This window comes from Dreissena polymorpha, chromosome 8 (genome assembly GCF_020536995.1).
Source record: "Dreissena polymorpha isolate Duluth1 chromosome 8, UMN_Dpol_1.0, whole genome shotgun sequence".
In the NCBI taxonomy this organism is placed as follows: Eukaryota; Metazoa; Mollusca; class Bivalvia; order Myida; family Dreissenidae; genus Dreissena; species Dreissena polymorpha.
Window position 1 is genome coordinate 26,075,121 of NC_068362.1, and position 72,089 is coordinate 26,147,209.

General features: G+C 33.9%; 2 protein-coding genes and 1 long non-coding RNA gene across 6 annotated transcripts; 2 read left to right on the forward strand and 1 right to left on the reverse strand.

Moving 5' to 3' along the window:
• The first annotated feature begins 2,860 nt into the window (after window positions 1-2,860).
• On the forward strand, window positions 2,861-9,976 carry LOC127842788 (uncharacterized). 4 transcript variants are annotated; one of them, XM_052372499.1, is made up of 6 exons: window positions 2,864-2,953; window positions 3,450-3,485; window positions 6,215-6,303; window positions 7,005-7,107; window positions 8,899-8,979; window positions 9,805-9,976. In XM_052372499.1, coding segments are annotated over exons 1-6 (327 nt in total). In that variant the 5' UTR covers window positions 2,864-2,936; the 3' UTR covers window positions 9,806-9,976. The 4 variants fall into 4 exon arrangements, 2 of the variants coding, with proteins under 2 accessions (XP_052228459.1, XP_052228458.1); XM_052372498.1 differs by having other exon boundaries at window positions 2,890-2,953; window positions 3,450-3,556; XR_008031876.1 differs by lacking the exon at window positions 6,215-6,303 and having other exon boundaries at window positions 2,861-2,953.
• A 16,658-nt stretch (window positions 9,977-26,634) lies between these two features.
• LOC127841190 (uncharacterized) lies at window positions 26,635-40,898 on the forward strand. The gene is made up of 5 exons (XR_008030750.1): window positions 26,635-26,674; window positions 38,262-38,332; window positions 39,292-39,427; window positions 39,854-39,988; window positions 40,630-40,898. It is a non-coding gene; the product is annotated as an uncharacterized LOC127841190 (long non-coding RNA).
• A 977-nt stretch (window positions 40,899-41,875) lies between these two features.
• On the reverse strand, window positions 41,876-44,101 carry LOC127841189 (putative nuclease HARBI1). Its single transcript, XM_052369856.1, has 3 exons — window positions 43,990-44,101; window positions 43,247-43,338; window positions 41,876-42,447 (listed from the first exon to the last, which is right to left on the reverse strand). Exons 1-3 carry the CDS (start codon window positions 44,099-44,101, stop codon window positions 42,166-42,168), a joined length of 486 nt encoding a protein of 161 aa, XP_052225816.1. The 3' UTR covers window positions 41,876-42,165.
• Window positions 44,102-72,089: the final 27,988 nt, after the last annotated feature.

Below are 72,089 nucleotides of genomic sequence, written 5' to 3' on the forward strand. Positions count from 1 at the left end.
GCCCACGTCATGCAAAACAGTCAGATTCAATATCTTGCGGTGTCTAAGTTTTAAAGGTAATGGAATATGTTATTTGTACTTCCCAATGATTTTTTTTTCTTTAAGCGTTGTTTGTCTTTTTGTCCATCTGTGACACTTTTCTGTCCACAGCTGTTTCTTAACTTTTTCTTGTAATGAACCTTAAAAATTATTTTCTATTATCATGTTGCATTGGTACACGCATACAATTTATCTGCATCAACTTGGTAAGCCATAGTTATCCTCTTCATTGATTGAACGTTAGGAATCTGCATCAACTTGGTAAAGCCATAGTTATCCTCTTCATTGATTGAACGTTAGGAATCTGCATCAACTTGGTAAAGCCATAGTTATCCTCTTCATTGATTGAAATTAAGGAATCTGCATCCACTTGGTAAAGCCATAGTTATCCTCTTCATTGATTGAAAGTAAGGAATCTGCATCAACTTGGTAAAGCCATAGTTATCCTCTTCATTGATTGAGCGTTAGGAATCTGCATCAACTTGGTAAAGCCATAGTTATCCTCTTCATTGATTGAACGTTAGGCATCTGCATCAACTTGGTAAAGCCATAGATATCCACTTCATTGATTGAACGTTAGGAATCTGCATCAACTTGGTAAAGCCATAGTTATCCTCTTCATTGATTGAAAGTAAGGAATTTCATGACTTTTTTTTGCTTTCCATAGCTGTTGCTCAGTAACTATTGTATGGAACTCCATGAAACTTGTAATTAATATGTATGTTCATAAAATGTTTGTGCGTGCCTAAGTATTACTTGGATTGCCTTGGTAAATTAATTTTCAAACCCACTTAATTGGTTGAAACAGTTGTGTTTTTTTCTGCCCAATGCTACCTCTCAGTAAATATAATGATATTAACAACTTTAGTAAGCAGAATGCTACCTGCAGAATCAATCCCTAGAGTTTGTGCTCAGCAAAACACAACTACTAGAAGAACGGAGACGAAGACTGCTTTCTGAAGGGGGTAAATAATTTTATTTCCAACAAAAACGAAACACTGTATATATTTTATCATTTATCACTTTTCCACCATTTTATCATTTATCACTTTTCCACCAAAATGTTATATATGTTATATATGTTTTGATTTAAAACCAAAAAAAGCAAACCGTTATTATAACTTACAAGTGTTTTTTATCCAGAAAAGTTCTTTTTATGCTTTCTTAAGTGAATTACTTTCCATTGCTTTTTTTACTGGATTATGAAAAAAAATTGTTCAATAAGGAAAATGATAGAAAATGGCTTTACAAATAAGAAACAAATCATTGCAATATGATTATATTTTTTATTTTATTTTGTACTTTGCTGTGTATTCTTATGATCTCTCTGGGTTTGTCTGTTGGTAAGTCCTGAGTAAAGGAGCATGTCAATGGCAAATAGGGGATCTAATTGTCAGAAATAAATAAAACTATTAAAGGGTATTTAATTTACTTAATGATTTATTTAAAATGATACCCCATTATAATAATAATCCTGTAAGATAGGTGTTTTAATAAGTATTAAAAAAAATCCCAAGGGCACTTTAACTAAAAATGAAGTAGAATGTAAATCATCAAGATTCAAGACTAAAATTTACTTAAGTGTTTTGCTATGCACTTATGATAATTGATGAAATTGTTAAGTCAAGGAAATGAAACACACACACAAAATTCCAATACTGTCCCTGTGGAATTCGAACTCACACACTACAGAATCTGCTGGTTTGCATGTACAGTGTGAACATGTATACATGTATATTTAAATGAATTTATATTGCACTTTGGATGCCCCCAGGGGTTATACTGTTTTGCGCATGTAGGTCCATCGGTCGGTCCGTCCACCAAATGGTTTCCGGATGTTAACTCAATAACGCGTAAACCTAGGATCATGATACATTATTGGTACAATGATTATGACTGGCACATGTCCCCTATTGATTTTCAGGTCACTTCTTCAAAGGTCAAGGTCACATTGACTAGAAACAGTAAAATTGTTTCCGGATGATAACTCAAGAATGCTTAGGCCAAGGATCATGTAACTTCATAGGTACATTGATCATGATTGGCAGATAACCCCTATTGATTTTCAGGTCACTAGGTCAAGGTCACATTGACCTGAAGCATTAAAATAGTTTCTAACATATTCACACAATGGCTGCCACTATAACTGACAGCCCATTCGAGGGGCATGCGTTTTGTACAAACAGCCCTTGTTTGCATGCCTTGTTTGAAAAGCCATAGAAATAATATGTTTGGACACATGAATGACTAAATTAATTGCTGCAAATACTTTTTAAGCATATTTACTTATTCAAATTGTTAACTTACTTTTCTAGAATTCATTGAAGGTCATCTAGAAGAGATAGCAAGTAGCCCATCAGTCGAACATGAGGTAACAGCCACCTTACTATATTGATGTGAATTAATTATAAAAATAAATATGTTTAAAAAATGCAGAAAAAGTTATCCGATGAAAGAGCAGTGGCATATCTTAGGCAAAGGACTCAGAATGGAAAGGGTTTGAGGAAACACTGTCTAGTCAGTAAGAAACACTTGATTATACAATCTCTTAGCAAAAGCAATAAGAGTCACTGTTAAAAACGTGCCCTTGCTAACAAATCTTTACTCAAAGTAAGGATAATTTCTGTTGTTGCTTTTCTATAATTCCTTTCTGATCTGATTTCCCATTCACATGATATTTCATCTCCAACATTAAAATATTAGGAAAACATTAGTGAATAATCACAGGAGTAATGAGATTGCAGCTGTCATTTACGGTAGAGAAAATGAGAATACAACAACATAAAGGAAGTAAATATGAGTATATCATGATCATTTTGCAGAACTCGGACCAGCTGGCAAACACCCTGCCTCTGCCATGGAGTTGGAAGGGGGAGACACTGACCCAGTAGTCGATCATGTGGCAACAACCAGGGTACTCTATTTATGTGAATTAATTGTAAACGTAAATGGATCCAAAATGCAGAAAAAGTTATCCGATCAAAGAGCAGTGAACTATCTTAGGCAACAGACTTAGATTGAAAAGGGCTTGAGAAAACACTGTTTGTTAGTAAGTCAATAACACTTGATTAAACAATCGCAATCAGAGTTACTGTTAAAAGATTATCCTTGCTAACAAATCATTCTTCAGTCTTATGGTAATTTCAGTTGTAGCTTTTCTAAATTGATAAACCTCTTGTGTACCATAATGCAAAGCATATTTTTAGAGGTTCATCGACGTATCTTTTAGGTTAATTGTGGTATCGGTATACATTTGGTTTATTATTGGATTGTTAAATTTTGCAAGAAATATTTTAGGAAAGAGTCAGTGTTCACATTTATGCACTTCTGCAGAGAAGTGTTTGCATCTATATGCATCACACTTATTAACTTATGTTGGACTTTTTACTTGAAACATGTAATTTGTTTAGGAGTCAAGATATCCAGTCAGAGCGAGTACATCAAAGGTTTGTGGCAGACATTACCTGTTGACTTATCAAAGAGGGATGTATTTAGCTTTACCCTCCCATCAAAACATGTAAGTGCTGTCCAAGTAATTGTCGTTATCTACGGATGGATCTCATATTTATAGGAAACTATGTTTATCCTTAATCATCCTTTACACCTCATATCTGGTATTGTTGTCAGTAAGAATGATATTGATTCCCAACAGAAAGCAGGGTCTTGTTTTGCCCTTGTCAGTCTATTTTGCTCTCCGTCCTTCATTCACTCTTTTGCTTGTCCAGATATGCTTATCCATAATTGTCAATGGAATTTTATTAAACTATCAAGAAGTTTGTATACAGCTTGGTCACACATACCAATTAAATTATGTAGGGATCTACAACATAACCACAGAGGTTTGACCTTTTATTTGAGTCAAATTGAGGTATGTTGTTTATTCGGAGCTTTCATTCAGAAACTTTTGTCTGAAATATCATGAAATAATTCTTAGTATGCTAACACTACATGCTACTCAAAATCTATAGAAAAAAGGAAATCTCAAGCAATTTTTTGCAAAGCTTATTATTTTGAAAACAGTTAAGAACAGTTTACATAATTTGATAAGAAATTCACATATGAAACACAATCTCAAGGAAATGCAATAAACCTTGATGTCATGTGTATAAATGTAAAGAAACAAACAATAGTATTTTAATGACATATTGTATAATTGCTTGTAAACATAATGTTTAAGGGAAATTAATTTTAGTGTATTTATATTAGCTTGTCACTCTTTCACTGGCAGCAATGTACTTGATGTCATACTGGTTCTTTGATGCTTTTTATCAATGAATGTGATGTAGAAAATAATTCACAAAATAATTTAGAATTAAATCAAGGTCATCAAAGTGTAACGAATCCATAACAACTAAATAAAGGTAATTTGTTTATCAGGTTTCTAAATATGCAGTAAGTAATTATATATACCATAATAAAATGTGTTATAATAAAGTGAAGGTGAGTTAATTTCTTTGAGGCGGAGGGGAAAAAAAAATGTCATTCCATACTTCTATCTGTCACATTTTTCCATCTGGACCTGTTTTTCAGCAACTATTTCATGCAATTTCTTGAAATTTTAAATAAATGTGTCACCATGTTGATTGTTCAAATTTTTTCGGCATACTAGGTAACTCCTTATTTATGCCCCTTTAATTAATTCAAATTAAAGGAATTATGTGTGCTGTTTATGAGTACATTGTAGTTATTGCATGGAATTTCATATAAAAATCATCTTACTACCGAGGGTGCATGCATATATTATGTCAGTATCTACTTGGTTTGCAAGTAAATAAATATTCTCATTTATTTGTTTATGTCCCCCACCACTATAGTGGGGGACATATTGTTGTTGACCTGTCTGTTTTTTTGTTTGTTTGTTTGTTTGTGTGTTTGCGTCAAACATTTACATTTGCCATAATGAAGCTAGCTAATTAATATTTGGCAATCAAGGTCAAAGGACAAATATATGGGTCAAAATCGCTTATTTAATGCCTACTTTTGCAACATTGAAGATTGCAACTTGATATTTTGCATGCATGTGTATCTCATGGATCTGTACATTTTGAGTGGTGAAGGTCATGGTCAAGGTCAAAGGTCAAATATATGGGGACATTATGTTTCACAAACACATTGCTTGTTAAATATTATGTCTGCAATAAGCTGTTAGTAAATTAACTATTGTGTGAAATATCATGTAACTAAAATGTTTTGTTTCAAATTGTGGTTGTTCACTTCCATATTTTGTTTGGATCAGCTTTAAATGTTTGGATCCGTAATTTATTGTAATTGAGTTTTTCCCGCCTGGGTTGTTGTTTGGAATTTAATTTTTATTATTATATTAACATCAAGTGTATATTATTTATACAGTTGTTACATACATTTTGTCAGGATGGCTTGGTCAGTTAAGAATTGTACCCTTTATTGATAGGCAGGGCCTTCAATCCATTTTAGGGGAAGCGGGTCGCTACCCATAGCAGGGCCCTCACACTACTTTGGGGGAAGGGGTCCGCAGCCCTTATGAGGGGGAATTTTCGCGGCGTTTCCCTTTTTGGAGGATTTTTTTCTAACTCTCTCATTATTTCATTTGTACATGTTTGCACTATATTCATTGCATTTTTCATAATTTAGTATGTTTTAAAAGATAAAATTGAAATAGAATTGAGATATAATAATCATGAGACACATCTTAATATTAAAAAAAAAAAAAAATTTTTTTTTTTTAGGGGGAATGTTTCCCCCCAAAACGGGAAAAAAGTATACTTTTCAGGTGGGGGACTGCCGCCGAAATTCGGCGGCAGATTTGATAGATTGAGGGCCCTGCATAGCAGGGGGGATTTTCGCGGCGTTTCCCTTTTGGGGGGATTTTTAACTTACTCTCTAATTATAACATTTGTACAGGTTTGCACTATATTCATTGCTTTTTTCATAATTAAGTATGTTTGACAAGATTAAATTAAAATAGAATTGAGATATAATAATCATGAGACACATCAATTTTTTTTTTAGGGGGAATTTTTCTCCCAAAAAGGGGAAAAAGTATACTTTTCAGGGGGGAGAATGCGGCCGAATTTCGGCCGTGGATTTGACAGATTGAGGGGCCTGATAGGATTTTTCATTAGGAAGGAGAATACCAACCCCATGATTGAATTTTCTTGTTATTTATTGTACTGATTTCAATGTTTTCTTCATTTAGGCACCTTTTCGCAGAGAGTCCATTATTTATTATTGACCTAAGAGAGTCAAAGAAACTCATTGTCTGTGCAACATGCCGGATGATGGAAGGTATGCAAGGTTTCATGAATTTGTCCTAAAGCAAGTTAAACCATTAATTAAAAAATAACAAAATAGTTACCTCTACATGAAACTTAAACACCAAAATATATTGTAAATTGTCCTTCCGTTTCTGAAAATGTTGGCTATACATGACTCATTTTCTCTTGACAATTGGTCTCCCTTTCTCAAAATTTGTCACTCCTTTGCAACGAATCAAGGGATTCAAAAGCATTTTCCCTTATGTTCACCTTCAAGAGAAATCAAGTTGCAATTAACACACCGTGCTTGTTCAAGGCCAAACTTTGAATAAATGCTACAAATTTGCCTACACTTAAAATTGCTTGTCTACTTCAAAGGTTGAATGTTGTTATATGTCTGAACTGGTTTTTATGCCCCCGGTAGGAGGGCATATAGTGATTGGACTGTCCGTCTGTCTGTCTGTCCGTCTTTCCGTCACACTTTGGGTTTAGGTTTGGGAAAATGCTCATTATTTATATGTCCCTTGAGATGTAACCTTCATATTTGGTCTGCATGGGCATATGGGCAAGGCCTTTCCATATGCACACAAATTTTGACCCCTGTGACCTTGACCTTGAACTAAGGGTTTGTGTTTAGGTTTCGAAATCTGCGTTAAGGTAAGTTAAGTGGGATGTGCTGAGATGTTTAATGTGTTGCTGATGCTAAGTGTAACTTTTGAATGTGCTTCCCAGAGAGTACTGGCAGTGTGAAGGATGCTTTAAATGGTTCCACCGGGAATGTGTTGGTGAGTCAGTGGAACCAGAAAAGTACAAGTGCGCATCATGTTCACACAAGGTATTGTTTTTTGTTGTTTTTTTAACTTACCAAAACCTATTTAAAAAAACGCTGTTTTACATGGATTTGTATATTGATATATTTTGTTTACCAACCTCTTCTTCAAAATCTTATTGACCTATTGTACAGAAACTTCACACAATAAATATTATATGGCATCTTGGTTCGGGATTTTAAGGTAAATATCATGGGTTAAATGTTCAAAATACTTTGTGAATTAATTGAGATAAAAACGTTTACATTTATTCATCTATTTCGGACCTAGCTTGTTCTTGGGTTCATGGTGCCAATTGTATGGGTATGTACATGTATATAAAAGAACAGATTATGATAAAAGTATGCTTAAAATACGTTTGAGCCATTTAAATGACAATTTTGACTTTCATACCATATATTTAATGCTTGTTTTGAAATGTACATTAGTTCGGTGAATAGCATTTGTGTAACCGTCAATATTGAATGCTTAAAGGAAGAGTTACCTGCTTTAGTTAATGTACACCAATAAATATTGTAATAAAACCATCCATTATTTAGTGTGAATGACCAAGGTAAAATTAGTGTAAAGGATTGGCACGACTTCAATAATATTACAAAGGTTCACTTTTAATTTTCATACGCCCGTTTTTTAAAACGGGACGTTTTATAGTTTCACTTTTGGCGGGCGGCGTCCACAGCAGTGTCCGCTCTTTAATTCAACTTGATCAGAAGATGTATCTAGAAAATATCTAGGTCAAGTTTGAATATGGGTCATGTCGAGTCAAAAACTGGGTCACGGGGTCACATAGCGCATTTCAAGGGTTTAGCATGGTGTCCATTATCTAATTGAAAAAGTTTTCATATGATCTTCACCAAATTTGGTCAGAAATTGTGTCTTTATGATATGTACATGTAGGTGAAGTTAAAATATGGGTCATGGTAAAGTTATCACGTTGTCCAAAACCTTCAAATAGGCGTATCTTGTGACAGTTTGGCAATCTTGTTTTATTTTCACAAAGCTTGTATGCATTCATATAGAGCCAGATTTGAAACGTGTATAATATATAACTCATATGAATTATCATTTTTATTATTAACTATACATTTGTTAATAAGTTGTACAAAGGGTTCAAAATTGTAAAAAAAAATATGTGTACTCATGCAAATGCATGCCCTGACTGTTTCTGTTATTTTGGAGATTGCATGACTACCTATCCAAAAGGTAATGATCAAACTCAGAGCGCAGAGGCCTATGGATATTGTTCTTCTAGTTGACTTTAATTTAGGTGGTATAAATTAATATTCTGTGAGCTAAACAAAACAAGTAATATGTTTGTCAGAAAAACTATTTCCCCTACTGCACCGATTTGAAGCTATATATTTGACCAGTTTGACATTGAAGAATGACCTGACTTTGACCTTTCACCATTCAAAATTTGCAGCTCCATGAGATACACATACATGCCAAATATCAAGTTGCTATCTTCAATATTGCAAAAGTTATTGCAAATTTTAAAGTTTGACACAACATACAATCAAACCAACAAACAAACCAACAGACAGACAGACAGACAGACCAACAGACAGGGCAAAAACAATATGTCCCCCACTATAGTGGTGGGGGACATAATAACCACTCCACATTCTCTAAATTGGCATTTATAACTATTAACACTTTAAATATGTCATCACTTGCAGAGAATGCAGTTTATATGTTTGTGGGCAACAGTTACTTGTCTATGTTCAAACCTACATAGTTACATAAATTTATTTTTAATAAAATCAAATCACAATTTACTTCTTATTTAATTTCAGTGAACCATACTATTCTGTCGTAAAACAGTTGCGGGGGGTTAAAGATCCCAACCTAAAAGCTTATCTTGCGAAGGATAAATAGTAAGTTTCCACAAAAATTGTATTTTTTGTTTTTGTCTACAGATCTAGTTACCTATGAAGAAAGATGTATTGTTTTCATCACTAACCATTTTTACACAATATCCGTCAATGTATCTTAAATATAATATATGTATAATAATATATAATAAAAACATTTATCTTTGCTTATTCAGATACTTTGTGTTACTTAAGAAATTAAAAAAATTCCACAACATTTTTGTAAACACACTATGTCATACGATCCATGCCCTTCTACAAAAGTAAATGCAAAAGCTGTGCTTAATACATATTGTACAGCAGCAATAACTACAGCAGTGTCAACATAGATACTGACATGCAAAATATGTCCTTGATGTGAGCTTATGACTATGGTTAACCTTATGTGTCTTCTCTTTGCCTTATAAAATATGTACATTGGTATGCATGATCTTAGCTTAAAAGGCAATGAATGTGATCCTAGTTAATTTAATTTGTTTTTATTTATAACTCGACTTATATATATGAAATATATATAGTTGAGCTATCCTTCTCACCCCGGTGTCGACATGAGTGTTAGCGTGAGCGTGCAAATGTTTGCGTACTATCCCAAATATTTCCCATGTCCCTTGACATATTGTTTTTACATTGAAACAATCATACAAATATGCATGGATTTTGAATTTCATATTGTGTTGAAGATTCATGAAAAGAAGAGTTAATCAAAACTTTAAATCTTAGAACAATTTGTTTAAGAATTATCTTAGAAACTTTTAGAAAACCAGCCCAGAGTATATGTGTAAAGATGACAGATCCAATATTTAATATGCATCTTTATATATTTTTCAGGTGAGTCAAAGCGGACACAGTTGATGAGGAAATATGCATCCAGCATTGGAAGCAAAATTTTTCTTTAATAAAAATACAATTTATTTAATGAGGTAGTTTACATAATGCCCTGTCTGTTGGTTTGTTTGTTTGTGCAAACCTTAACATTTGCAATAACTTTTGCAATATTAAAGGTAGCAACTTCATATATAGGTAGCATGCACGTGTATCTCAAGCAGCTACACACTTTGAGTTGTTTAAGGTCAAGGTATTTTTTTTGTGTAAAATTGATGAATTAATATGACATCTCTTTGCAAATTGTTTTAAAATTAATACATAACTTGTTTCAGAAACATTGTTTAATAACATTCAATTGTCATTTATTCGAATTTGAAAGTTGTCAAAAGTAATTATTTCTCCCTATACGGTAGCTTTAGGTATATGTGATATGTCATAAGAAAACTAGTCTTCATTGCATTACAAATTAATGAAGCATTCTTTACATTTGCTTTTATGACAAAAAAACCTAGTTTAGACTTGTAAAATTGATAAAAATAATTATTTGAACATAAAGTTTGACCAGAGTGTACAATTTAAACACACAAGTTTATAACGACGTGTATCTTGTGCTTTGCATTTGTTTAAAAGTTGCCTTATAATTGTGCGAAGCATGTCTTCTCAAATTAAAAATGCATCTTATTCAAAGGTGATCAGAACTAAATGTGTTTTTTTTAATAATTCAGGGATAAAAAAAATCAGACTAAGGAACCATATGCAATAATTCATAGTCTGTTGTCTTCACAGAGAGAAACTTCAATAAAAAAAATATGCTGTCATTTTATAATACCTTCGTGTTTGCCTCACGGTTGCCTATTGATTTGTTTTAAAATAGGAAGTTTATAATGAGGTATATAACACAAAGAAATTTCATATTTGAATCATTTTTATGCTCCTCTAAAAAATTCTTGTCTGAGCTTTTTCTCAGCAACTTATTACGGGAATTCAATGAAACTTTATGGGAAGCTTCACTACCAAAGGGGATGTGCATGTTATCAGCCAGTTATGGTCGGATGATTTTTCACAGAGTTATGGCCCATTGAAATTTTTCATTAACTGTACACATTGTGCATTCTTCGGGCTATTTCTCAGCAACTAATGGCTGCAATTGAATGAAACTTTATGGGAAGCTTCACTACCAACAGGACATGTGCATATTATCAGCAAGTTATGGTCGGATGTTTTTTCACAAAGTAATGGCCCTTTGAAATTTTCAATATACTGTACATATAGTGCAATTCTTGTCTGGGCTATTTATCCCCAACTAATGACTTGAATTCAATGAAGTTTTATGGGAAGCTTAACTGCCTTGAAGAGATGCGCGTGTTATTTGTGGGTTCTGGTTAGATGATTTATTTAGAGACTTATGGCCCTTTGACATTGTTAAGTTGCTAAACCATCCATCCTATTATTTCGTCCAAAGTTATGCCCCTCAAGATGTTTCCTTTTATCTGAATATATAGTGCAATATTGTGACAAAAAAAAAAACTTTGGGGAGCTTCACCCATCTCTGACGGCTTGTTTTAATTAATTATTAATTGTAAATCCCATATCACCTTTTATCATACTTTTTTGTAATTGACAACTTGGTTTTCTGACAATTGTTTTCCTTGTTTTGTTTCAAATAGGCATGATATGGTTACTATTAAATCAACTTCATATGTTCTTCCCTTGTGATAAGTATTTTTAGCTCATCTATTTTTTGAAAAAAAATTATGAGCTATTGTCAACACCTTGGCGTTGGCGTCCGGTTAAGTTTTGCGTTTAGGTCCACTTTTCTCAGAAAGTATCAATGCTATTGCATTCAAACTTGGTACACTTACTTACCATCATGAGAGGACTGGACAGGCAAAGTTAGATAACTCTGGCGTGCAATTTGACAGAATTATGTGCCCTTTTTATACTAAGAAAATTGAAAATTTTGTTTAAGTTTTGCGTTTAGGTCCACTTTTCTCAGAAAGTATCAATGCTATTGCATTCAAACTTGGAACACTTACTTACTTTCATGAGGGGACTGGGCAGGCAAAGTTAGATAACTCTGGCGTGCATTTTGACAGAATTATGTGCCCTTTTTATACTTAGAAAATTGAAAATTTTGGTTAAGTTTTGCGTTTAGGTCCACTTTTCTCAGAAAGTATCAATGCTATTGCATTCAAACTTGGAACACTTACTTACTATCATTAGGGGACTGGGCAGGCAAAGTTAGATAACTCTGGCGTGCATTTTGACAGAATTATGTGCCCTTTTTATACTTAGAAAATTGAAAATTTGGTTAAGTTTTGTGTTTAGGTCCACTTTATTCCTACAGTATCAAAGCTATTGCTTTCATACTTGCAACACTTATTAACTATCATAAGGGGACTGTGCAGGCAAAGTTATGTAACTCTGACTGACATTTGAGCAGAATTATGGGCCCTTTATACTTAGAAAATTGAAAATTTGGTTAAGTTTTGTGTTTTGGTCCACTTTACCCCTAAAGTATCATAGATATTGCTTTCATACTTGGAACACTCGCAAACTATCATAAGGGTACAGTAAAAGGACAAGTTGCATAACTCTGGTTGTCATTTTTACGGAATTATGGCCCTTTTTTGACTTAGTAACTTTGAATATATGGTTAAATTTTGTGTTTCGATCCACTTTACTTCTTAACTATCAAGGCTATTGCTTTCAAACTTCAAATACTTTCATGCAATCATGAGGTTACTGTACCTGGCAAGTTGAATTTTACCTTGACCTTTTGAATAACCTTGACTCTCAAGGTCAAATTATTAAATTTTGCTTAAATTGTCATAACTTCTTTATTTATGATTAGATTTGATTGATACTTTGACAAAACTACTCTTACCTTACATACCACAATAGACTCCACCCAAACCATCCCCCGTGCCCTCCCCCCCCTCCCTCCCCCGAATCCCCCCCCCCTATTTTTTTTTTTTTAAGATCATCTCACAAGTGACCACCACACCCTCACACTATACCCCCACCCCACCCCCCAAATTATTTTTTTTTGAAACCGATAAAAAACACAAATATTTATTTTATGTTTGAAATACCGTCCAACCATCGCACCCAAGAATCCTCCCACCCCCCCTACCCCCACCCGAATTGACCACCACACCCTCACACTATACCACCCCACCTCCACCCCAAATTTCATTTTATTTTAATGGTTTAACCCCCCCCCCCCGAATTTTTTTTTTAGCATTTTTTTTCCCCATTTTTGGAAAATAATGTAATAAATGTCCACATTCCCATGCTATACACCCCTCTTCACTCCACCCCTCCCTCCTTTGTGATTGAAAATGAGAGTCCCTTCACCTTTAAAAAGAAAATAGATGAGCGGTCTGCACCCGCAAGGCGGTGCTCTTGTTTATATCTATTTCTTAATATTTTTCAGTAGTAATAATGTCTAAGAATGTATCTGGTTAGAATGAATATCTGTTCTTTTAAAGGTTGTAACTGATGCTATTTCTTTTGGACATGACATGTTACTGTCTCGTTTGTACAGAGATTCAATTAAATACTACATTTTATTATGTGTGATTCTATTTTTGCGTCCAAATAGGCAGTCTGACATATTAGGTATATTGAAAACTCTTACATATAACATTTGTAAGTATCTGTTATTAATGACATTTAAATGAAACAATGGTTGTATAGTTGTGTATATTACAAAGTATAATTATTGTTATATTTCGAAATTAGAATTATGTTTATATTTTAATTTTCATACACTTTCAACTATAATTTGTTATAGTGCCGTTGCTACTTAAATTTTATGTGGTTTGGATGCACACTGTTATATTCTATGCTCCTTCAAAATACAATTAAGGTTTCACCTTAACGGTTATAACGCGAGTGAAAAGCATCCATATGTAGCAATATACACTGTTAACATGTGAGTTAAAACAAGTTTTGTTCAATTATCTGTAAAGTTCATTCATAACTTTTTTATAACATGTCTGCTAAATCCACTTACTATATTCAAGCATTTTGCATTATTGTTTTTGTTTAACACTAGAAACTGTAAAGTTTATGTGTAATAAAATTATGTTCTGTTCTGTAACGATTGTATGCTGATGTAGTTGTTGCATTAACATTAAGTAGACATAAAAATTCGGTATTCTGTATACTACTAACATTTTATTGTGATTCAAGTTGTATTAAGTTTTGTTCTCTAAACAGATATTGAATTATTTTACTGATACAACAACATACGGTATTAAAGCAGTTCCATATATAGCTAGATACACTGTTATCATGTTTGTCTAAAATATCTGTAAAGTCTATCCATAACCAAATTATGATATTTCTGTTAGAAAAAAAACGACAAACTATATGTATTCATGTATTTTGTATAATCGCTTTGTTTAACACTAGAAACTGTAAAGTTTATGTTTAATAAAATTATGTTCTGTATATTACATGATTTTCTATCAATGTTGTTTTGTGAACACGACCTCTGGTTCTATGGAAAAAAAACACAAACCTTAAGCACTTAATTTGTCGGTATGTGTGCATTTGTGTGTATGGGTGTGCGATAAATTGCAAGTGTTTCCTGTTCGTGTGTTTGTGTTTTGTGTGAATTATGTTAAGCAAATTAATTTAACAAAAAAGTTTATTTGACTTTATTAGATGATAGTATTGAGTATCCTACCAAGAAAAATTGGTGCACGCTATTAAGGGATCTACTAAGTAATTTGGGATTTTATGATGCTTGTTTTTTTCAAGATGTTGGAAATGAAAATATGTTTGTATCAGTCGTAAGACAAAGATAGAGCGACATGTTTGTACAGAATTTGAATGAGCGACTTCATACTTCTACTAGGGCAAATTTTTATAAACATATCTCCGTTTTTCAATTTCAACCGTACCTGAATATATGCAATGTCAACAAGTTTCGAGTAAATTTATCAAAATTACGTATGTCATCACATAGATTAAATATCGAGACAGGCAGATGGGCTAGACCTACACCAATTCCATTAGATCAAAGAAAGTGTACTGTTTGTAATAAACTCGAAGATGAGTTTCATTTTATTCTTGAATGTACAATATATACTGAACTGAGATCAAAATATATTCCATTGTTTTACAGACAACGACCAAACATGTACAAGTTTATCGAGCTAATAACATCAAATAATGAACTATTAATAAAAAAATTAAGCTGTTATATTTATCACTCTTAAGGTTCGAACGCATAATACATGTGTCATCAATTTGATTTATTCTGAAATGTTTTGTGCGGTATATATCTTGTTGTAACTTTAATTGCATTTATTATGTACTGCATATTAATTGTTGGGATAGTACCGCATATGTAACGTGTTTTTATTCACGTGTTTTTTAATCTGTCTTTGTGTTTTAACGGTCGCCTTTAATGGACTGTCAAAACTGTATTTGAATGTATTTAATCAATTGCCATTATTATCTTTTTAATGAAGGTTATATTATAGTATCGGGTCTGTTCCTAGATGTATTCTACGACAACATGGCTGCATTTTTAGAACTGTTATGCACTGATTTACAACTATTATGTCACATTAAATACTGTAACATCTATATTTTCATAGAGCATATTACATGACCTTTTGACCATCTACATTTTTTATTGCGTAGGTGGTCTGTTTAAGGTTTATGAAATGCTTGTTTTTAATATCAAACGCAACCAGTTAAAACATTTTGTTTCTCGTGTTTGTTTAACTACAGACACCTTGTCATAATGTCATAATATCAGTTTAATTAAATAATATGTTGTACTATGTGCAGAGCCTTTGAGCTGCCTATATTTTCGTTTCGCAAAGGTAGCAAGCAAGGGCTAATTCTTATGAAATTGATACAAGCATGAAAAAAGCATAATTGATATTTAGTTAAATACTGTTTGCTATCACGTGAAACGAAATTTGTTACGCGGGGTAAGTAAAACGTGTTATTATTATGACAATTGTCATGTGAAGACCCAATATATGTACAATATGCTTATTTGATATTTTGTTGTCATAATTAAGCTCCATTACGAATGATGTAATACGACCTATTCAATTACATATATACTATCAATAGTTATTAATATAATTATACCTATATGTATGCCCCCCTTCGAAGAAGAGGGGGTATATTGCTTTGCTCATGTCGGTCGGTCTGTCGGTCGGTCCGTCCACCAGGTGGTTTCCGGATGATAACTCAATAACGCTTGGGCCTAGGATCATGAAACTTCATAGGAACATTGATCATGACTCGCAGATGACCCCTATTGATTTTGAGGTCACTAGGTCAAAGGTCAAGGTCATGGTGATCCGAAATAGTAAATGGTTTCCGGATGATATCTCAAGAACGCTTATGCCTAGGATCATGAAACTTGATAGGTAGATTGATCAGGACTCGCAGATGACCCCTATTGATTTTCAGGTCACAAGGTCAAAGGTCACAGTGACATAAAACATATTCACACAATGGCTGTCACTACAACGTAGAGCCCATATGGGGGGCATGCATGTTTTACAAACAGCCCTTGTTAATGAAACAGGTATGAATTGTTGCAATGAAACGTATTTTTTTTTCTTTTTCTTTTTTGTAAATTCATGTATTATTTATGTTGTAAAAACTGTAAGCTTACTTAGTCCACTTGGGCTTTTGGCCTTCTGGGTGTGTTGTTTAATAAACAATAAACAATATGTAAGACTTATCAAACGTACTGATAAAGTATTTTGTATAATCATAGACTGTGTATTGTGGAAACACTGTATCATGTATGCTTGATTTGTCCACTTGGGCTTTTGGCTTTCTGGATGGATTGTTTAATAAACTATGTTCTAAAAAATGCAAAGGTTTCGTGTCCGCTCAATTATTTTGCTATGTATGGTCGGATTAAAATATTACTTGGCATGAGTATTAACCACAAGAGTATATGTGAAATACTCAACAGCCAGATGTCAAGGTCAAACGGTGCTATATAACTTTGACAATAATCAATGTAAATACCTAATTATGACAGTGTTTGGTGTCCAATAAATAATTTTGCCGTGCATGGTCCATTTTAATGACAATGGGCATAAGAAAAAAACACAATACATGTCGTTTGATATGTCACGTGAAAGACTCGAGATGCTGATGTCAAGGTCAAGGTAAAAAGGTGCTTTGGAACTTTGACAAAAAAAAACAATGTAACAATGTGATCATCACAGTGTTTTGTTTCCACTAAATAACTTTGCTAAACATGTTTGGATTTTTATAATACTTGTCATAACTAATAGCCACAAGTGTGATGTGATGCGCAAAAGGCTCAAGATGCTGATGTGAAGCTCAAACGGTGCTATTGAACTTTCACAAAAAACAATATAAAATACTAAGTTTTTCAGTTGTTCGTGAACGCTAAATAACTTCACTATACATATATATAATATAAATGGTTGTCGCGTAAAAGACTCGTAATGCTGATGTCTTCTTTTATTTTATAATCTTTGTAATTGTTATCAAGACATTTCTTTTTCATTTATACCAATACTGTTGTCATGTTATTGGGCGTGCTTTTAAAACTGAGCCAAGTATTGCGAAAACGGGTCTTATGTCTTAGGAGTTCCGAGTTCCAACTTGTTCTCTTATTTTTCATAATCTTTGTAATTGATATCAAGACTTTTTTCATTTATGCCAATACTTTCGTCATGTTATTGGAGGTGCTTTTAAAACTGAGCCACGTATTGCGAAAACGGGTCTTATGTCTAAGGAGATCCGACAAGCCTGCCATTCGACTTTTGAAATTTAAAATTACACAACTTTTGAAACTATAATTAATTTTGATGTTATTGTGTTATATATCATGGGCACAACTCTTAAATTGTATTGCATTATGTCATTATGCTATGTATTATGGGCCGGAGGCCTTGATTTACTCCATTAACTGTTCTGTTCTGTTCTATCAAGTCCTGAAGATCAAGGTCCAATGGTGTTTTTGCACTGTGACAAACATAACTAATAAGTCCGAATCAACACCGGGGTTCATGTCCGCAAAATAACAACACCATACATGGTCGGGATTTTTTAATAATACTTGGCGAGAGTAATACCCACAAGTGAATAATATGTCTCGTGAAAGACGCATGATGATACAGATAAACGTTGCTTTTGAACTTTGACAAAAATCGATGTAAAATTAAATGTCATCATCAAAGTGGTTTTTGTCCACCATATAGCGTCGCTATACATGGTCGTATTTTAATGCTCCTTGATATAAATAACAACCACAGAAGTATTGTGTGTCGCATGTGATAATCGAGGTGCTGATATCAAGATAAAAAAATTATTTTTATAACGTTGACAATTCAATGAAAAAAATTTATTACAATGTTTTTGGTTCACGCAGTGATATCGTCATTCTTAACTTGATTTTCAAATTACTTATGTTGCGGTGCCAGGCATCCGTGTATCGTTTTTTTTTAAATGTAATTAATTATGATATGTTGTATTTTCTGATCGCACTCATTCACGAATCATCATACTCGCCCTGGGAGAGGCAACGTCGCACATTGCGTAAAATTTTTACACTTACACACCTCTAGATTCAAACAAGCGTATTGCAATTATCAGCTTATTTTACAGAACAGTCCATGGGAAAAGCACAAAAAACGTAAAAACAGTAGTAACAACTCTAGTAGTAGCAATGGACCAAATCAAAGCGCCGAAGGCACTGAAATAGTTCGCTGTTGTCGTCCTTGATTAGCTTGTGCGCATTCCACAGGCTCATCAGTGTGCACAGGCTAATCTTGTTTTACATGCATTAAGCACCGTTTTCCCTGAAAGCAGCCGATATGTACAGATTTAAATGATAACCACTAGACTGGCCAATTACATCTTACAAGCTGGTAAATACAGTCGGATAGGAAGCTGTAATCGTTCCTAGCATAGTGAGTTTTGCTTCTTAGCGTCAGCGTAGCTTAGGCTTCCAAACACATACTGATTGCAAAACATGGTCTGTAAATTCATTCGGCCGCTAACGCGACCAACTAAAAATGAACAGAAGATAGCTGCCCAAAACAAGGGTATTGCAAAAAACAAGGGTATTTCTGGTGGGTCGAATGAGTCAACAAAGAGTGTAGTGAGGGAAATAGGCAGTGTTAATTGCAGAGTGAGTGACGCTATCCATGGTGCTCATTCCGTGTTATTCAGTGACCCTGTCATGGATAACTCGGTGTTCGCACCAAGTGCAGGAGAGGCCGGAAATGGAACAGAGAGACGCATCATATCACAGGTCAGCCAACCCACCAACTCTGTAATAAGAGTTTCATAGTATCCATGGAAAAGGCGATGAACATTAAATTTTCGGTCATAAACAAAAAGTAAGAAACATTAGAGAAACTTGAGAAAAAAGTAAATGGTGTAGAGTCAGATCTGTGCAAACTTTGGAATGTTGTACCAGACACCAACACAATTCTGACTGAAAAGCTGCATAAGATCGCGGACAACGTTTCGCTGCTTAAACTCGCAGTGGCAGAATCACAGAGCGCCATTCCAAAATAACAACATAAATCAGAATCAACGCAGTCCTTAAAATTACACGCAGGCGCATCAATGCGGAACAATTTAATAATCATCGGCATAAGTTACCGTCCGTCTGAAACACCCGACGATACTTAACGAATACTTCGTTCTTTTATGACTGAAAACCTACAAACATTATTTGAGCAGGTATGTATATTAGTATTCCATTGTTTTACAGATTGTTTTACATATATTAGTATATATACATACCTGGTTTTGAGCGAGTACATCGTATTGGCGGGAACCGATCACATCCACGTTCAATTGGCGCCAAACTCTCACTAGTCAATGACCGAGAAAACGTGCGAAAATCTAGCCGGAACCTTAGGGAAACCAATTACTATGTGAGTGAACAGTTTCCAAAGGACGTTGCCGACCGACGCAGAAGCTTGATGCCTGCCTTCCGGAAAGCTCGCGCTGATGGCAAGAGATGCTTGTCTCAGCTATGACACCCTGTGCATAGACGGTGTTCCGGTGCGGTCTGACAGCGCAACAACGAATAACAGCAGCGGTAGCAGCGGTAGCAGCGGTAGCAGCAAGTAGGGGCTTCCGGAGGCTAACATAAAATTTCTCTCTTGGAACGTTCAAGAACTTACAAATATTTAACTTAGTGATGACGACTTTGTAAACTATATTCGTAAATTTTCTAATTATTTTATTGTTTGAAACATGGCCAAATAACTGTTCTTCTTATGACATCGTTGGTCATGAATGTTAACTTTTTAACAGGGAATTTCAGAATAAAAAATCTAAACGATGTAGTGGCGGAATAGCAATTAATGTTTAGCAATCCTTTGCGAGGGAATTTATATATTAAATAAGATATTACACGTGCGTTGTTTTTGCACCGAGGCGTGTTGTGTGAGTTATTTACAAGCCTTTAACTTAACAGTGGTAAATACTGGCAGAGAGCAAGACATCGTTGGACATCGAAGCAAAATGTGTACATATGCACTGTCTTTGCACCATGGTCATGTAATTCCAACTAAATATGGCAAATTGCGCGCTATATATATCGCAACATATAACACCAAAAAGATGTTGCCCATATCCTGTTAATGCCCCGCAGCGTATTGTTGCACTCATTCACATGCCTCAGACTGCATGATGGTTTATACCCGCTCGTGGACAGACACCGTTGCGCGTTTGAGGATAAATAGAACTCAAAATAGATATAGCACTTTCTGTACTATGGAAAAAATCAAGTCCAATCCGATAGAGCACAGGTGGTGTGAATGGTCCGAAAAAAAATATTTTACGGAATCACACGCCTAGCATATGTCCGATACACCCTGGTCAGGAAATCCCAACTAGATTATGCACATTCTGTGCCATTCATCCGTGCAATTGAAAATAGTACTCCAAATAGATATTACACGTGCGTTGTTTTTGCACCGAGGCGTGTTGTGTGAGTTATTTACAAGCCTTTAACTTAACAGTGGTAAATACTGGCAGAGAGCAAGACATCTTTGGACATCGAAGCAAAATGTGTACATATGCACTGCCTTTGCAGCATGGTCATGTAATTCCAACTAGATATTGCACATTGCGCGCTATATATATCGCAACATATAACACCAAAAAGATGTTGCCCATATTCTGTTAATGCCCCGCAGCGTATTGTTGCACTCATTCACATGCCTCAGACTGCATGATGGTTTATACCCGCTCGTGGACAGACACCGTTGCGCGTTTGAGGATAAATAGAACTCAAAATAGATATAGCACTTTCTGTACTATGGAAAAAGTCAAGTCCAATCCGATAGAGCACAGGTGGTGTGAATGGTCCGAAATGAAATATTTTACGGAATCACACGCCTAGCATATGTCCGATACACCCTGGTCAGGAAATCCCAACTAGATTATGCACATTCTGTGCCATTCACCCGTGCAATTGAAAATAGTACTCCAAATAGATATTACACGTGCGTTGTTTTGCACCGAGGCGTGTTGTGTGAGTTATTTACAAGCCTTTAACTTAACAGTGGTAAATACTGGCAGAGAGCAAGACATCTTTGGACATCGAAGCAAAATGTGTACATATGCACTGCCTTTGCAGCATGGTCATGTAATTCCAACTAGATATTGCACATTGCGCGCTATATATATCGCAACATATAACACCAAAAAGATGTTGCCCATATTCTGTTAATGCCCCGCAGCGTATTGTTGCACTCATTCACATGCCTCAGACTGCATGATGGTTTATACCCGCTCGTGGACAGACACCGTTGCGCGTTTGAGGATAAATAGAACTCAAAATAGATATAGCACTTTCTGTACTATGGAAAAAGTCAAGTCCAATCCGATAGAGCACAGGTGGTGTGAATGGTCCGAAATGAAATATTTTACGGAATCACACGCCTAGCATATGTCCGATACACCCTGGTCAGGAAATCCCAACTAGATTATGCACATTCTGTGCCATTCACCCGTGCAATTGAAAATAGTACTACAAATAGATATAACACGTGCGTTGTTTTTGCACCGAGGCGTGTTGTGTGAGTTATTTACAAGCCTTTAACTTAACACCGGTAAATACTGGCAGAGAGCAAGACATCGTTGGACATCGAAGCAAAATGTGTACATATGCATTGCCTTTGCACCATGGTCATGTAATTCCAACTAGATATTGCACATTGCGCGCTATATATACCGCAACATATAACACCAACAAATATGTTGCCCATATTCTGTTAATGCCCCGCAGCGTATTGTTGCACTTATTCACATGCCTCAGACTGCACGATGGTTTATACCCGCTCGTGGACAGACACCGTTGCGCGTTTGAGGATAAATGGAATTCAAAATAGATATAGCACTTTCTGTACTATGGAAAAAATCAAGTCCAATCCGATAGAGCACAGGTGGTGTGAATGGTCCGAAATGAAATATTTTACGGAATCACACGCCTAGCATATGTCCGATACACCCTGGTCAGGAAATCCCAACTAGATTATGCACATTCTGTGCCATTCACCCGTGCAATTGAAAATAGTACTCCAAATAGATATTACACGTGCGTTGTTTTGCACCGAGGCGTGTTGTGTGAGTTATTTACAAGCCTTTAACTTAACAGTGGTAAATACTGGCTGAGAGCAAGACATCGCTGGACATCGAAGCAAAATGTGTACATATGCATTGCCTTTGCACCATGGTCATGAAATTCCAACCAGATATTGCACATTGCGCGCTATATATTTCGCAACATATAACACCAAAAAGATGTTGCCCATATTTTGTTAATGCCCCGCAGCGTATTGTTGCATTCATTCACATGCCTCAGACTGCACGATGGTTTATACTCGCTCGTGGACAGACACCGTTGCGCGTTTGAGGATAAATAGAACTCAAAATACATATAGCACTTTCTGTATTATGGAAAAAATCAAGTCCAATCCGATAGAGCACAGGTGGTGTGAATGGTCCGAAATGAAATATTTTACGGAATCACACGCCTAGTATATGTCCGATACACCCTGATCAGGAAATCCCAACTAGATTATGCACATTCTGTGCCATTCACCCGTGCAATTGAAAATAGTACTCCAAATAGATATTACACGTGCGTTGTTTTTGCACCAAGGCGTGTTGTGTGAGTTATTTACAAGCCTTTAACTTTACAGTGGTAAATACTGGCAGAGAGCAAGACATCGTTGGACATCGAAGCAAAATGTGTACATATGCACTGCCTTTGCAGCATGGTCATGTAATTCCAACTAGATATTGCACATTGCGCGCTATATATATCGCAACATATAACACCAAAAAGATGTTGCCCATATTCTGTTAATGCCCCGCAGCGTATTGTTGCACTCATTCACATGCCTCAGACTGCATGATGGTTTAAACCCGCTCGTGGACAGACACCGTTGTGCGTTTGAGGATAAATAGAACTCAAAATAGATATAGCACTTTCTGTACTATGGAAAAAATCAAGTCCAATCCGATAGAGCACAGGTGGTGTAAATGGTCCGAAATGAAATATTTTACGGAATCACACGCCTAGCATATGTCCGATACACCCTGGTCAGGAAATCCCAACTAGATTATGCACATTCTGTGCCATTCACCCGTGCAATTGAAAATAGTACTCCAAATAGATATAACACGTGCGTTGTTTTTGCACCGAGGCGTGTTGTGTGAGTTATTTACAAGCCTTTAACTTAACAGTGGTAAATACTGGCAGAGAGCAAGACATCGTTGGACATCGAAGCAAAATGTGTACATATGCATTGCCTTTGCACCATGGTCATGTAATTCCAACTAGATATTGCACATTGCGCGCTATATATACCGCAACATATAACACCAAAAAAGATGTTGCCCATATTCTGTTAATGCCCCGCAGCGTATTGTTGCACTTATTCACATGCCTCAGACTGCACGATGGTTTATACCCGCTCGTGGACAGACACCGTTGCGCGTTTGAGGATAAATAGAACTCAAAATAGATATAGCACTTTCTGTATTATGGAAACAATCAAGTCGAATCCGATAGAGCACAGGTGATGTGAATGGTCCGAAATAAAATATTTTACGGAATCACACGCCTAGCATATGTCCGATACACCCTGATCAGGAAATCCCAACTAGATTATGCACCTTCTGTACCATTCACCCGTGCAATTGAAAATAGTACTCCAAATAGATATTACACGTGCGTTGTTTTTGCGCCAAGGCGTGTTGTGTGAGTTATTTACAAGCCTTTAACTTTACAGTGGTAAATACTGGCAGAGAGCAAGACATCGTTGGACATCGAAGCAAAATATGTACATATGCATTGCCTTTGCACCATGGTCATGTAATTCCAACTCGATATTGCACATTGCGCGCTATATATATCGCAACATATAACACCAAAAAGATGATGCCCATATTCTGATAATGCCCCGCAGCGTATTGTTGCACTCATTCACATGCCTCAGACTGCATGATGGTTTATACCCGCTCGTGGACAGACACCGTTGCGCGTTTGAGGATAAATAGAACTCAAAATAGATATAGCACTTTCTGTACTATGGAAAAAATCAAGTCCAATCCGATAGAGCACAGGTGGTGTGAATGGTCCGAAATGAAATATTTTACGGAATCACACGCCTAGCATATGTCCGATACACCCTGGTCAGGAAATCCCAACTAGATTATGCACATTCTGTGCCATTCACCCGTGCAATTGAAAATAGTACTCCAAATAGATATTACACGTGCGTTGTTTTTGCACCGAGGCGTGTTGTGTGAGTTATTTACAAGCCTTTAACTTAACAGTGGTAAATACTGGCAGAGAGCAAGACATCGTTGGACATCGAAGCAAAATGTGTACATATGCATTGCCTTTGCACCATGGTCATGTAATGCCAACTAGATATTGCACATTTCGCGCTATATATACCGCAACATATAACACCAAAAAGATGTTGCCCATATTCTGTTAATGCCCCGCAGCGTATTGTTGCACTCATTCACATGCCTCAGACTGCACGATGGTTTGTACCCGCTCGTGGACAGACACCGTTGCGCGTTTGAGGATAAATAGAACTCAAAATAGATATAGCACTTTCTGTACTATGGAAAAAATCAAGTCCAGTCCGATAGAGCACAGGTGGTGTGAATGGTCCGAAATGAAATATTTTACGGAATCACACGCCTAGCATATGTCCGTTACACCCTGGTCAGGAAATCCCAACTAGATTATGCACATTCTGTGCCTTTCACCCGTGCAATTGAAAATAGTACTCCAAATAGATATTACACGTGCGTTGGTTTTGCGCCGATGCGTGTTGTGTGAGTTATTTACAAGCCTTTAACTTTACAGTGGTAAATACTGGCAGAGGGTAAGACATCGTTGCACATCGTTGGTCATGTAACTCCTACTAGATATTGCACATTGCGCTATCGGAAAATATATCACCAAAAGATGTTGCACATATTCTGCTAATGCCCCGTTGTGTATTGTTGCACTCAATCACATGCCTCAGACTTGACAATGGATTATACCCGCTCGGGGACAGACAACGTTGCGCGTTTTAGTATAATTTATACACATATATTGCCATAAACGCTGTTCAATTATTTCCAAAAAGTGCACGATTCGTGGTTTCGGCACATATAACTCCAAATAGACATGGCGCATGTGTTGTTTTTGCTCTGAAGCGCATTGTATAGCTCCTTCACATACCTTTAACTTGACAAAGGTTGACTCTCGCTCAAAGAAAGACACTGTTGCATATCTCAGTAGAATTTATTCACAATAATATTGCGCGCTATCGAATAATATAGCACCACATATTTGTTTCATGCTCCGTAGTGTATCGTTGCACTCATCCACACGCCTTATACTTGACAACGTATGCTACTCGCTCGGAAAAAAAACGTTTAACGTCTGAGTATAATTTATACACATTTATTTTATATTTTTACACATTCGCTAACGGAAATCATATCCTTCTGCTAACGTTAACCGGTAATTAAGCGTCCACAGACCGTTTGTACCTGTGGCCTTCTCGACTCGTGTTTGAAGCAAACGCAAAATAGTTCCCGTAATAGATTAAAAACTTGAGATTTAAATTTTTAAACTCATACATATGGTAACTAATTTTATCATAATATCTGATTTCTAATAAGAATCCTTCATCCGTATACAATATCTTTGTAAACAATATTTATTGTATTAATCCTCATTTGATTGACGTGTAATATCTATTGGTACCGTTATTTGTGTCATATCTATATTGAATACAATGACACCCCTGCTGCAATGATAGTTTAGCTACAATGACTGCTCAGGTGCATTGGTCTATGTCGGAAAAAACCTTCGTGGTTCAACTGATAAATGATCGGTACGACGAGTTATATTGTCGCTTTAAAGGTGCCATACTAGGTGGCAAAAAAAAAGGAACAAACCTGGCAAGAGGTTACTGATACCTTCAATTGGTGAGTCGCAATTAACTTGTTTGTTTTCAAATGTCATCTTACTATTAGTCTTAGTGCAGTTAGGCTGTAGACAAAACATTAATTTGTTTTGATAGAACTAACACATGCCTGTATAACCGAAAGTAAGAAAATACGGCATTAATATATATATTGATTCATAATGTTTCAGTGACCTATGAACAAAAACAATGTCTGAAAATATTTGGCAGCTGCATGTTTGCAACTGAAAATTATGTTTTTAAATCATCTGTAATAACTTCAAGTCACTGAAGTTCTAGGCATGTTTAATTGCCTCAAATAATATCACTAGTATTAGTAGCATCTAGCCTATCAAGCGTCTGTGTGTTTGTGACGATTAAATGTATGTTCTGAAAATGACGGCCTTGTTCAATCGTGATACATCAGCTATCTCGGATTCCTCCGTAAGATAGGCCTCGTGGCTAACGGTCGCCATATTGCCTTGTATTACTACTTTACTACCCAAAAGGTTGTCAGTCTATTGTTATGAGGCTGTATACGATGCGCGTTGAACTAGCGCCAAACTTTTTACCGAAACTTTGATATAAATAGCACTATCAACGTTCATTTGTGTTGCAGTTTGACCTATTATCCAAGTGATTTACTTTTCCATTATTATTTAATCACCCTATCATCCAATTTTTAAGATGAAATTACGGTGTTTACAAAACCAACCAAACCGAAAGTGAAACTGGATGCATTACGTTTCGCGATGTAAACATTAAATATTTGTTCAGTTTGAGAAAGCGAATCGATAATAGACGTTGGAATATGTATGCAATACAGACTATCATTGCCGATTGTAGTACTGGCTAAAAAATACCTTTTATGACAGGTCATGTATAGAACGTTAATCAAATAGTGACCATAAATCACTACAAATGTCTGGGTTGTTCATTAATATAATTAATGCACGTTTCTGATCTAATTGCCTGTATCTAGTTGTAATTAACATGATATTGATAAAATTAAAACGTTTTTTTCATAAATTAACATTACATGTTTTGTTTTTATCATTTAGGGAATATATAATTGTATCATTATCATCATTAAATATTCTGAAAATGATCTAAATTATCATGATTACTTTAAAGTAGAATTTTTAAATTTTACTCATTGTTTTTAATGAATTTGCACATTTGCTTGATTCAAAATAAAATGTATTTATAAGGGTTTCAGTTGTTAGTTTTAACCCATTTTTAATTTGATTTTTAAAGTACTAACTACGTACATGTATGTGAAATGCTCTTGAGTTCGTTTTCTGGGCCTAGAACCAGTACTTGGGTGTCTCTTGGGTGTCTCTTGGAGATTTCTTAAGAATGCTCCCACACTGGGGATCAAACCAGTGATCTCCAGATCATTAGGTGGACACCACATCCATTACACATCAGCGACCTTTAATTAGTAAATTACTTTAGTATTGCAGCATTATATAATGTAATGTTGCTACATATTTTTGGAAAATGATTAATGTGCAGTACTAAATAAATCTAAATGCATACAATTTTAATTGATTATATTGTGTGATTATTAGTTACAAATTCCCTTTTTACAGGTATACTGGATTATGAAAGACTGATAAACATAAAATTGACAACTCATCTCCCCAACGATACTTTGTGTGGCTCATTCTCGGACAAACCCATAGTCAGTGAGAAAACTACAGTGTAAAAAGACCACTTGATTGTGACAATTATGGCTGACCAAGCAAATGTTATCATTTAAAATAAAGAAAACTTCCAGTTCAATATACATTTTATACCAATTATGACATTGGCCAACACAGAAAATAATTATAAGGTTGATTTTCTCAAAATTGACTGTTACAATTGGATACTGTTTTAAGCTTCACTCTACTTTGTCTGAAAATAAAAGTCCTAAATGATGTAATAGAAACATACATATTTAATTTTTAGTTTTACAAGGATATATATACATATATTATAATATCTTTTTATCGATGGTCAATCAATTTAAGTTTAACTAATATTTACATTGTACATTTTATACATGTGTATGCTTTGATTTTTTTCTATTGAAGCCAAATTTATATCTTATTAGATAGATAGATAATATCACAGCAGTATTCCTAGTTTGTCTGCAAGTTATTTTACTGAGTCAGCCTTAATCTTTATATTATAATTGTTAAAACAGATTAAGATGTGCATTATACAATTGAAAATGCATCAAGATTAAAAAATGGTACATGTATAAATTAATAAAGAATCAATAACAATCAGAAACTGTGCATTTTTTTCAGTATTGTGTGAAAGGATTTGAAGTAATTATGTGTTTCTGAAATATGATTGATGTGAATTTGAATAAATATATAAAATTTAGTGATTTTCTCAGACAAAACTGTTAATTACATACTCAAGTATTCAGAATGTATTATTGTAATATTCATTCGAATTTTTTAGTACAAAAAGCACTTTTCCCTGGCATTTGTATTTATAGTAATTGCATATTTTATAATTCTGACAGCATTTATAAACTGTGTTCATGCAAGCATGAAACCGGTTTAATTTTTTGAGTATTTAAACAAGAGGGCCATGATGGCAAATTTCTCTGCATGTGCAAATACTTAAATATAGGCCCTATTTAAGCACATGTTCACTTTTGTGACCTTCTGGGTTGGGTCAAATTTAACCCCTGGGGTATAATTTGAGCAAATTTTGTACAGGACTACTATATCTCACTACATACAAAATGTGGTAACCCTAGGTCCTAGAGTTAAGGACAAGAATATTTTTAAAGTTTTCACAAAATAAGCAAGATATAAGCGTATATAATGTTCAATTTTGTGACATGCGGGTCAGGATCAAATTTGACCCAAAGGGCATAATTTGAACAAACTTGGTAGAGGACTATAAGATGTTAGTGCATACCAAATTTGGAAGCCATAGTCCAAATGGTTTTCGACAAGAAGATTTTTAAAGATTTCACAAAATAGGCGCTTTAAAAGCGTTTATTCAATTTTGAAACTTGGTAGAGGACTATAAGATGCCACTACATACCAAATTTGGTAGCCCTAGGCCCAATGGTTATGGACGAGAAGATTTGTTAAGTTTTCACAAAATATACCCTATATAAGCATATGTTCAATTTTGTGACCCCCGGGGCAGGGTCAAATTTGACCCCAGGGGTATAATTTGAACAAATTTGGTAGAGGACTATTAGATGTCTCTACATACCAAATTTGATAGCCCTAGGCCCAATGGTTATGGACGGGAGATTTTGAAAGTTTTCACAAATAGGCCTTATTTAAGCAAATTTTCAATTTTGTGACCCCCAGGGCAGAGTCAAATTTGACCCCAGGGGCATATTTTGAACAAATTTGAAAGAGGTTCACCCCAGGAACATTCCTAAGAAATTTCATCAGAATTGGCCCAGTAGTTTAGGAGAAGATGTTTAAAGGAAAAGTTTATGCATTGATGCACGATGGACACAGGACCTTTGGCCAGTGGATTTAAAAATCAAATTAAACATTTAGTTTTGATGTAAAATCAGTTTTTATATGCAAGTGTCTATTTCACTTATAAATTAAAACAGCATATTATTCATTATTGAAAATATTATTCCAAGCTTGATGTCATATTTCAACTTTGCATAGTGTAGTTAATTGAACATTGTATTGAACTGTATGGGCAGCTATATTTTTTAATTTATGTATGTTGTATTATACAAAATGCATTATTTCTACCACAAGTAGACCATATAAGGCCTACTGCTACTAAATAGGCACTGGTATGAATTTGACACTGTTTTTGATGCTCATACAAAACTTTAATTATTACTACACTTTAGTATATTAAATATTTTCAAGTTTTTGTTCAACATTTTTTGCAAAAGAAAAGAGTGTCTTAATGCATTTGAAAATATACTTAAAACAAACTAAAAATGCATTTTAACATACCTTTTTCCTGGTAAAGTGTATTTGGGATGATAAAAAAAACACTTGAAGAGTATTAATGCTGGAAAAATGCAGAAAAAAATACATTTGTTTCTGTCAGAAGTGTGTCTTGTCTGCATTTTTAAGTGTATTAAATGCACATCAAATGCAGATAAATACAATGCCAATACTGTTACATGTATTGTAATGGACATAAAATGCACTTGTTCTTGTAATTAAATGCTTTAGTGAATTGAAATAACCTTTTATAACGTTTTAACAATTAATAATACCTTTTTATATAAATTTTCTTTTGAAATGTGACACTTACATGATTTTTGCATAATGCTTTATCATTACACTATATAATATCATTTGTTGTATGAAAATTGCCCATAAAATTCATGTGAAAGCTCAAGAGATCAATAGCAGCGTGCTATACCCTGCTCCTTTTTACATGACTTGATGGTATTTAGTCCCCAATTCTACATGGCTAAGGGAAAATTAATGTGCAGATTTGACAAATAAGTCTTAACTGGGATCCAATAGGCAGACTTTCATATTACTTGTATTTAATTTAAATCATGATCTGAATTGGTCTTTGGCAAATCTTTGTTGGTCACAGTATTCAAATGAATTTTGTTCACTTTGTAGTGATTATATTTTCTATATTTATCAGACAACATCTTTCTTCAAAAGTTAAACATGATTGCTTGGTTAATTTAGAAACAAGATCAATGCATCATAACATAACATGAAAATTTGTGTAATAGTAAAAATGGCAGCAAAAAAGCACTAGATTATCTGCCTTAAATCTGAGACGATATGTTGATGTATTGGAATTTCTCATAAATAATGTGTTCCATAGTTGTATAATTGTATAGTCGCATGCATGAGTGGTGTCAATGTCACAATACCAATTAAAGCCTATAATTTACTAAAACATTTTGAAGTTTGATGTGTGTTTTTTCAAGATCTGTTATGTATAATTTTATATACATGTATATACATATATTGTTGAAAAGTTAACATGCAATAAGTTTACTGTAATTAAGTGACAAATAGTTTAACTGATTTGGTTGGATGCATATATGCATATATATCATGGTTTGTGCAGAGGACAGTAGCAAAAACAAGAGCTGTCTCCGTAGGATGACATATGCCCCCGATAAACGCTTTAATAGAAGTTATGAGCATTTTTCAAAACCTAAACGCCGACCCTAAGTTCAAGGTCAAAAGGGTCAAAATTTGTGTGTGTATGGGAAGGCCTTGTCCATATACACATGCATACCAAATATGAATGTTACATCTGAAGCGACATAGAAGTTATGAGCATTTTTTCGAAACCTAAATGCAAAGTGTGACGGATAGACAGACGGACAGTGCGATCACTATATGCCCTCCTTTGGGGGCATAAAAATGTGTTTCACATTGTTTTGGTAAATTAGTAATGTAGTTAAAAGAACAGAATCATCAATTAAGAAAGTTATTGATTATAAAGTGTTGCTGGCATATTTGACGCATTCATCTAGCTATAAGAAGGTCCCTGTTTTATCCCCACTGGCACCGAGTGAGGGTTCTCAAAATCTTTAAACAATATGAATAACTACATATAGGGTCAAGAGCCTTGTTGATATGGGGGCTAAACACCTGAAATCAAAGCGACCCAGGTTAAAGTCCGAGGCCAAATAAATAAACCAGAGGCCGCATGAGCCTGCTATACTCTGAACAAGTATTGTTTCTTCTCAGAAAACTGGCTTAAGTGTCTTACTAAGCTTTAGACTTTGAGTTTCAGTGCAATCAATCTAAAATAAATTGGTCAAATTAAATAATAATTTGTAAAAAATAAACATTCTGCACAAATTCAATTATTTACTTTACCTGTGTGCATGAATCATTTCAGTCTTGATGGTTAGTGAACTATGTCAAAAGCACCATATCTATGAAACACTTGTATTTTGAATAGTGCAATGTTCCACAGAAATGATGCTGATGATAATTCTACACGATGATGAATTTTTAGATATATTTCTAAATTCCATTTCCACCAACAATTCGGTTGTAAAAGGGCTAAATAATAAAGATAAACGAATTAAAATCTTCAAATGGTTAGACGAAAATAAATATAGTATATGCCTATTACAAGAAAGTCACTTGACACATACTTTAGCACAAACCTTAAAGGACGAATGGGACGGAGACATCTATCTCAGTGGACAACATACTAATAAACATGGCATTGTCTTTCTGATAAAAAATAATAAAGGGATCACAGTCGATAACTTTAACGAAATAATAATTGGAAGACAAGCAAGTATAGATATAAAAATACACGAAACACAAATAACATTAATCAACGTCTACGGCCCTAACATAGACGATTCCACATTTTACGAAACATTACAATCCTTTATAATTAATAACCAAGATAAAAATATTATAATCGGTGGTGATTTCAATACTGTCCTGAACCCATTATTAGATAAAAAGAATGGAAACCTTTATACCCATACTAAAAATAGAAACATTTTAAATAACATAATTGAAAACTACAATATGATAGACATCTGGCGTACAATATATCCAAACGAAAGCAAATTCACCTGGCACTCAAACACAAAACCAACAATATTTTGTAGATTAGACTATTTTTTAATATCTGAATCTCTTTGCAACATTATCAACACGTGTAACATAAAACCAGGATTTATGACTGACCACTCTCTAGTTGAACTTAAACTGCACAATATACAACCTGAAAGAGGCCCAGGATACTTTAAAATTAACAACAGCACATTATTAGATACACAATATCAAACACAAATAAAACAGGAAATATTAAATACAGTTCAAAATAATAAAGATGCAAACCCAAACACCTTATGGGAAGTAATTAAAGGAAATATACGTAACACAACAATTAGATACACATCATTTAAACAAAAAGAAACACACAAACTTGAAACTGAAACCATCAAAACCATTGAAACACTTGAAAAACAATTGCATCAAACAAACACAAATGATACCACCGACATTGAAAATGAAATAACAATAAAAAAACAAATATTAGATGGAATCTATCATACACATCTAAATGGAATAATACTAAGAGCGCGTGCACAGCATGTTGAACACAATGAAAAAAATACAAAATATTTCGCAAACATTGAAAAACGTAGAAGTGAACAAAAAACTGTACACAAATTAGTAGTCAATGGCAAAGATATAACAAACAGAACTCAAATACTAGAAGAACAACGTTTATTTTTCGAAACCCTCTATAAACGAAAAAATGTTGAAAATAACACCCTTTTTAAAAATACACATCACGCTTTAAACCAGGAGGAAAAACAACTGTGCGACGGATTGCTTAATGAATATGAATGTGGATTAGCCCTAAAAGAAATGCAAAATAACAAAAGCCCTGGATCTGATGGCATCACAATCGAATTTTATAAAATATTCTGGAATGATATAAAAACACATCTAATTAATTCACTAAACTATTCATTTAACAACGAAAACTTAACTACGCTACAAAAACAAGGTATTATATCACTTATTCCAAAACCTGGAAAAAGCTTAGAATCCTTATCAAACTGGCGCCCGATTAGTTTACTAAACAATGATTATAAAATTGCAACTAAAAGTATAGCAAACAGAATAAAAAAAATATTACCATCAATCATTTCAAAATCTCAATCTGGTTTCATAAAAGGACGTTACATTGGTGAAAACGTTCGTCTTATCCAAGAATGCATAAACTATTTCAACAATTCAAATAATCCTGGTCTAATATTCTTTGCAGACTTTGAAAAGGCATTCGATTCGCTTGATCATTCATTTATGTTCTCTTGCTTAGAAAATATGAACTTTGGTGAAAGTCTCATTCAATGGGTCAAACTATTCTATACCGATACTAACAGTATAATCATTAACAATGGCTTCTTTTCAAACAGTTTTAACATCGAACGAGGGGTTCGACAAGGATGTCCACTCTCATCATCGCTATTTATTATTTGCATCGAGTATCTATCACATCACATTCAATCAAATAAACACATAAAAGGCATATCACTAGAACCTGACGAAGAAATCAAACAATCCCTATTTGCTGACGATGCCACTTATTTTTTAAACGACAATTACGATTCTTTCCATAACCTAATAGAGGCGCTAACCCTTTACGTAATGACATCGGGTCTTAAACTAAACAAAAGTAAATGTACTGTGCTACGAGTAGGTAAATTAAAACAAAGTAATGTTCAATATAAAAAAGAAATGAAATTTAACTGGACATCCGATGAAGCCGCAACATTAGGAATTACTTTCACAAATAATGAAAAGGACACAGTTCTTAAAAACATACTACCTAAATTACAGAATTTTAAAAACTGCTTAAAATCATGGCATCATCGTAAACTTACACTAATCGGAAAAAACACAGTATTGAAAACGTTTGCACTCCCTAAATTAATATATGTATTAACAGTTCTCCCAAATCCACCAAATGATGTTATTAACGATATAAAATCAGCAATATTTAATTTCATATGGGACGGTAAGCCTGATAAAATAAAAAGAACTCAGTTAATTCAATCTGTAGAAAATGGAGGTATCCAATTAACGAACATTGACTCATTCTTGAATGCAATCAAATGCAGCTGGGTTAAAAGATACCTAGATAATACCAATACGAGTAAATGGAAATTATTCTACCAGAAAATCCTAAAAAAATATGGTGACTCCTTACTCTTTGAATGTAACATCAGCAATACTATCTTACATGAAATTGCAAACGAAAACATATTTCTGTCTGATGTTCTATCAGCGTGGAGTGATGTCACTCATAACTTAGAAACCCAAACCAGCAGTAAAACAATTTTATGGAACAATAAAGACATAACTTCAAACGATAAGACGTTTTTCTATAAAGACTGGTTTGAACGAAGCATTAAATATGTAGACCAATTATTTGACTACAGAATTAAGGATTTCTACTCTTTTGATAATATATGCTACATATACGGAATACCTTCAAATAATTTTCTAAAGTACTACACACTAATCAAAAGCATACCCATACATATTAAATCTGAAATCAATACAAATAATACTCTATGTACTCAAACAACATTTGTAGAAAACATACTTGGAAGAAAAAACAAAACAAATAAAATATTTTACACACTACAAATAAAAAACCCTACAGAAAACTCCAACATCCAAAATAAATGGCAAATCCTTTTTGGAGAAAAGGAACTTAATTGGAAACACATATTTACCATGCCATATAAAGCAACCATTGAAAGCACACTGAGAAATTTTCAATATAAATACATCCATAGAATTATAACTACAAATAAATATCTCTTTAAATGCAAATTATCTAACTCAAATCTGTGTGACTTCTGCAGTGAAAACATTGAAACTATAGAACATCTTTTTTGGGAGTGCAAACACATACAGCCTATTTGGAATCAATTAATATCTTTTCTTGAACAACATCAACTAAACGTTAAACTTTCTTTCTTAAATGTAAGTTTCGGAATTAACTCATTGAAATCAATAGACTGTAATAATATTGTGAATTTTATGATTATATTGATGAAATATTTTATCTTAAACACGAAGTACAAAAAACAAGTACCAAATTTTAATTGTTTTGTCCATAGTCTTAAACTAAAAATCCAGATTGAGAAAGAAATAGCCCTCAGTAATGACACATTACAAATCTTTGAACAAAAATGGAATCGGATTAAATTCTCATAATGTTTTTGTCCACTTATATACATTTCATTCTAATGTTAGTTTATCTCTCTAAAATAATTTTGTTTATCTTTTTATTTTATTTTTTTCAATCTGACAAGATCATTGTGCATATACAACAAAACAAACAAGTCCAGTATGCTTTTCTTCCGACTTTATACAATTCATCTTTTTTTTTTTTTCATAACTATTCCTCTGTTGTTCTTTTCTTTTCTCTCTAAAATATATATATAAGCATATCTTGTATAACATGTCTGAACTTTATTGCTTTGTACAATCACTATGCAGTATGATCATATACATGTTTGCATTGTATGTATGATATTGAATAAAAAAAAAAAAAAAAAAAAAAAAAAAAAAAAAAAAAAAAAAAAAAATTCGGTTATTCCACTACCAGTTCACATGCTTCATACACAGTTGAAAATAACACTATTTCACTCAACAACCGTGACACATGTACTCAATTTTTCAACTTTTCGCAATTAAAATTGTCTTCTACTGTTATTGTTGTTGTTGTACTTTTTAAAGTAGTTCGAAAGATGGCGACCATTAACCCAGAGATTGATTTATAAAATAAATCGTCTGCTGATCCAGAGTGGGCCTTGTTTAGTCTATTCTAACACTATTATTAGCACATACAGAGCCCTAATCAACAGATCCGTTCACCATAATTCCTAACAGGTTCTAGAATCTGATCGCCCTTTGCATTTTAATCCTTGGTCTGTACATGTACGCCCTAAATCTAAGATTATATGAAATCATTAAAAGAGGCTACATAGTAGTTTTTATTCAGTATTAGATCTAAATATTAATACCATAGTATGATTAGTCACAAAGTGTGAGAATTGGCACAATATCAATTATTCAAACCATGACTGATTATAATGTATATGCATTGCAAGAGAAAAGCTTAACAATCTGAAATTCTCAAAATATTTCTGATTAAACTTAAAATACTTTCCAAACAGTCCTACATGTATAACAAAGAGCAAGTAGTATTTCCTACCCTGGTCTGAACCAACCTGTTATATAAAAATATTTCTAATTAAACTTAAAATACTTCCCAAACAGTCCTACATGTATAACCAAGAGCAAGTAGTTATTCGGCGTGGTGTAATGGATATGGTGTCCGCCTAGCGACCGGGAGGTCACGGGTTCGATCCCCGCTGTGGGAGCGTTCTTTCGATCTCCCATATAGACACCAAGTACTGTACTGGTTCTAGGCCCAGGAAACGGACTCGAGAGCATTTCAAATAAGTAGGAATTACTTTCTTTGCAATCGAGCTTAAATAAATAGGTTTAAACTAAGTAGTTATTCCTACCCTGGTCTAAACCAACCTGTTATATAATTTTGTTTTACAAAATTATATAAAAAAAAATCAAAAATTTAGAGATACTTTTTACAATTAGGCTATATAATTAAGCTTTGCAACATCTTATCCACAAAGGACCATTTGAACTTTTTTTACTGTTATGAGATAAATGACCACAAAATGATAGGATACAATTGGAAATTACTTATTTATATATATATATATATAAAGTATATTCATTTGTCTGTTTAAATGCAGGACTATCTCAAATATTTTTGTTCACTAATTTGATTGCATAGAATACACTGTGCGAGAAAAAAATGAGAATTTGGACAGAAATAGTGCTACTCATTGTAAACAAAAAAAATTAAAAAATTCCAATACTAAACTGTTGTGGTTTTGTTAATTAAAAAATGTTTCTAATAGATAATGATTATTTTTTACAAAATGTTAATGTTTTCTCATCAAAACAAAGACAGAACAAAATATTAATAAGAAAGATCTAGCAAAATCATGTTTGCTAGGGTGCCTTTATAGACATTCATGTCTTTATATATGTCATATATTTTTAGCTCGACTATGTCTTTTGACATATTGCTTTTATATTTTGTGTACTTCTTTATCAACATGACCCCAACCTATAAACAAGAGCAGACAACTGTATTTAGCATTTTGTAAGAATTATGTGCCCTTTTTATACTTAAAAAATTGAAAAGTTGGTTGAGTTTTGTGCTTAGGTCCACTTTATACCTAAAGTAACAAAGCTATTGCTTTCATACTTGCAACACTTACTTACTATCATAGGGGGACTGTGCAGGCAAAGTTGTGTAACTCTGACTGGCATTTTGACTTTATTATGTCCCGTTTTATACCTAGAAAAACATAAGCAATTAATATGTTTCAATTATGGTCCTCTTCCATTTAGAATATGACTTTATTACCTTTCATTTCAGCTCCAGTGTCACACAATGTTCTAGGACAGTGCGTCAAATAAAAGACATGTATGCGCAGTTGAAATGTCGAGGTACCTTACACTTTGCATTTATATCATGTTCGTATGTACCAATTTTAATAGAATGTAAAAATGAAGCAAAATGACATGTTCTCATTATGTAATGTAGTGAAATGTTTTCTTTTATTGCACCCATTGTAAAAACTGTATAATATTAAATGTAATTTATTAAGTATTTTATGCACAAAAAAATAAAAAAGTTCATGTCATTTTTGAATATTATGAGCTCATTACATGTGTTTTGCGCGCCAGTAATATTTTGCTAGATCTTTAATCACGCTCATTATTCATGCTTGTTGATTATTTTTAATACTTTGGCAAAATGTAGTTAAATGTATTTTTGATGATAAAAATAAATTTCTGAGTATTAAAAAATTATAATAGCATTAGTTAGTTCCTTAGGCCCATTAATAGTTAACAAGTAATCTCTAATCTGTATAACATATTCCTTAATCAGTGTTTATTTTTGTCAACATATTGAGAAAATATTTGTTATAATATAAAGATGTATGCTCTTAAAATACATTGGTATATGTGCTGAGAGCTTAATCTTTCAGTTAATACTATTTTTGAACTGTTCAATTCAATAGTTCAGTATTTTAGTCTTACCATGTTTTTTTTAACCCTTTCAGTGCTGGAACCGGATTTTGAAGGCCTTTGCAAATAGTTTGGATCCATATGAGACGCCACAGAACGTGGCGTCTCATCAGGATCCAAACTTTTTGCTATTCTGATAGTATTATTGAAACAAAATCGAAGAAAATGCTAATTTTTATAAATTCAGCAGACGACATTTTAGCAGACGACAAATTTCCCAGCATGCAAAGGGTTAATAATAATCACTGCCAATTATTATTGTTCATCAAAAATAAAAAATATCAATGTTGATTGTTTAATAATTTTTCAAAGTTTACAGTATATGATATTTAAGCTAAAAGAATGGTTCATAAATGTACCTCGCTTAATTTCAGCCAAAAAAAAAAGAGTCTGACAGAAAAGAAACTGGAGGGGGGCCTCCAGCTGTATTAACCACCGTGGAAGACCTGGTCATAGATGGCATCCGCGACAAGCCACAGCTGATTGGCATTCCGGGTGGCATTGATTCAGGTGATTGTTATGCATGTATAATGATCTTTTTAATTTATTTTTCACTGTTGCATTTTCTTTCAAATTTGTAACATGCAATGAATATGAATGGAATATTTAGAACTGCAACCGACCTGCAATATACGTTACCAGATTATTTTGGAAACATTAAACAATGAACCATACACAATGGCTCTGCTTCAATATATTTGTCTTGTTTAATATTTAACCATTATATACATATCTGGCAATAATAATTTGTGGAATGTTAATTGGTTTTATTTTGAGATGTTTGTGATTCGAAAAATGGTGAAGGGGCATTAATAGTAACATCTGTATGTCTGGCCGTCTGTCTAAAGTTGTGACCGGTGCCAATTAGTGGTGCATCATTGTCTCATGGACACATTTCTTGTTTATTCATAGATGTTATAATTTGTTGTATTGAAGGTGTGGCTGATGTTGCTGAGATGGCAGACACTGATGAAGCCTCAGCCAAGTGTACACTAACTGTTGCTGAGTGTACATCAAAGCCTGTGACTGCCTCAAATGTAGCCACTTCTTCAACATCAAGACCATCAAAAGGTATATTTCAATATGTCAATATTTTAAGACCAAAACTCATCTTTTGACATCCTCTGAATCTGGAAGCATACTGATACATCACACTATTATTAACTTGAGTATGCAGATGATATATGAAAGTCATATTGCCTTTTACACAATAAACCAATACTCAAATAAACCAATACCCTAAACCAATCTATATTTAGAGAATATACATGTACTACAACTTGTTTCTCTGTCTCGCATGATAAACTTGATCTCTATCCGACACGCACATAATATTCTATTATTCCCATTATTTTGTGGTCGTTTATAATTAGAAAAAAGTTAAAATACTATATATTATCGGAAAACCATGGTCTAAAAATGTCGATATTAGCATAGAGCTTATATTTATACGATCGCTTGATATTCTTTTGTTTTTGGTCTGGTAATAGGATAAAAAGCATGCACATAACTGAAATAACAATTAAAACTTTAAGAACTGAGTCATTTTTAACTTCACTGATGTATGAAGTTTCTTTTGTGCATATAAATTGTTCAAATCATAACTGGCATAAATCAGTTACACAAACATGCATGTAAACATGGATAAAATGAAGAAAGAATTTAATTTCTTAAGCACAATTTGAATTTGTCAATATATAATTAACTTCCAGAATCGTTGAAAAAGAGAAAGAGAAACAGATGATATGAAGAAGAGCTACTTGAGCTGGAAACAAGACGAGCACAGGCTGAGTTGGACCTGCTGTTGCAGAGGCAACAGCAGGAAAAACAGCTACATGATCTTAGAATTAAGGTGATCACAGAGGCTGCAGAGCAAGAGAGACAACTTTTTACTTTAAAAAAAGAGTTGTTAAACTCAAATATAAAGTCTGCAATGGATCAAGGCCTTCTTTTGTTTGAATCTTAAACTTAACATGTTTCTAGGGGCATATTGACTGCTAATAGACAAGTTAAACAGCTATTATTTGCAGAAACAGCTATATAGGACTGATTTATGCATGTTTTATTAATTAAATGTATAAATAATGTGTGACACTCAAATATGAATAAGTGAAACACCACTTACCATAAATAAAGAACCAAGTTTGGTAAATGATGAAAGTGCTATACTGATGGGCAGCTGGTGTTCTACTTATTCATATTTAATGTCATACATTATTTATACATTTAATTCACATAGCATGCATGAATCAGTATAATATGCCCCTTGAAACATGTTTGACTCAAGATATATTTGTGTCCGGTGAAATATTTAAAATGCATTTGTCTTTAGCATTTAAGACACATTTCTAGTTTCCAATATACCTGTTTAAATGAATAATACTGTTGATATGCCTATTCTTTTGTTCTAACTTGTCTTTCTTGATCTGCAGCCTCTGTGATCCTTCTCTTATCTTTTTGCTATTGATATAATACTTTGTTAGTTTATCATTATGTGAATGAATCTTTGTTTAGTTATCTTCAAATTGACTGTGAATGTTTTGTGATCAGATTCATAGGTAAAACGTTTTTCGATTCTTTTCTTAAGTTTGAGTCTTACATTTTAGACTAAAAAAAGTTGGTGAATCCAAACCCTGATAATTTCATTAATGATTTTTTATGCTCCCCTTTGTAGAAGAGGGGGTATATTGTTTTGCACATGTCGGTCGGTCCGTCGGTCGGTCCGTCCATCATTTGGTTTCCGAATTATAAGTAAAGAGTGCTTAGGCCTAGTATCATAAAACTAAATAGGTACATTTATCATGAATGGCAGATAACCCCTATTAATTTTAAGGTCACAAGGTCAAAGGTCAAGGTCACAGTGACATGAAATAGTAAAATAATTTTCGGAATGATTACTCAAGAATGCTTAGGCCTAGGGTCATGAAACTTCATAGGTACATTGATCATGACTGGCAGATGATCCTATTAATTTTCAGGTCACTTGGTCAAAGGTCAAGGTCACAGTGACTCAAAACAGTTAAATGGTTTCAGGATGATAACTCAAGAATATTTAGGCCTAGGATCATGAAACTTCATAGGAACATTGATCATGACTGGCAGATGACCCCTATTGATTTTCAGGTTAAAGGTCAAGATCACAGTGACAATAAACGTATGCACACAATGGCTACCACTACAACTGACAGGCCATATGGGGGGCATGCATGTGTTGCATACAGCCCTTGTTATTATATAACTATATGTTCTTAAAATAAAGATTCTGCGATGTGGTCTCTGTAACTGTTTCCAGACCCATCTCCTTCATAAACAACATGTGGCTGATCCGTGTCATCCTCACATGTTCGTGAAAACATGCCTTGCCTCTCTAATCCAATGTTATGAAGAATGACACACGCGACTGTTATTTTGGCTGCTCTGTCAGGTTTTACTCTAAGTCCATAATGTAGACATGGAAACCTACGCTTGAGAACGCCAAAAGCTTGCTCAATCACCACTCTTGTTCGACATAAGGATATGTTAAACCGTTCCTGTAAATGAAACAACATACTAATAATATTGCAATCATTCCACTAAATGTTAAGAACTAATGCTAGTTTGGTGACATTGCTTTATGCCTGTAAGTAAATATTAAACCTTTTCATGATGATTAGTATTTATGCCCCCCTTTGAAGAAGAGGGGGTATATTGCTTTGCTCATGTCGGTCTGTCGGTCTTTCGGTCGGTCTGTCGGTCGGTCCGTCCACCAGGTGGTTGTCAGACGATAACTCAAGAACGCTTGTGCCTATGATCATGAAACTTCATAGGTACATTGATCATGACTAGCAGATGACCCCTATTGATTTTGAGGTCACTAGGTCAAAGGTCAAGGTCACAGTGACCTGAAATAGTAAAATGGTTTCCAGATGATAACTCAAGAACGCATACGCCTAGGATCATGAAACTTCATAGGTAGATTGATCATGACTTGCAGATGACCCCTATTGATTTTGAGGTCACAAGGTCACAGGTCATGGTCACAGTGACCCGAAATAGTAAAATGATATTCGGATGATAACTCAAGAACACTTTTGCCTAGGATCATGACACTTCATAGGTACATTGATTGTGACTCGCAGATGACCCCTATTGATTTTCAGGTCACTAGGTCAAAGGTCAAGGTCACAGTGACAAAAACGTATTCACACAATGGCTGCCACTACAACGGACAGCCCATATGGGGGGCATGCATGTTTTACAAACAGCCCTTGTTTTGTTTAATCTAAGGTTAACAAAATTTAATTATGAATATATGTTACATTGTTTTAAAGATCCATTTAATAACTATACCTTACAAGGACTGTCGGTGTTTTGATATGGTGTTATAAGATTCCTCTTGCATCCATAGCCAGAGTCACCAAGCAGAAGACCGTCGATTTCACCTGTTATAATAAAAAAGAAAGATCATTTTGCAGCACTGTAATGTCAAACAACGATATCAAGCAGTGTATTGTTTAATGCATGCAAGTTTATGACATAGTTATAACGTTATTGATGTAATATGTTGTTGTTTATGTTACATTTAAATAATTGTGATATTAGTTACTGTGATCATTTGGAATGATGTGATTTCAATGAAGTTCAATTTTTGTTGTTAGTATGAATTATTTATTGGGCTGATGAGACGCTAATTCAATTGTGTCATTGCGTAAAAAAGTGATGTTTTAAGTTGCTTTCATTTGTCAAATGTGATGTGATAATAATACATGTGATCGTTTTAAAAGCTCTTATATAAAATAAAACCAGACTTGACAGATGGATGGATGGATGGATGGATGGATGGATGGATGGATGGATGGATGGAAGGATGGATGGATGGATGGATGGATGGATGGATAGATAGATAGATAGATAGATAATTTATATATATGGCTGGTGATCAGACCTACTTGAAAAGATGGAAACGCTTCAATAAAATAAAATTGTGCTTGTTAATTTTGATGTACCGGTAATAATTCTGTGCTTAAATAAATAAGTGCAATGAATGAATAAAATCATAATACTGAGTAGCCTTCATGTAACTGTCATTATACCTCTTTCAAAGCGCTGACGTATGGCGCTTTCACGAAAGATCCTTGAATCGTGAACGCTCCAAGGCCACTTTGCGACTACGTCAACAAACCGAAAAGTGGCATCACAAATCATCTATAGAGCAAAAAGAAACCACAAATCTTAATAAAATTCACACTGCACAATGTCATTATGTCTGATATCACAATAATACAAGTAAACAACAGAACATCCAATTGTCACTAGTTTCGTTTTGCAATTTTCACTGTGAACAGACAACCTTTAAACATATATAATCTAAAAAAAATACAAGTTGAGGAAATGTTCATGGACTTTATTTCACTTATTGTTTTACCTGTACATTAAGGGAGTGAAATCCCTTTCTGTTCACATAATCGTCTTCGTTGGCGCTAGGCGCTTGAATACGGATATGTGTCCCATCAACCACACCAACCACTTGGGGGAAACCTTTAAAGACAATAACATTGTAAGCCTAATCGACATTTGTATTAGATAATTTTATACTAATTTGCGTATACTACAAACAAAGTTTCCGCATTTTTTTTTCAAAAGTTACAAGTTCAATCTTCTGTCTTTCATGTCAATATATGTGTTCCCAAAAATAACAATCACTAATAAACAGTTATGCTTATTATACTTATCAAACACGTAGTATACTTAATATACACGTATGTTATTTCAAGACGTATAAATCTAGCATACAGTACTCATACAACGTTTTGAATTGTGCCCGATTCGACTAAGAAACATTTAACTCCCCTTATTTGTTTACTTGACAACCAATCAGAAATCATTAAATTGTCCGATTAAATTATATTGAGAGCTAATACACACCAGCGATGTTATAAAACTGTTTTTGCACCGTCCGTTGCACATGTTCGATATTTGGGAAGAAAACAAAGTCATTTAGATGTAGACACACGCTGTCCGAGAATTGCTTGACCGCTCTAGATACACTGGACCTTGAGATTCCATGCAGCCCTGCCGTCACAATGTGGTGTGTGCCAGTTGCAAGGAAATGCAATGCCGCTAAAGTTGAAATGAGCGGCGGAAGAGGACAAGAACGTTCAGTAGCCCTCTCCAAATTCAGCATGTTGACAAGAAACAGAATAGTTTCCGGGAAAAACCGGTACCGTTCACGAATTTCCATCGGGGACAAAGTTTCCAATGGGTTCGTTCGATCACGGAAAACTCTCCTATCCATTGGAAACAATTCATTTATGTATCGAGCGCGACGAAGACGTCTCTCAATGTCGGCCATATTGTTTTCTTACCATGGTGATTGTCATCAATTTTCAATTTGACAATGCCCAATATCAATTTCAATTTCAGTGTCATTGATTGCAATTTGAAAATCGATTTTGGATGTCATTTGACATCGATTTTCTTTGTGAACACCAAGTTTGAAAACCGATGACAAAAATTGAAAATCAATGTCACTTGACATTGAAAATCGATTTCAATTTGCTTTGTGAACACGGGGCCTGATTATAATGCATACACATACTAAATCAATAAAAATCTTCCGACAAAACGTCTTCTTAAAAGTTAGTTCGACTATGTATGTATATATTGACAAGGTAAGCCACTCGCTTTTTTAAAAAGCAACAAAAGTGCCTCAACAACCATAATTTAATCGCTGTCACCTCGCTCGCTTATTGAAATGCGCGAGCCGGCCTGGAACCTCGCTCTTTCTCTACAACAAATCACTTTCAGTTTCATATCACATCATGGCATGTGTACACCATATCATGCATATCGGGATTACGTCCATATTTTTCGGTCATTGTCTCTATAATACACCGTTTCCATGTCCGATATTACTAAATTATTTCAATTTAATATGTCTTTTTTCAATTTTCAACGTGCATCCACTATTTTTTCTTCAATTATCGCTCTAAATTATGTTAAGTTGTACATGTTAGTGTCCCATTGGCCATTTGAAATATGGAAGTGGAGGTTTATGCATCACTAGGAATTTGATAACAATCTAATAATTGAATACCGGTGCGCGTAAAGAAATCTAAATGCGTAAGAGTTCAATATAACAATATTTCAAATATGCAATGAGTTTATTATACGTATTGTTATGAGCACTCACAAAATGCTTTCTTCCAATATTTATAATACAATTGTTTATAATATTTCACTGATATTCATGCCTCACACTTTTCCAGACTTTGCGATGTAGAGACCATTGCAGCCGTTCCTGAGTCTGTGACCCCCGCCTCAAGGTCTGGACGTACTGTGCCACACATGGTTGCTGATGTGGAGAAGCCTGTGCACTTCTATGACTGGAACAATTGCCATAACTGTTTATTAATGATCAGATTTGATTCATACTTTGACAAATAGATGAGCGGTCTGCACCCGCTAGGCGGTGCACTCGATGAACTTTCCAGCAACAATATTCTTTTACTAGTGTGTATATTTTTAAAACAAGTTTGAAAACCATATTTATGTAAAAGAAGATTTTTGGTTGTTGTGGAAACATTATTTCAGCATTGATTACTGTTTTGATTGAAATAAATGGCATATTTTCTTTTTCAAAATGAAAGCAAATATGAGCCTGATTATTTGGTAAAAATCACTGACAGGGTGCACTTTTCCTACGAAATCTACTTTACTCCAATTATGAATAATGAAACTGTTATACTTGAAAAAAAAATTATTGCATAATCCATGTACCTTCCTGTTCCGAGCTTTGTGTCGATAGCAAAACAAGGCATTCCTTTCTTGAAAAGTTGAAGACTCTTCTTTACGTTATGGATTTTGCCGTACGATAACCCGTTCACATGGCCACAGTCATCACACAAGCATAAATCCACTTTATCTCCTATAACTGCTCACCAACAATATTAAATTTTGTAAGTGACACGGGTTTTAAACGTTATTCTTCACAGTGGTCAAAATTTGCAAGCGTTTGACATTTGTATTTCTAGGAATCGGTTTCTTCATAAATATAAACACTGCCATGCATTAGTTGACGTTTATCATTCACTCCAATCACATTAATATGAATAATAATAACACGTTTATTAATCTTTCTCTTTCAATATAGCAAATTGCTTTTTCTTTAAACGACCCAATCTGTCATGTACAATGTCGGCCATATTTGTTGTCATTGTATTTAGTGGATCCTACATTTAGTATTTTATAGCGTATTTATAGAATGCAATATGCAATTTAGATTCTAACTAAGTAAATCCAAATAAAGAATGGGGCATTATGTTGAGTCTGTATCGTGAGAAAAAATAGTGATTTGCATAATTTATCCCTATTGATATATATGTATATCAAGAAGTATACTGAATATGTATTATTCTTATACTGTACCAGTTAGCACTTGTCTATTTTACAATACTTTAATTGTGCATTGTGATTTGCATAATTAAGCCGTATATTCATTATTCGAAGTAGTACATATCTATTGCTTTTTATGCAATTATGACAGTATTTTTTATTATACAGTTTTAGCACGTGTCCACAATCCAATATTGTAAACCATGCATTAGATCGTATATACATACACATTAATCACACAGACTACGCAACGAGAGTCGAACATTTGCGCATTAGAAACGAGAGCAAGGAAAGGCAAACAAATTTGATACCTTCATGAATATCCCTATGTAGCAGCATAACACAACTAGTCGAGGAACACAAACGATCGCTATCATCAGACATTTCTTATATGATCTCACTGACATGTCTTCGTTTCTCCAATCCGGTCCGCATGTGAGTTTGTTCGACTCCATTGCGAAAGTACCCCAACCTGCAAGCGGGGCCGTCGCCCAAAGTATCCCATAAACTAAACAGAGTGAAATGATCATAACAGAGCGAAATTTTGTGATTCTTTTTGCAACGCTAAACTCCATGATAACAATTCAACGGTTGATTGCTATCGCCGAAAACCCACAGTCCACGAAAACAAGGCACAATTAAAAATGGAAAATCGACGACAATCATTCCAACGTCAAAACCAACGCAGCCCATTATTAAAATGTTCACTGGTGTTCGAAGACGCGGTACAGCGTAAAATGTCACTATCACTATAGAATTTATCAGTGTACCGAAGAACATAAGAAAAACAAACATGATTCCAATCAGTTTTTGACGATTGTTCACTTTATCTTCATGAGAAAAAATGGAACCATTGCTTGTATTAATCCTTTTTTCAACAATTATTGTAACTCGTTTATCGTGCACGTCAATATTGTAATCCCAAGAATAGAATGTTATTTTATCTTTGCCTTGTGCCCCTTATGAAACATTTAATAAAGATCGTGTTGTATTGCCGATTTAAAGAAGATTGTTCTGCATGCCGCAAGCATGTTGGAAATTGTTGGTGATTCAAAAGGATTATTGATAGATGTTTCTAGTAAAACATTTCTAGAACATTCCGTTTTTGATTTGAGGCTGCTGTTATGCACGCTTCATTACATAAATGTCTTAAAATCATTGGCTGTCTAAATATTTTTGTAAATTTATATATATATAAGAGTATATATATAAGAGTATATTTAATGACTTTTTAAATGTATTAAAATATGTTATTACACGAGTCACATTAAGCAACATTTAAACTCAAACCATCCTTTTATAGATGCAATAGATATCATATCATACCGATGTTACTTTACAAAAAGACAATTAGTCATTATATGGTGTTCATTTTGAAATGTATTAAGTTTAACCATCCTTTATATGTAGTCAACAAAACGATTTAACATGCCAACGTTTCATTATATAGAGGATATTTGTTGGATCCGGTGGATTATCGATTTTAATTCACGAGTGATCATAGAAAATAAAATTTTCACGAGTGGCGCAGCCACGAGTGAAAATATATGTTTTCTATGATCACGAGTGAATTAAAGTCGATAATCCACCGAATCCAACAAATTTTCTTTTTATTTAATGCATTTTTCACAGTGTATATATATTGTTCAAGAGTTTAACTAACGAATTTTGCTTGGATAATGACGTCATTTCGTCAAAAAAATGACGTCATTTCACAGTAAACAATGAAAATTATCGATAATTCTCACTGATAATTTTCACTGTTTGAAACAGTGAAATTATCAGTTTTAATTCACTGATATTTCTCTATAAACCACCGGAAAGCATTAAATAAATTTAGTCAATAAAAGATTGCATAAAGGAAATTTATAAATATAATCAATTAAACCATCCGTATGGTGGTTGCTTCAAAGAAGACAGTATATCATTTATATGTGAACTTCTAAATGTATCATATATAGTGTGCAATTAACAAAGTATGCGAAACAATTCTTATAAAGATACAATAACACATGATACATTCCGATTTGATCTTGCGTCGAGTCAATCAGTAATTAAATAATTTGAATTAATTAATATATTGTGTCAAACCATCCTTTAAAAAATTAAACAAGACACTCTATCTTAAATATTTGCCAATATTTAAGGTTATTCAAATAAATTGATGTACACCGATATAAAACCAGCAAATCATTAGATGGAGTCGTCTTTAATTTATATGATGCCCAATTGCTCACACGTTTCGTCAAACTGTAATTGCATGCAACGATACGAAACTTAAACTAGTATGCCTTTTATTTTGCTTTTCCCTATACACATGTTCGAAATTGTCTTATAGAAAGAAAGCGTGATTATGTTTGGAGTGCTCGTGTCATAGTATGACGCAATAAACTAACTTCAAACTTTGAAGTTCGGACTATATGTTACCTTATCCCATTCCTAGTGGTTCCCATTATAATACGGCCAACTGTGTAAGTTTTTTTTTCAATTATGAACACGCATTTGAACAAACCTTTATCAGAATTAAAACTTATAACTATGAAGCGACAGTTCGTCAATCGAGAAAAAATATTGGATATTGTTAAACAAAAAATGAAAAAAAAGAGGAAAAAAAAACTATATTTATACACATAATTTCACTGAATATTAGTACACTTTTTTCTAGCATGTCTTTTTCAGAATGTGCAATCTTGGTATAAACGTGTAGGTGAACATGATCTCTTCGAAAAATGTTAAGAAATATGTTATATTACTTCTACAAACAAGGATCTGGTTTGAATGTACACCGCAGAAAACCGGGTTTTCACGGTGAACATTTTAACTCATGTCTAATATTCTAAAAAATACCGTTCCCCATAACTTGATATTTCGATCTGATCTCCAATTTAAGGAACTTATATGGCGTAGATACACACACGATATAGGAAATAACAACACAAGCTATACATTTGCGATTGAAGAATTACTTGTATACGACATACAAAAGGATCTCTTCAGAAATAAGCACTACTACCGAGGGATGTACAATTATGTAGTGAAAAGTAACTGAGACTGTGCAAAGTGAGATGTCACCTACTTATTAAAACCTTTCTACACACGGACAATTTAAACTCTTCCATTCAAGGACAAGATAGCTTCACATTATATATTGATTAGTACATATGGTATGCTTACAAATAGACTGAATATAAGCAATTGCAATATGTTGTGTATGCTTCATAATGTAACCACATAATATAACGAGGTATTCATCATATAAAATAAATAAGTGCCACACCACAAAAAGACTAATCCACTTAATATAAAGGAGTATCCACCTGATGTAAAGAAGTACCAGCAACATAGACTCCTCAGCATGTTGAGACGAATCCACAACATACAATTTTCCTAACGTGTCCCTCTAAAGGAAGTGAAAAATAAAAATATACAAATCAGAACCCAAGTGACTAACAATGGATATTGATCAAACCAACATAATAACAAATTATTTAAGGTATTTTTGAGAGAAATTTATCATACATGACGAGTGTGTGCCTAATTAAGATGAAAGGAGATTGAAAATAAAAAATTTGAAAAATAGACAAAGTTGTAAACACACAATAAAAAGTAGTAACAACACCAAATAACGAAGTGTGAACATCATATAAAAATTGTCCATATCACATAAATAAGTAACCGAATAATTTTGCATAGTATATACAATTTATTAAAGTAATCGCATTTTATGAAGAAGTGTCCACATTCTAAAAAAGAATTAAGCGAATCATAAAGACATATTTATAGGTTCTACAAAATATCCATATTATTTATAGATATCCATAGCATATAAATAGTTTTATTACCATATAAATTAATATAATCATATAGTATCCATGGTATATAATAAAAAATCCAAACCACATATTGGCAAATAGATTTTAGGTAATGCCTCTTATAAACTTCGTGCGATATCGCCCTATTTCGTACATTTTTATCAACGTGATGTTTCTTAATACTTATTTTAGACTATTCCCAATAGTATAGTGTTGTAAAAAGATACACACAATTACAGTTTACAGTGTTTACAATCCAAGGTTTTGGCGAGTTTGTATGAGTAATTGGTTCCTGATCTGTGCATGAACTTCATGCTATTCTTTATTGTATGCAGTATATAATCGCTGTATACAAATACAATATGTGTGATAAATTGATGCAACACTATACTTCTCAGTTGCAGCGTATCCATTTGTTCAACTGAAGCTGGGACTTTAAATTTGTTATTATTTTTTTAAAAACTTTTTATATTTTTTTAGCAAGGAAACAACAGAGAAAGTATATATTTGCACACTGTGTACTTTCATTTTGGTATTTATTGCTGAAAATTGAAATTTTAAAATGAGTTACGTCAAGAAATTGACAGCATTTGGTTTTCTGAGGGGAGATTACAACATGTTTGCTTTCCACTTTTCCACTTTTTCGCTTCATTTTCTATTATGAAAGCGTATGTAATGCGTATAAATCCACACCAAATATGTCTTGCTTTATTTAGGTTCATAATTTTGTGAAATTTGTAATTAATTCCTTATGAAACAAATGATAAAATATTGAGGTTTTTCAACTGATAGCGTCTGATTCTCTTATATTATTCGTTTAATTTGACAATACCTGTGTATCTGCAATATACGGTGTTTTTTTGTAGAAAAACTAGTTTGTTCTGTAAATTTGTAATTATAGTATGTGCTTTGGTCAAGTTGATATGTGCTAACTTCATGTGTATTGCAAAAACATCATTTCATTATGTAAATGTTTCAATATATTATTTGCATCAATTAAGTTGGTGAACATATATGTGCTAACCTCATTGTTTCGTGTAGTGAATATTTATCATTAGGATATGTTATTTGTCAAATAGTTTAGTGTTTACTTAAACAAGAGACATCGTTCCATGTACAATTGTCTCTATGGTATGTGAATGAATAAAGTTGTTCTGTCCTTACTTCATCATATGATGTAGTTATACAATTTTGTTCTCTCGTGCCATAAATTATCATTATTGTATTTGCATTTATATACTTCTCAGCTGTCTTTATCGTATTAAATTGTAAGAGTGATTTATTCTGTTTAGTCTTGCTAACGAAAATTCATGTATAAAGATTGTCTTGACTAACGTCATTTTGTCCTCGTTTTTGTTGTGTATTTTTTTTTTGATCTTCTTGTGTTAATGTTATCAAGTCGTTCAGTATTGACATTATTATGCCATGTATACACTTCCTGTTGTTCTTCTCATTCTACAGTGCGTTATGTTCAATTATTAAGTTTTACTGTGTTTCGTCATTTTGTCACGCGGTGCATCATTTCATCATGAACATTGGCTTTAATGTTTTTGTTTTGCATTATTGATATAAAAATTTGTCAATGTTGTGCCAAAACTGTTTAAAGTCACTATCACGCTCACCAATACATACGGCTACTCTATTATGCTATATAAAAACATTCGACAACAAGTAGTACCATACAATGGTTAATTACAATAGGAAGACCCTAAAAACAAGTAACATTGATGTAAAAACGTTATATTACAAGCATTCGGCAAGTTTTAAGCATCTAAATATCTAAATATCGTTCCACGATGTAATCTACTTTCGCTTTCGAGTCAGGATCGGATTCATTCGGGTTGCGTTCATTTGCATAATTTATACAAGCCATTTTCGCATTCGCTAAGTTCCAGTTACCCAGAATTAATTTTGATTTCACAAAATGATTATTCATGAGAGCTACGTCATGCTTCCGACGCTTACCGTATCCAATCTCGTGTTCGCCCGTAAATGTTCGGATATTTAACGGGAGATGTAAATGGAATTATTTGTGGCCACAAAAAAAATAAAAACGAGCATTTTGTATCTCGTTAAATCAATTCTACCAGACAACATCTAACGTTGAAATTTTGCATTTTGCTAAAAGGAACCTTGATTTTTTTATGGGTTAGCTTTATTTAACGAAATATTCGATATTTTTGAGCGTGATTGTTACTTTAAGTATTTGTTTAATAAATTTTTATCACGTGAGCATTTACAAACGAATAAAACATACTTCATTTTAAAAGACAGCTACGTTACTTCTTCAACAGTATGCATTTTAACAACAGACATGACTGACACAAGCTAGTTGAAGACAACAAACTCCAAAATTGAAATAATTTGTATTTAAGTCGGATCTCTTCAATTGAATGTTTTATTAGGTACAGTAATTAATATTTATATTACCTTTATCATTTAAATGTCCTATTATATTAATAATTTCCCAAGTAGGAAATTATAAATGCAAGTTAAAATCGTTATTTTATGTATTTGTGATTTATTAAAATTTCAATAGAGACCATGAAAAGAAGACAAGATTGGCTTAAGTTGAAGAACTCAAAAATAGTGCTCACGTATTTGAATTTTATATATTATAAATATTCAAATTTAAATAAATAATAAACCGTGGGTTCACTTCTGTCTAGATTCATCATACTCTAAAAGGATTTTGCCACATTAATGAAGAAGTGTTCTTAATTAAAGTTAATAAAATCTCAGTTTATTATTTACTTAAAAACCCGACATCTTCCGTCTTCCGTTGTTGGTGTCAACTTGGTTTATGTCCCTTAGAAACGTCCCTACCTATGAAACGACATGGAATACATTTTGTATACGCAAATGTGAATATCTGAACTATACGAAATGATGCATGTAAAACGTGCCTTGTCCTTCGATCAAAACTTAATAGATGGTAAATGAACATAGGAACTAAGCAAAGGTAAGGAACAAAAAAAACTACACAAACTGTTTTCCATATCTTTCTGTCCATAATATAGATCGAGGAAGAGTATGAAACTTACAAACAGACAAAAGTACTGAATGAAATGCCGTTTGCAAATATTTTAATGTCGGCGACAAACCTAGTAAAGCATGCGCGCGACATTATCACACGTGTACACATGTAAATGAAATGTGAGCAAAAATTTAAATTATAAAGCGTGGATTGGATATTGAATGTACACAGCATAATGATGCATGTAAATAATGAAATGATGAATGTACAAAACAGACATGTTGCAATTTCAGTGCCAGGACAGTGCAATGTATTCAAATGTGTATACCAATATGTTAAATAAACAGATAAACATATTACAGCAATGGCAGTGTAATCGTGGTACATAACAACCGTATTGATGCACATACAATTAGGAAATAATTACAGACCTTAACGATGTGTCCACATTAAAAAATATATTAGCACAGAACAACATTGCAATTACAAATAAAATGCACATAACATGATAACAAATGTACACAAGAAAGCGATGTTTCTCATCACAGAATGAAGTAAGCACAGAACAACCTGATGCATGCATTCAACATAATAACACATTACAGAACAAAACTATATATCTATACCTATAATGAATTTTGCATAGAGTACCCTGATACTTGAACATAAGAGAACGACACATTAACAGAACTATACAATATTTGTAAATGACAAAATGTGGTACGTGAAGATCAATTTAATTTAGGGAATATAAGGACAAATTTGCAGAACGAAACGGTATGTCTTCATTACAGAATGAATAATGAAACGAACAGCTTGAAAAGTAAACAAGCATAACAACACAATTAAAAATTTACTTAAATAAACAATGCTTCAACTCTGATTATGAAGTTAACAATTGATTAATGGAACAAAATCATAATGATATATGTGCAGAACGAAACGATGTTTTTTGCATGACATTATGTTACCACTGAATAAATTGATATTGATTAATGATTTTAAGATAATGACACATACACATATCGAAACGATATACGAAAAAAATACATAACGTGTGTACAGTACAAATTGATAAATGCACAAAACATACTAACGATTTACATATTGAAGTCATTCTTTTATAAGACAAACTTTAGTTCGTGACGCCCAGCTTGAAAATGTACATAGGGCAGCGCATTATGTTAAAATTAAAACTGGTGTGGGCACGAAACAAAAAGACGTAAGTTAAACAACCGGATAAATGAAAAACAAGATAGTAACAAATCCACAGAACAAAACAACAAATGCCTAAATGCGCCACTCGTGAAAATATCATTTCTTATGATTTCTTGTGAATTTAATTCGATATTTCACCAAATCCAAAACATTTCCTCTGTTTAATAATGAAAGTAATCATTTTTAAGATCATTCTATCATGCTAAAGGCTTATTGATTTTTTATGCTGTGGCATAAGAAAACTGATGTTTAAATATACATGAGAGGGATCTGTGGTATTAGTATTTCCGATGCTCAAATGACTAAATGACTGCTTTTAGACACGTCCATAGAAAGAGATCTCCGATAGTTATATCTAGCCGATGATCTGCGCTGCGACAATCACAATACAACAATAGTGCTTAGACTGTTTCCCACGAATTGAACAACATATTTTCAGTTCATGTACTATTTTTGTTAAAACAGTGATGCGTGCATTAGTCAATATCTGTAGGTGAAATTAAACGAAAGAGAAATTGGGGTTATCACGAGTTGTAAAGTTACTATATTTAGCAAATGTGCTTTCCGTTCGTGAAATAAAACAGTGTTCCTAAATAGAGATTCAGAAATTTGCCGTTGCAAAAGAAAACTCAATATACATGAAATTACAATGCATGTTTGTGAACAAAAATCCTCTATCTATATTTTTCATTCATGAAGGTTTGTAAAAGGGTTTATTACTTGTATTGCATACTAAAATTTACACTTTGTAAACTTATAATCTACAATACTGGTGTATTGAATAGGAAACAAACATTTCCTGATCAGAAAACTGTCACATAAGTTATGTTTGATGTACACATAAAGGTAATATTATCAGTGATTATTGTTTATGCATTGGACATGGGGGGGAAGTTCTAAAGTTTAAATAAACATGTTAAGGTTGCATAATTGCGAATAAAATAAGAACAAGGTCAGTGCACCAGAACTGGCGAAACAAGCCTTATTTATCATTCATGTAATTTTTAAGACCCTTTGAGAATATTTAGCCATGATGGAAGGACTGTTGGAGCAGATGTATGGAAACTTAAAGAACTGTTTGATAATATGTATATTACCTGGAAATTAGAGTCGCATGTTAATATTTATGTAAATGGAAAGGACAGGCCACAAAACCACAATCAGACAATACCTACAATTAACGATTTATGTATTCGGGTAATTAATGTCATATGAGAATAAAAAAAATAAGGCTATCATTTGTACGTGATATTAAATATATGTAATTTTCGAATGACAGATAAGGAGTATCGTCCTAATTACATACAGTGCTGATAAATGTGTTGATTTCATGACACATAACATTTTCCTTAAAAACTCTGTATGAATAATCTCTCATTCTTTTCCAGAATCTTGTCCCCAGATTTCAGCAGAATAGTGAAGAACCGGGGTCACTTATTTATCAAAAAGATTTATTTTTTCTTTAGTTGGAAACTCATATTGGTTTACAACAGATAAGAGTCGATGAAACGCTCTATTACCGTGTTCTGCTATTGATTTTATCGTTTTATACCAGTTTCCGATTTTAAATAAGTATTTGAATGATGTGACGATTTATAATGTTTCACCATATAGGGTAAAGTTAAAATTTGTTTGTCGGTTACTTTTTTCAAAAATGACAACTTTTGTTTTGCTAATATTGATTTTCAATGTATATCTATTACAATAGTTTTCAATGTCATTTAACATTAGTTGGGCTGATTTGGGTTAAGTCAGAAATAGGACTTGATCATCGGCATAAGACAATAAAATGAACTTTATATCGTTGATCGAAATGATTCCTTCAATATAAGAATTAAAATTTTCAATAATGTCATTGACGATCATCATAAATAGAATGCTTTAGCAAGGGTCGCCTTGTTTAACACCAGAGTATGAATTGATGTATTCGGATATGCTATTGTTCAGCCTGATGGCTGATTTTACTGATGAATACATGACTTTGAGTGCAGAGACTATTTTAGAGCTTATGTGTGCATTAATTAGCTTTTGCCATAGCAATGAAAGATTTATACTGACATAACATTTAGCATAATCAATAAAAATGCAATAAAATTTTTGACCAGAGTTTAAGATTTTGCTGACTATACTGTTTAATATAAAGATACAGTCGACTGTGCTCTTTCCTTTTTGGTAACCACATTGGAAGTCAGATATAATTTTTTCATCACACCATTTGGTCAGTCTGTTTAAAAGAATCTGAGAATATATCTTTGATAAGATATTTTTAAATGTTATTCCGCGATAATGTTTTGCATCGCTCGGGTCACCGCCTTTAAATATTGGTGTGATGTAATCTTTTCCCCAGCTCCGGATATTGTGCAGTATCAAAAATGTTGTTGAAAATAGTTGAGAGGTACGGTTTAATAGAATTATATGCTGTTTTAATTATTTCAGCTGAAATATTATCAGGTCCACTGGATTTGCCATTATTTTGTTTCAACACTGCCTGATATATTTCCGACTCTGAAATTGGTGAATCCAGACGGTCATTTTCGGTTTGTGGTCTATTTAAATTCTGTGCATTTGTTTCGTTACCTATACTATCACATGGAACGTTTCCGATTAAGTCCTTAAAATGATTAAACATTTTGTTTATGTGCGCTTGATCTGTAATTTTATTATACGATTTATAGCGTTTTTTAAGTGTTTTTCAAAAAGTTTTTGGTTGTGTTTTTTGCAATGTTATATAACCGCGTGCTTTTATTCATCTTATGTCTATATTATGCATTTCTTCGAATAGCGTTATATTTTGTTATATAATGTACAAAATTTTGTCTGTTTGAGTTGGACTTATTCTTATTAAAGTTATTTTTTTGCGTTATGGAAATTGCATTTTGCAGTTCTACAATTATTGTCAAACCATTCTGGTGCTTTTTTATGTGATTTTTTATTGTTATTAATTGTAAATACTTTTCCAAATATCTAAACGCTATTTTCGTGTAAATATTGAGTTAGAATTTTAATTTGATTATTGACATTGTTTTCAGTAAAAATTGGATTTCATACTTCTATATTTTCTTCTCTCAATACATTAAATTCTTGTGATTTGTCATTATCAAATATTATTTTTACAACTTGTTGTTTTGTTTCAGTTTTATTGTTTGTATGTTAATACTTTTTTTTCTGTTAGAAAACTAAAACAAAGCCCAGCATGATCAGAAAATTCGATCCAATCAAGTATTTCAATTTCATGAATGACATTCCGATTAAATCAACCATTATACACATTCTTAATGGTAATTTGCGATAAACTGAGCATTTGGCATTTATATCACAACAATCGTCGCCTGTTGTAGATTATCTTCTCACTAAAGAATGATGTTTTTCGCGCATCAGCAGCTTTGCAATTCATGACCTAGATGTGCGCTGCGACCACACACCAATTACTTCTACCGTTCATGCGAAATATACTTTAACTTCGAAGTTGAGTGTTGATAACGTGACAATTAATGTAATTTAGATAAACATGATAAGGTAAGAAGAGTTATTATCGTTTGACTAGAGGAGCTGAATAATTAAAAAATAATTATAACATTGTTATCCGGAATAGGGAATCTGTTAATATATTACTAAAATAAATTAACAACGATTGTACATGAAGTAGCATTCCGAGGTTAAAAAAAAAATGAATATGAAACTTAGTTTAAACGATGTATCCCACATTTAGATTGCGGACTGGTTTGACATTAACTGCTTTTAAACTTACACTCTAACACTGTTTTAAAGCTTTAAAAGTTGATAATAATATTATAATTAGTAAACTTCAGCAACTGCGGAATGCACATGCTAATCTGGGATGACATTAAACGCACATGCATTAAACTACTTTTTGTTTACAGAGCGGGACTCATTTTAAGAAAGAATAAAAAGAAACGAATATTGAAAAATACTGAAATATGCGAATAAGAAAATTTTACGCATTTGAAATTCAAAGTAAGCAATTTTAAACAAAATAATAAGGAAATCAAAAAGATTTTCTTTGATGATTTTTATAATATTGTTCTTCTTTTGGATAAAACATTTCGCTATACTCAAATGATGACGAGGAGCAAACGATTTTGATTCCAGTGATATTGCAATTCCAGATTAACGCACCTACTCATATTGATGAATTTTTAAATTTCGTCTATCTTCTGAAATCTTGTAATGCATGTGGTTATGCCAATTTGCTGAATACAATTTTATTTCGAAAACAAGGACATTATAGGCCCTTATCTCTGATATGTATGACGTTTGAACTCAAAGTTTTGCTTATAAGTTTTCCTTATAAATGGACGTATATTGGCAAAACAATAAAGCTGATATCGCAAATACAATTAATTATGGAGATAAAACATCTAAAATGTCTTGTCTATTTCGTAAGTTAGTTGTTTACTACTTACTACATGTATATCAAAATACAGTGGACATTAGTACTGACATTTATAAGATATCGGATGCTCAGTTGGGATTAAAGGGGCCTTTTCACAGATGTTGACATGTATTAAGTTTGTCATGAAATGCTTTATATTAATAAATATAAACATTGGATCTAAAAAGTTCCAGTAAAGAACAAGAATTAACTTATAAAAAAGTAACCCTCAACGGAGCTCGAACCACTGACCCCTGAAGTCCTGGAGTAAAAGTCTACCGCTTAGACCACTCGGCCATCCATGCTCATACAGTGAGTAAAGTATTTTATACTTCATATAAGCGATCCTCGTAGTTTAGCAAAAATATAACGACAACAAAAGAACTCTCCGAAGTATTCAATCGTTTCGCGTTGCAACGCTTTATAGTTTTCAGGTTATTAAATCGTAAAAATATGCTTGTAATGGATATTTTAAAGCATGGTAAATGTTAAGTCTTAATGTTTCCTCACAAATACCGTATTTTCAACGCAAATTTACGAATCTGAACTTATTTTTTTAATTTTGTCAATTTTCCAAAACGTGAAAAGGCCCCTTTAAGGGTAGGGATGTAAAATGGTAATTGCATGTATGTATCATGTGAGTAATATAGCATATCGTGTTACTTTGTTGTTATCGATGAAAATATTTTACACAAGTATCTCTTCATATAATATATTAATACTATCTTTAATAACGTGTTTGAATTGTTATGGTGTCTTTTGTCTCAAATTGACGACATTTTGCAAGTGATGCAAAAACACGTATTCTGGTATGTTCTGTTTGCTACGAAATCAGGATATGGCCAAGTTGAGTGTCGCGTGTCGACCTTCGAGGTCTACGCACGACATTCAAGCGACATTCTCTCGACGGACGATACGACGCGCGACAATTATGCGACAATCAAATTTTGAGTGCCGCATATCGCGCTGCTACGTAATCCGGATAGGGCCAAGTTGAGTGTCGCGTGTCGACCTTCGAGGTCGACGCACAACATTCAAGCGAAATTCTCTCGACGCACGATACGACGCGCGACAAACATGCGACAATCAAAATTTGAGTGTCGCATATTGCGCTGGTACGGAATCCGGTTAGGGCCAAGTTGAGTGTCGCGTGTCGACCTTTGTGGTCTACGCGCGACATTCAAACGATATTCTCTCGACGCACAATACGACACGCGACAATCATGCGACAATCAAAATTTGAGTGTCGAATATCGCGCTGGTATGGAATCCGGATAGGGCCAAGTTGAGAGTCGCGTGTCGACCTTCGTGGTCTACGCACGACATTCAAGCGACATTCTCTCGACGCACGATACGATGCGCGACAATCATGCGATAATCAAGATTTGAATGTTGCATATCGCGCTGGGTTTTAGATAAAAATATCGCAGAAAATCTTGACTGCCGACTGAATTGTCGCGCGTCGTATCGTGCGTCGAGAAAATGTCGCTTGAATGTCGCTTGAATGTCGTGTGTCGACCATCTAGCGCGACACTCGACATTCTCTCGACGCACGATACGACGCGCGACATTCGTTATGATATATCGCGAAAATGTCGCCCGTCGAACTAAAAATAAATAGGTCGACACACGACATTCTCTCGACGCACGTTACGACGCGCGACATTCTCTCGACGCACGATATGACACTCGACACTATAATAAAATTATCGAGCAAATATTGCGCAAGTGTCGCTTGTCGACCTAAAAACCCCTAGGTCGACACATGACATTTTCCCGACGCACGATATGACGCGCGACATTCTCTCGACGCACGATATGACACTCGCACGGATTTCGGATAGGGTCAAGTTGATTGTCGCGTGTCGACCTTCGAGGTTAATTGTCGACTGAATTGTCGCGCGTCGTATCGTGCGTCGACAGAATGTCGCTTGAATGTCTTATGTCGACCTTCTAGCGCGACATTCGACATTCTCTCGACGCACGATACGACGCGCGACATTCAATATGATATATCGCGAAAATGTCGCCTGTCGACCTAAAAATCAATAGGTCGACACACGACCTTCTCTCGACGCACGACATTCTCTCGACGCACGATATGACACTCGCGCGATACTAGTATATCAAGCTAATATCGCGCAAGTGTCGTATGTCGACAGGTGTGGGAGTATTTTTTTCATCTGCAAGCAAGGTGTTATAGTAACATTTTTAGCTGGAGTAAAAATAGCGGCATCTAGTAGCAGCAATAGCAGCAGCAGCAACAGTAGCATCAGCAGAAGTAGCAGCTACAGTAGCAGAAGCAGCAGTCGTAGCAGCAGTAGCAGGAGTAGCAATAGTAACAGAATGAGTAGTTGTTGTAGTAGTAGTAGCAGCTACAGTACAAGCAGTAGCAGCAGCATCAGTAGCAGAGTAGCAGCAGCAGCAGAAGCAGCAGTAGCAGCAGTAGCAGCAGAAGCAGTAGCAGCAGTAGCAACAGAAGAAACAGTAGCAGTAGTAGTAATTGTTGCAGTAGAAGCAGTAGCAGCAGTAGAAGCAGTAGCAGAAGTTATAGCAGTAGCAGCAGTAGAAGCAGTAGCAAAAGCAGCACTTGCAGCAGTACCTGCAGTAGCAGCAGTAGCAGGAGTAGCAGTAGTAGCAGAAGTAGCAGCAGTAGTTGTAGTAGCAACAGTTGTAGTAATATTAGTATAGTAGTAGTAGTAGCTGCAGTACAAGCAGTAGCAGCAGTAGCAGCATAAGTAGCAGCAGTAGCAGCAGTAGCGGCAGCAGCAGAAGCATCAGTAGCAGCAGAAGCAGTAGCAGCAGTAGCAGTAGTAGTAGTTGTTGCAGTAGAAGCAGTAGCAGCAGTAGAAGCAGTAGCAAAAGTTATAGAAGTAGCAGCAGTAGAAGCAGTAGCAGAAGCAGCACTGGCAGCAGTACCTGCAGTAGCAGCAGTACCTACAGTAGCAGCAGTAGCAGGAGTAGCAGTAGTAGCAGAAGTAGCAGCAGTAGTAGTAGTAGTAGCAGTAGTAGTAGTAATATTAGTATAGTAGTTGTTGTAGTAGTAGTAATAGTAGTAGTTGTTGTTGTAGTAGTAGCAGCAGTCAGTAGCAACAATAGCAGCAATAACAGCAAACATCAGCAGCAGCAGTATCAGCAGCAGCAGTAGTAGCAGCAGCAGCAGGAGTAGCAGTAGTAGTAGCAGTAGTAGAAGTAATAGAAGTAGTAGCAGTATTATTATTAGTAGTAGTATTAGTATTAGTATTAGTATTAGTAGTAGTAGTAGTAGTAGTAGTAGTAGTAGTAGTAGTAGTAGTAGTAGTAGTAGTAGTAGTAGTAGTAGTAGTAGTAGTAGTAGTAGTAGTAGTAATAGTAGTATTCGTAGTAGTAGAAGTAGTAGAAGTATTAGTAGTAGTAGTAGCAACAGTAACATCAGTAGCAACAGCAGTAGCAGCTGTAGCAACAGCAACAGCAGTAGAAGCTGTAGCAGCACTAGCCACAGAAGCAGCAGTAACAGCAGTAGCAGGAGTAGCAGCAGTAGCAGTAGAAGCAGCAGTACCAGCAGTACCAGCAATAGCCGAAGTAGCAGCAGAAGCTTCAGTAGCTGCAATAGCAGTAGTAGCAGTAGTAGCAGTAGTAGCAGCAGTAGTAGTAGTAGTAGTAGTAGTAGTAGCAGTAGTAGTAGAAGAAGAAGAAGTAGTTGTAGTAGAAGCAGAAACAGCAGTAGAAGCAGTAGCAGCAGTAGCCACAGAAGCAGCAGTAGCAGCAGTAACAGCAGTATCAGGGGTAGCAGCAGTAGTTGCAGTAGCAGTAGTAGCAGCAGAAGCAGAAGCAGAAGCATCAGTAGAAGCAGAAGTCGCAGAAGCGGCAGTAGCAGCAGTAGCAGCAGTAACAGCAGTAGCAGAAGTAGCAGCAGTAGCAGTAGTAGCAGTAGTAGCAACAGTAGCTTGAATAGCTGCAGTAACAATAATAGCAGTAGTAGAAGAAGTAGCAGCACTAGTAGTAGTAGCAGTAGTAGTAGTAACACTAATATAAGTATGTCAATTGCCAAACAGATATTATTTAAATATTAATGTATACTTCAAGTGAGATAAGATGAAAAATATCACTCTAATAAAAGTGTAACTTTGTCACTCCTAATAACTATTATTCTACTCCATAAATATACATACATATAAATTCGTAAGTGGTTAACCGCTATGCCCAAATATATTGCCTTAATAAGCAGTAGCACGAACCGTTTAACGAAAACTCTACAGTTGCAAAGCTATGTTTACGAACTTTATTTTATTATCGTAAGACAGTTATTTTCTACAACACCATTGATATTAAGTTTGGTCCAATAATTGGAATTTGTAAATATGATAAATCTATTAATTTGAAAAATAAATAATTAGCATAAACTATTCTATTCCGATAACAATTAAACGATCGTGAGCGACATTGTTAAGTATAATCAAGTATGTTTTAAACAATGAATCCGACATATTGTAAACTTATCATTGTCATTCCGTCATTTTGGGTATTACGTCTGACAAGAGGCTGCTGAAACCGATGAATGACTTGATTAAGGATGTGCATATTTATCTGAAAGTTTACCAGTAGACATAACGTGAGATTACATATTAACTATTCTCTTTTCATTTGATTATGTATAACGCGTTTAAGGCCTGATCTTGATAATTAATCTGACAGCTTACCAGCAAACATAACGTGATATTACAGATTAACAATTTTTAATAAACTTGATAATAGATTCAGCGTTGAAGCTCTGGTGTCGTCGCATTAACATGTTTAATATTGAATCAGCTATTTCCTAAGCCACCGTTTGTGCAAGAAAGTTACATATCTTGGGCAGTGTCGTGTGTTTTAGGGGCCGTTTAAGTCCATGTACCAATGTCGGTATTTTTCGATTTCGCAAAAGTTGTACGTTCAGACTCAGACTTACACAACTGAATTCAAGCAAAAAGGACTTAGACTAAGTAAGGTAAGCTCAAATACTATATTTTCGTGGTTTATACGTATAAAATACAATCAGGACGTAATGTATTAACACTTTAAAATTCCAAATTACCCTTGCTTGACGCCACATGCGTTATAAACATATATGCGAATCGTAAGGTTGTTACTTGATCGTACTTATCCGTTAGCAATATGTAAGGGATTTGAAGTGTATAAACGATATCATTTCACAAGACAGGGAGCCCCTTTGATTTGCAATATTTGTGATGAAGAATTCAGCCTTACCCGATTGCAGTGGCAAGCGGCGACCTCCAGCTAACCGTAGCTGATAGTTTAAGCCCGTCACAGGAAACGGTTTACACTGTGTTTGCACCGGTTATCGACATTGCGGCATTACAAGTATCGCAATTCGTCCTTTGCACGTCCCAGTCAACTTCTTCCTTGTCAAAAATTAGATCAATGCTGAGGTTGCTTAACTAATTATGATGATTATTGGTATAAGTAACACACGTTTAACACATGCACCGCGGGATCATACCCCAAAATATCTTATCAAAAGACTAACACAGAAACAACTTAAACATTCCGGCAAGTCATAAGGAAGATTTACGTGTTTCATGTGGTAAACGGTACTATTCTAGTAGTTTTAAATCTGAGTCCATCAATGTAAATAAATGTTTGAGTATTTCGTTGATCGTTTTTTACGTAAGGGATGTGGTGATAATTGATAAAACAATAAACAGAGACACTGTTTTATTGAATGTCTTTGATTTTGTAAAGTAAAAGAGGCTTTGCTATTTGATTTAACAATACACACCTTTCACTAGTTTCTTGTATGAAGGCAAACTGCGAAATCTTTCTACAATAACAAAAACAAATTAGCAAAATCGCGAATAATCTTCAGCTGAAAACTCCCCATAAGACATTGTTGTCAAGATAAAATAAACACGATGATATATTATAACGAATGCATGTTTTGTGGAAGCACTGTATAAACTTTAAATCTCGGAACATAATAACCCCTCATGGCTAACAACCATAGGTTACATATTAAATACGAAATCAACAAAATGTAATGATTTTACGCTTAACAAATAATATTTGTTTCTATATATGTGCCATTAAAATCCAGGACCTGTACTTAACAATGATATCTTAAGATTTTGAAGCTCATGTTGCAAATCTCTTTATAAAGTTCAACAAGTTTTGCGTTGGAAAAAATATTTTATATGGACGTTCACTGAACAAAATGTCTAGAAATGCCCGTACATTTACAACATTGAATAAATCAGTAAATTAAATAATCAATAAGTGAAAACCAAACGAATAAATATTATCTGCGACTTAACCCATGTATGCCTAGCTTCCTGAAAAAGAAAGGACTTTGCAAAAAGCGAAGACCCAGATAAGACGCCGCATGATATGGCGTCTCATCTGGGTCTACGCTGTTTGCTTTAAGGAATTTTAATAAGTAATATTCTAAATATAGAAATAAATATACAAGACATCCCTAATAGCACGCACATGTCAAGGAATACCGTTTTCTCCGCCGAATAAGTCTAAATCAACGTCGCATTGGCATGTTCTGATACATGTTGCGATACATATCTTATGCAAACGCACCGAAAAGATTTATCCGTATACGCAACTGGCAATCTGAAGCATCAAAATTGTATTTTCAATAGGAATTTTATTGCTAGCAGTTTGTCCTGTATGTGAATTTTCAATTGCTTTCAGAACAATTGTTCATGCTAAAGGGGCAAGCACATATAAACTTAATAAAGACAGGATAATATTTTACCCTATTACTATACAGTCTGTGACCAGAACATAAAGGTTGAATATGATTAGAAATTGGGCATGTATTTAAACAACTTGAAAATGTATTTTATTTCATACAGATTGTGTACTGTGTTTTACGCTTTCAGAGATGTATTCATCAAGTACTTATGTAAAAAAAATATTTTTTTGAGTTCATATACTTAACACATTTGATGATTTAGATTAGACGCATTTTTTCGTCCCAGGTTATACGTATCAAGAATATTTTTATTGAAATGATAGTCTTGCATTGGTCTCTTTTCAGTACTCGTTTTACATGAGCCGGATAGAGGACAGACTGTACATATAACCTCGAAGCGGACATAAAACCTCATAGCTACAGACACCAACTCAGATACATATCAATTCACAAGGTAACTAGTTTACATCAACAATCATCACTAAGCTTTGATCTTATAACTTAATTACATTACAGTGGCAATATAAAGTTTAGGCCAGCGTGACCGAAAGTAAGTATTTCTGTAGTACTTTGCTATAAAAGCTATTAAATTATGAATAAGTACTGAAAATAAAAGCCAAATCAGACATAGAATAACGTATAATACGTATCAAATATATTTTGGACACGACATTTGAAGTCAAAATAGCAATATGGTTTAATATGGACTTAGAAGCTGCCATCGTTGAAAAAATCAAGAGTGGGGTACAATTATTTAATCTACGAACCAAATGGTTAAAAAGTTATGTTTGAAATTACCGTTGTTAAACAAGTCTGTCATACAGTCTGAAGCGATTATCTGACCGAGCTGTTATTGTGGTAACAATCAGAAAACTGTATTGGTTTGACTGTTCATTCATTTGTTAAGATTTGGCAATATAACACTTGAGCCTCCCGCGACAGGTGTGTATACATACTGAATGAACACAATGGGCTCATTCCGTGTGCATATCCACCCCTCTGGCGGGGTGGTAAGTGGTATTCTGCCCAAGATTTTATAATGTTTAGACTAAACTTCGATTAATGACGATTTTAACAGTGTAAGAATCAGTTTCCAATATTATATATCTACTGTACAGCACGTATAAAACAAATAAAAACTTCAAAATATCTCTTGCTTTAATAAAGTTGACTCAATGAAACAAATGATATGATCTTAACATAATAAATCTATAACAGTGTTCTATAATGTATGTTCATCAGAGATCAGGCAAGATGTGCATCAGCAGATACAGATGAACATCCAAGTTGCAACAGTAACAAGAAAGAGCCTCAGACTAAGTATGTATATATGTATGTATATAACTATTCGTGGTCCTTGTTTCATTTATGTAAGCTAAAAATTTAACTTTAAACAATATAATGACAATGTCATATTCTTTAAATTGAAATTATTTGCTTACAATGAAACGGACATACTGAACCAATAGAATCAGATCATTGTTTAACAATAACCATAATAAATTAGCTGATGGCTATCAATAATCAAAATCATTCAGAACAATGCTTATCATTTTTGTAAGTATTTAATAGAGTAAATCAAGAAAAACAAAAACATTTAAACATATACAGGTCACTAAGCGAGATGCAGATAGTGTACTATGCCAAACAGAACAGTTTGGCAGGCAAACACGAAAAGTTCTACGAAAGGATCACAGAACAGACTGATATTCTCATTAAGAAAAATCCAAAAATGAGTGAGTACAAATGAGGTTATTACCTAAATATTGTTTCAAAAATATTATATAGGCATTGAAATAATATATGTTGTTCGCTTTTTGAATTGTTGTTCCAATACTGTTAAAATCAGTTACATTTATTCATATTTAGAATATGCAGCATATCTTGCCGTCTAATAGTATGTTGAATTTAAGAACTGATGAAGTGTGTCTATGGCATGCAAAAATAATGTTAAGTTGTTTATAACTTTGTTTTCCAACTCTTAGACTTGATATGCATAGACATCTATGATGATGTCAATTCGATTAACAATCTTTGTTGATTAAATACATTTTATTGTATAATCTTCAATGAATTTTATAATTAATAATATAAGCAATTTCCTTACATACCTCACCATGAAGAACATGAAAGGTTCGCTTCCAAACCCCTTTCAATACTGGTTGTGGCCTATGTGAGCAGTATTGTACTTTTCCTGAGCTTATGACTTTGTGAAAACAGTTATAAATATGTTGAAAGTTTAAATACTGAACAATTTTATTGGAAAAGTGTTAGTACTTAGAGAATCAATGAAAATCTATTTCCTAATTATATGCGTTGATGATATGCTTAGCATCCATGATAGTTGTTTTGTGTGTTTCGTTTTGTTTTGCAGTTTATGAAAAACAACTTGTCATTATAATATTTCCATGAAAAAAAACACGGCAATTTTCAACCATTATGTGGGTTTTTGCTGGACACATAAGATATGTATCTCCACATTTACCAGAACATGCCAATTCGACGTTGTTTTAGACTTATTCGGCGGAGAAAACGGTATTCCTTGACATATGCGTGCTCAACAACAGTTGTTCTAGAAGTTGTCCGTGTATAACAGCCATGTGCGTGCCCAACAACAATCGTCAAAACCAATCGAAACTCAACTTTACCTTGAAATTAACGCCATTAGCAATCGATGTATCCATTTTTTGCCAGTTTCAATGCGTCCACATGAACAACTGGTACTTAAACAGTGCTTATTAGTGTGAAAACAGTTATATTATTGTTAGTCCGTGTACAACAGCAATTGACGGTTCAGGATATTCCATGAGTAATCTCCACACTCAGACCAACCAGAGGGAAACGGTTGATACTCGATAAAACCGCGTCCGGCTGGCCCTATGATTGGCGTCATCCGATTAAAAACACTAAGTAATAAGGAAGATGTACCTGTATAAACACTCACATTTTTCATCTTATCGAGGCATCGGCGGCCATGTTTTCTCAATTCTGACCACGTGATTCCCCGCATTGATATTGATAAATTCAATGATTGGACCTAAAAATCTCAAGTTAAAAAAGTAATATTACAATTAAAAATGAAAAAACAAACAAACCTGGAGTCCTGCAGTAAAAGTCTTCAGCTTAATAGACCTATTGGCTATCCGTGCTCATGCTTTGAGTAGATGTTTTTTTACTTTATATAAGCAATGCTCGTAGTTTCACACAATATCACGACAACAACAGAACTTTCCAAATTATTCAATCGTTTCGTGTTGCAACGGTTTATAATTTTCCGGTTTTCAAATAAAAAAGATGCATATAATGGATATTTTAGAGCAAGGTAAATGTTCAGTATTACTGTTTCCTCGCAAATATAATAAATAAAACGAAAATTTGCGATTCTGAAACATGTTTTTTTTCATTTTAATTTTGTCAATTTACGAAAACTTTAAGAAAAAGTGTCCGAAAACGTTTCTTATTCCCCCACTTTATTTAGAAGTGATTTGTTTAAAATGTTTAATTATACTAAAGTTTTAGTTTTATAGTATCAAATCTATTCTTATATTTGCATTGACTCTAGAAATGTATCTACAGTTTGTAAAGAAACATTTGTGTGGTATGTAAAATGCAATTTACGTGGATGAAATCCCGTTTTTCTGAAATGTGATTACATGTCTTTTCCTTTCAGAGAAATTTTAAGTTATTTTTACACATCCAGTCTTTGACTGCTACGGAATGGTTAGTTTTGACCACATTATATATATTTTTTAGAACATTTACTACCATTTCAAACTGAGGACCATTGTCTGAGGTTACATACTTAATATCAAAGCTCTGTGTCTTGCTGATTTAGATAATATTTAAAGTGATTTTACAATTTGTCCACATTGAACATGTGACCAGTCGGGCATAGTCGTTTTTAACCCAAGGGCCATTATTTGATACCAGTTTCTCAGAAGATACTTGATGTTACAATTCACTTTTAAAATACGTAAACTGATATAAGCAAATCTATATTTCAATTTTGTTTAAAAAGTTTTTTATGTTTTGGGTACGGTTTGTGCTTAGGGAAGATATATTCGAATCGAGCACACTGCTTCAGTGTCAATGCTCAATGATATATTATTATTAAATGCCGTCGCTTTCGATTTTAAATATATGTTTTAATTACGTGTATACATAAAAGTGTATAATTCTTTTGCATAAGTAGGCCCAATAACATCTTATTCCGGTACGAGTTGTGAATGATCTTACTTATTCTGTACATTTACTTTTAAGCCTGTTTTTGAACGACGAGTTGTAGTTGATAATTGCTTGCGATTAATGTCCAACGCGCCATAGATAGTTACAATTATAGTTTCCTGAAAAACAACAGTTTTCTGAGCAGTAAAGTATTCGTTTTCGTCATGTTTTTATATATATATATATATATATATATATATATATATATATATATCACTTATATACAATACTTACATATTATTCAAATTAAGTATGTTATTTTCTTACACGATTTTCGACCAGACACACAAATAAAAGGGCAATGTCGTCCCTTAAGCATTCAGTTGAGTTCAAGGAGAACCAATTGTAAAATACTTGCCTTGTGTCATAGGTCATTTACCACACACGTATTAATTCATGACTGTTACACTTACACTGTCATTATTACGATTACACTGGGTAGAAAGCTTGAAAGATAGTTGAGGCAAAGAGAAATGTTACAATATTTTCATTTTTATTTCTTAACACATAGTTTTAAGATGCAAGTTCGATTCGAACCTGAGTCATAAGTGTTGCTTTTTGAGTGGAACAGCCGTTTTGATGTAACATATGAGTTGATAACATACTTGTCAGAAACGCGACATCCCGATTCAACTTTAAACTTTACATTACGATAATCAGTCTTATTTAGTTAAATTAAGATTGAGTCGAAACTCGAGAGGGGTAACAATCTTTTTCTTAGATTTGACTTGGTTTGTTCTTTACGTACGCGACTCCGATTCGGAATTTGGCTACATATTGTCGAGAAAAACATTCTGAGAAAGGTTCATCGAGATAACATCACAATACGGCCAGACCGATGGTAAAGCATTTAATATTCACGACGGACGAGACATGAAACACAACGACGAACAGACATTAACTGAACACCATCATAACTTCCTGCTGTGGTGATAAAATATCAACTACTACTAAACTACATTGAACGGTACGTTTTATCGACCAGTCCATGTTGTTACTTTACGTAAACCATTAGGTATATTATATTCAGTTTACACAAAATTGCGAACATTGACAGCCGTGTAAGGATTCTAATAAAGTCGTAGCGCCATAAATACAGACGTCAATGTCTACACTTAACTAAATTTTGGATGTCACATACATATTGTAAAACATGCTATATATATATATATATATATATATATATATATATATATATATATATATATATATATATATATATATATATATATATATATACATTTACTGACATCAATTATTAATATTTGATATTTTCCTAACATCTTTACTAAATAAAATAGGTCATATAAGCGATTCATGTTATTGCGGTCGCACTGAAATACAAATCCGCAATCAATAATATAAGTAGAACAATTTTTACAATTTTGCTTACGAAACATGGTACTGACTTAAGGCCTTTTGTTGTCAACGTGGCAATATCGGAGCGCCTATAATGAATAGGTTGATGATAAATGATTAAAACATGATATTTT

Coding starts and splice junctions, on each gene's coding strand:
- LOC127841189 (XM_052369856.1), bottom strand. CDS start 44,101: ATGATTTGTGATGCCACTTTTCGGTTTGTTGACGTAGTCGCAAAGTGG. Junction 43,339..43,989: donor ACGTCAGCGCTTTGAAAGAG/GTATAATGACAG, acceptor TTATTATAACAG/GTGAAATCGACGGTCTTCTG. Junction 42,448..43,246: donor ACACCGACAGTCCTTGTAAG/GTATAGTTATTA, acceptor TTTCATTTACAG/GAACGGTTTAACATATCCTT.
- LOC127842788 (XM_052372498.1), top strand. CDS start 2,897: ATGGAGTTGGAAGGGGGAGACACTGACCCAGTAGTCGATCATGTGGCA. Junction 6,304..7,004: donor AACATGCCGGATGATGGAAG/GTATGCAAGGTT, acceptor TGTGCTTCCCAG/AGAGTACTGGCAGTGTGAAG. Junction 7,108..8,898: donor GCGCATCATGTTCACACAAG/GTATTGTTTTTT, acceptor ATTTAATTTCAG/TGAACCATACTATTCTGTCG.